This window comes from Xyrauchen texanus, chromosome 39 (assembly GCF_025860055.1).
Source record: "Xyrauchen texanus isolate HMW12.3.18 chromosome 39, RBS_HiC_50CHRs, whole genome shotgun sequence".
NCBI lineage: Eukaryota > Metazoa > Chordata > Actinopteri > Cypriniformes > Catostomidae > Xyrauchen > Xyrauchen texanus.
In genome coordinates, this window is record NC_068314.1 from 11,258,901 (window position 1) to 11,330,989 (window position 72,089).

A 72,089-nucleotide genomic window follows, 5' to 3' on the forward strand; every position below is an offset into this window, starting at 1 on the left:
GCTTTCTGATTTTTAACAAATTTTAAAGATTTGCACAAGAGTTTAACCTCATTCATCCAGTGTTTAAAGTTGGGTTTAGATTTAAACCATCTGCATTTATGAATGAAAAACTTTCCAAAACATAACAAGAAATGAATAACAAAATCACAATCTTTGTTTTCCAGACAAACACCAAACCTAATTAACTTCCATGTGAGAGGTGGGAGTTCAACCCTCCTAGACCTTAACCAATTCTGCACCTCACTCCAAAAGGGTTGCACCAGATCACAATCAAAGAAGACATGCTCTAGATTTTCAATATTTGTTTCACAAAAAACACAATTATTCACATCAAAATTACATTTCAATCTTAAAAATTCTTTAGCAGGATAAATCTCATTTAAAATTTTGAAGTTCACCTCCTTAGCTTTAGGAGGAAGAGGAAAAGACAAATAATTTTTCCAATTTTTTTTTATTTCAACCTTATCAAAATCTTTAAGCACGTATTCCCGTCTAATTGGGTTTGGCTAATAAGCCTGTAAAAAAAAATTCTAATGACTCTATTTGTACATTTTTTTATCACAAAAATCATAACCTTCTAAGGAGAGCTGTCTCAGTACTGGGGAGATTTTGGAGTACAACATGTGTTCTTTAACCATTAATCTTAAAGGAATTGGTATAGCTCTAATCATTCTAGTAAAAATATTAATGGTACACTGTACTTGGAATTTCTCACAAAACTCTCTATACAGTAACAAATTTCCATTATCATCCAAGAAATGGGCAATAGCCCAAATCCCTTTAGATATCCATTCTCCAAGATATACAGATTTTCTGCCAAATTTTATATATCTACTATTCCAAACTGAGTGTTGTGCGGAGTGAAGTTATGTTTGAACAATAGTTTCCAATAGAGCAGCACTTGCTGATGGAAGGATGAAAGTTTAACTGGTAACGAGGTGCACTCAAAGTCACAACATAACAGAAAGTGTATTCCCCCCAGTTTGTTAAAGATAGCATTGGGGACAATACACCAAAAGGAGTGGCTATTTTGAATGAAGGATTTTAACCATTTCAATTTCAAAACACCATTCATAATGTCAAAATCGATAGCATTCACCCCACCGTCTTCATATTTTTTATGAAGTACTGATGTACTGTACCTTTCTAATGTACTGACACTTATTTCTCCAAATAAATTAAAAATGCACCTTATTTATTAATTTAATCATTCGTGTCGATATGGGCAAGGAGAAGGCTGGATAGATGAGTCTGGACAAACTATCCATTTTAGATAAAAGAACCCTTCCAAAAATTGTAAGATCCCTCTGCAGCCATCTATTCAATATGGACTTACATTTACATTTACATTTACATTTATTCATTTGGCAGACGCTTTTATCCAAAGCGACTTACAAAAGAGGAAGAACATCAGCGAATCATCTTAGGGAGACAGTGGTACAAAAAAAGTGCCATATTACAAAGTTTCACTATCATCATAATAGTATACAAAACAGATTTAAGTGCAACAAGAAATGTAAATATATATATATATATTTTTTTTTTTTTTTTTATTGACAGGTTAAGTGCTTTTGGAAAAGATGTGTTTTTAGCCGTTTTTTGAAGATAGAGAGTGAGTTAGCTTCCCGGATTGAGTTGGGAAGGTCATTCCACCACCGTGGTATGATGAAACTGAAAGTCCGGGAAAGTGTTTTGGTGCCTCTTTGTTTTGGTACGACAAGGCGACGTTCCTTTATCTATGTTATCTATGTTTATAGATACATTTATCTATGTTCATCTACATTTATCTATGTTATTCAACACATTTTTATCCTCCATAACATCTTTATCTTTAGAAATAATAATCCCCAAATATTTAACTTCCCTTTTAATTTGTATATTAGATAATGACTGCAAAGGAAACTCCTGCAGTGTTAACATTACACATTTGTTTAGGTTTAAATGTAGCCCCGAAGCTTTAGAAAACTGGTTAATAGAATGTAAAGCTAATGGAATTTGATATTCATTCTTTAGAAACAATGTTGTATCGTCAGCAAACTGGCTTATAAGTATATGTCTATCCAACACTGAAAGTCCTTCAATAACATTATTTTTTTAATCAATATAGATAATAACTCTGCAACCATTATAAATAATAATGGTGAGCTTGCCAGTCACCACCGAAACAGAAGAATCCAGCTGTTTTGGTTGAGGTCTGCCTTCTTTCTTTTTCGACTGTTTTCCTCTCTTTCTGCTACTGTTTTTATTGTTTCTAAACTAAAGACTGTTCTTTAATATATTAGCAGAGCACAATGTAATGGTTCCATATTTTATTTTTAAACTGTGGTGTTTTCATTTGAACTGTTACAGTGCTAAAACTTTAACTCCATGTTACTCAGCTTTTTTGTAAATTAATCTGAAAGAAATGTTGAATGAAACACAATGATGTTTTGGCCAAACCATTTGAATTATTACAGTGGGGGGATTTTTTTTTAATTATTATTATTATTTGAAAGAGATTGTGAATAAAACTACTGTATATTGTAATGGCCAAACTAATTAAAAGAAAATAGTTGACATCGTTTCTGCTTCTAAGTTTTTAAAATTGCTCATTATTAAAATTGCTTTTATTTTATAAACTTGTTAGTTTTATGAAAACACTAAAAATAATAAACACTGGCTCTCAAATTTAACTTAATGGATATATACAGGGATGACAAAAAACTAAATTAATCTTTTGTTTATGTATTACTACATTTGTTTACAAGTAACTTTATTCAAGTTAAAAAAAATAAAATCAATAGGATTTACGTAATATACTGTAGAATTTAGCTTTTTTTTTTTGGTCACTGGCGGCCACCCCGTTTGGAGGCAGTGCCCCAGCATGGCCCCCCCACTGAAAATGCTCTAGACACGCCCCTGTTGCCACAGTCACCTTCAGCTTGCTCACTGGGGTTAATAATAATACAATTATTATTTAATTACTTATTTTTAAACACTATTAACAATCTTATTTTATCTAATTACACAATTACGATTCATCAACATTATAGACATTACATTTTTATTGTCTGTTAATGCCTGATCTTCTGTAAAGCTGCTTTGAAACGATGTGTGTTGTGAAAGGCGCTATACAAATAAAATTGACTTGACTTTGTAATTATTTTGGATTCATTGCATATTGCACCACTCACTTTGAATGTAGATGTTAAATACACTGCAAATGAGCAACACCACAAAACTAAAATGCTCCCATTCTAATCAAGGCACAGACTTGGTGTAAATAATTGATGTATTATGCTGAAAGACAGCTTTGTTTTTAATGAGAGCATTCGTGAGAGTGCAGAACATTGTGCGGAGCAGTCGTTGTAATGGGAGAGTTTGTCACGTGCTCAATTTCAGTGCACAATTGATAAAAAAATGTAATAACAGTTTTGTTTTGTCATGTTAATCAGTAGGCCAATGTGAATTTGATTTGTACAAAATAGCAATAAATTAATTCAGCTGAACTGTTCTAAGTGTGTTTTGGAAGTGTATCCAACATAAAGAATATGGTATGAATAGCATATTTCACGAATCACCGTCATTGTTATCACTTCTGCTCTAATAAGACCCATTTGACACGCAGCTGGTATTTGGTAGATTTAACATTTTCACGAATCACACAAACTCCGAAAGCAAATGACTGTGTTTAATTTCCAAAGTGCACCCACTTGTGGCTAAAAAGGATCTAAAGATGATCTTACATGAACAAGATCACTATTGAAGATCTAACGGGATGAATGGTCCCCTGTCTCTCCATGAAAGGTCTTACTGAACAGAGTAACTTGGTCAATTTAAATCGGCTGTTAATAAGTTTGAATATTGTATATGCCATATTATTTACTGTACGTGAACTTATAATTTAAGCAGTAAATTATTAGTGAAAACAATATTTATTTTCTATGGTATGGAATAAATTCAATTATTGCTAAATAACTGAATTTATTCCATACCATAGAAAATATATTTTTTTTTTATTTGCCTTACCTTAAACAATATTACAATATACAAAACAATACAATGTTTAAAAGAAACTGGAGCACAGCTCATATCCACCATTGAAATCTGCTACTCCGAAGAACCACACGGTTGCTTAATTTGTGACATCACGGTCATTTTATATTTTAATGGACATAATCGTGATTACAATATCAAAGGCAATAATCAACAATTATTATTTTTGATAAAATCGTGCAGCCCTAAACTGGGTATGTATGAATGTGTATGTATTGTTTGTTTCTATTTCTCATATGACTGATTCTCACAGTAAAACTAACACTGTTACTCTTATTATTTTGGGTATGGCTGGCCATTGTCACACTGGTCCCAAGTCAGCTGGAAAGCGTAAACGCTTCCATGACTTGTTTCTTATCCCTCGTGCTCTGACACCAAAACCTCTTCCATTTAAGCCTAGCCGTCCATTTGGTATTGACCTAGGTAGCGTGCGTCAGGCTTTGCGGTCAACCTCCAATATTATGTTGCGAGAAATTGACTTTTTCATGCTGTTTTTACTCAGGCTGTAGTTGCTGAGATCTGCAGCTTTTCAGACTGTCAGGGTTGGGAGCTTGTCCTAAACTTTAGCGCCACCAACTGGTGGAAGGAAGTGTGTCACTTTAATAGTGTTGTCATGGCAGTGGATTAAATTACATGTAGTTGTAATCTAACTGGAATGCTGGCATATATTACGCATTGTATGTTTAGGGTCTAAGTTTGCTTTAATGTTGAGTTGTTGCTGTGTCTATCATCCTTTGTTTTCCGAAAGCCACCGAGTGGAAATGGACCCATGGTGCTTGGGCCCATCTTCGCTGCTTGCAGCTATATTTATTATTAATATTAGGGCCCTAGCACCAAGGTGTGAGGACCTTATTGTATCTGCTCCGTTTCTTATTAGGGCCCAAGCACTGAAAGTGCAGAGGCCTATTGTTCTTCTAAGGATTATTATTATTATTAGGGCCCGGGCACTGATGGTGCGAGGACCCTATTGTTCTAGCACCGATGGTGCGAGGACCCTATTGTTCTTCTAGGCGTTTATTATTTTTTCCTAAATTAATTGCATTTTTGAGGGCCTAAACATACTCGAAAACTCATGACTCTTTGCACATGTATCAGCAGTGGTGAACATTTACATCTGATATGGGTTTCAGAATTAGGTGTTGCAAAATGGCTCGATAGCACCACCTACAAACATTCAAAGATGTGCACTTAACGTTTCAGCAACGAAAATCGGTACACATGCAGCATCCCAGTATTTAAAAAAAAAAGTATCTTGGACCCATGCCCTAAACTCAACAGGAAGTCCGCCATTTAGATTTTTGCTCAGTTTTTGCCATTTCCAGGCCTTGTATTTTAACAAACTCCTCCTAGAGATTTCATCAGATCTACTTCATATTTGGTTATTATAATCTAAAGTCCTTAGGGACTTACGCAAATGCTAAATTGCGAGTTTTCTTTCATGCATGTCCGTGGCGGCCTGACAAAGTTCGATTTGAAACGAGTCACATTTTTGAGGCCTAAACATGCTCGAAAACTTATGAAACTTTGCACACATCTCAAAAGTGGGGAAAACTTACATCTGATACTGGTTTTAGAATGAATTGTGGCAAAATGACTCAATAGCACCACCTACCATATACCGCTACATTTCTCCTACACGTAAGAAAATTTGTAGGCATATGTAACATGTCAACACGTACAAAAAAGGTCTCTTAGGACCATATCCTAAACCCAACAAGATGTCAGCCATTGTGATTTTTTCTTCAATTGTTGCTCAGTTTTTGCCATTTCCAGGCCTAGTACTTTAAAAAACTCCTAGAGATTAAATCAGATCAACATCATATTCGTTCAGACTAATCTAAAGACCTTGGCGATGCTAAATTGCAAATTTTCTTTGAACGGCGTGTCCGTGGCGGCCTGACAAAGTTTGATGTTTCGCATAGTTGTTATAACTCAAACACAAAATGTCTAATCTGCTCCAAACTTTACATGTTTTCTAAGAGTCCCGGCCTGAACACTTCTATATGCCAATATGTAATTATAGTCATAGTGCCACCTACTGGCAACAGAAAATGACATGTTTTACACTGTGATACACTCGTAACAACATTTAAGTGCTAAAAAATGCTAATAAAATTGGAGTGCCATTCCCCTGGCACAGCAGCCCCAACATGCACCAGGGTGTGAGGGCCCGTTTATCGCTGCATGCAGCTTTCATTAATTTGGTATTGCCTAATACTGCTGGCAATTTTGGTTATTTATCAGCCAGTGTGGCATACAATATGTGGTCTAGTAAATGTTGTTTTAGATTAAAAAATGTATTTACATTTATTCATTTGGCAGACACCCAAAGCGACTAACAAAAGAGGAAAACATAAGCAAATCATCTTAAGGAGACAGTGGTACTAAAAGTGCAATACTACAAAGTTTCACTAGCATCAGAATATTCAAAACTGATTAAAGTGCAACAAGCCTTTTTTTTTTTTTTTTTTAAGTGACTGGTTAAGTGCTCATGGAAAAGATGTGTTTTAAGTCGTTTTTTGAAGACAGTGAGTGCCAGATTCACGGATGGTGTTGGGAAGGTCAACAAGCAGGGATACTGGGACAGGGCCAAAATCCGTCTTTATGTGTAACCTCCCCAGCCGGCATTTCAATGTTGAAACAAACTCAGGTACCATGGTTGAATCAACGGTGAATTACCTTTCGATTTTGCAAAACGGATCAACGTTGATATTGTGACGTCGTTTCACCGCGGAAGAAACAACGTTGATATCGCGACGTCGTTTCACTCTTACCTTTCTGGTTATGGTCTTCTGTCGACGTTGAATCACCTTTCGATTTTGCAAATTGAATCAACGTTGATATTGTAACCCTGTACCCGGCGTAGCCTACCTGTAATTTTGCTTAAACGTCAACACTTAAAAGTAAACTATGATTTTCGGTGCATATTTAGTATTTTCAGCAACTAATAAAACTTGCTGTACATGATTTGCAATTGGACGGCATAAAAAGAAAAAGAACATTCTAACAATTAGATAAATAAATCTGCAGTGCAGGGATGAGATGCTTCATTTTCTAAAGAAAAAGTTTAACAATTACACCAAATGTAAAAATAATTTTCTTAGAATTTAAATATACATCTATATTGTACATTTACACTTTCACATAATGTATTGAAAAAATTCTCGTTCAACAACAAAGCAATTTCTTAAGGGTTTAATGATATCAGAATGCAGAGGGAAAAAGCTTTTAATTCTAATTTCATACACACTGCAAATATTCACACAATAGCCTATATATAAATAATTACAAATATAGTTTGAAAACTTGCTCAAGTCTGTTTGACCAAATCGTATAAACCGTAACACTGACAAACACTAAAATCTTACCATTTCCAAACTTGTGACCAACATATGTACTCATTTCGTAACAAACATATGTACTCATTTCGTAACATTCTAAAATCTCAACAATTAAGTGAAAAAGAATCCAAGTAAAAGTAAGGAAAGTTTGCAGAACAAGTATTTTGTAGAACTTCACATTCTACTAGCAACAGTCATTAAAAAAAAAAAAAGAAGAAGAAAAAAGGTGTCTTCAAGGAAGAGTCTTCTTACGGCCACCACCACTCTCTGGTGCATATTTTAAATATTTGGACATGGTTTCCATTACTTTTGTACTGGTTGTGTTATGTGCATTGACGACTGCATCTAAAGGGAAAAATCAAAACAGTCCAGATCAACAAAATTGCTATAAATTTATGGAAAAGCTTTTAAGGATGTCAAAGTTATTAGTCAAGTCATCTTCATTTATATAGCGCTTTTAACAATGGATTGTTTCAAAGCAGCTTTACAGAGATAAACATATAAATTAAGGTAGCCGAGAATGTTTTGGCTTTATAGCGATTCTCAAATAATGTTATTTCCAGCTAAAGTTAGTTTTGATTGATTCACCTCCGCCTCATTTGTTATTAAATTAGGGGCCGCTAAGACGACGGCGTTCTCTCTAAACAGACTTTAAACACGAACCTGTGATAAACGCTGATGGTGTTCACATGCGCATTGAGAATTGAATCTATAGTTATGTGCTTTTGAATATATGTGCGCAGGTTTGTAATTCCCTACAAACCACTTCTCTTGCCTATAATTTGATACAGAATTTTGTTTTATTTTATCACTTCGGCGTGGGTACGCAAACCGGAATTCACAACGTATAATAGCCTAATTTAGAGATCACTTTTCTTTTTTTACCGACTACCGACAACTTTGATCGGTTAACGTTGATACGGTCAACCATCGGTCAAACAGTCCTCGGTTAACATCCCTAATTCCATTCATGAAAATAATAGTGATCAATCGATTTCAGATAATCCTATCTTTTGTTACAGACAAGCTATGAAAGAAAAACAGATGTGAAATTGGTCAAATTTCACCATGTGATGAGTTTTTCCAAAACACATAACACATGCATTTTTTACTTGCCAAATATGATCTGGAAGAGATGGGTCTGAGAAAATGGGAGCTTCCCACATTTTCCCTTTAAATTCATTTGAGACATGACTCCATTTGAGAGAGTTCTGCAAAACAAAAATAAAACCATTTAATGAAACATCAAGACAGTAAAAAGAATGACTAAAATATGATTAAATAAATTTTATTATATAACCAAATTAATTTTTGCCTATAGTCCCTGTGAAATCAATAAAGTTTTTTGGGTGTTAGTATCAATACGTTAGTCTTAGGGTTATCTATAAGCCAGTGAGAAAATTCACATTTAGAAGATACAAGCATTCAAAACTTGCAGTTCGTCACTTCTGCCAAAATGAATTTAATATTTTTTATAAGTATAGGTCACCCCATACTTCAGCTTATTAAATCTTTTGACCAATCAAATGCTCTCTGGTATCTGAAACATCCCTCCCCCTCATACCTGTCAACATTTGGTTTTCAAAATCCGGGAGATTTTTTTGGGGGGTACACTGTGGTACAAACTAATTTAACACATTTATTTACAGTTCATTCCTTGAGCATCAATAACTGTCTCTCTTTTGTAAACATAAGTACAGTATGTTTTGTAAACATGAATATGTGCTCACTATTTTTTTTGAAGTGTTGTAATTGTATGTGGCAGATTTTGCTGCTCTCAGTGCCCTCTTGGACGGAGTGTATTTGGAAACCAAACCGGTGTGGTTTATTTTGCAGGATAGGAGAGAGCAAAGAGTGCTGTTATTCATGCTCATGCGATTTTCTGTAACTCTCTGTCTGTCCTTTCGTGATGAAGGATGAGATCGCCTGTGTGCCCTTACTTGCCTCATATGCGCGATGGTGCCGCTGTGTTTTAATGTGCTGCCTAATGTCATTTTTCCGCCGTGGCCTACATTAAAATCAATGCGACATACCGTACAAAAAGCGTGGAGGTTGTCTATATGACTGGGTAAGATGCACGTACATTGTTGCGTCCAACATTGTTGAAATTTACAATTGTACTTCAGTTTCTTTGCGGGGACACCGCCTTCACCTGCCATCATGTCTATCGGCTCGCTTTGGGTTAAACTTTCCGCGACTGCGTAACTGGGTTATAATAGGTTGCCAGGTTGAGGTGACAAATGGGTTGAAATTGTAAATGGTGTGTGGATTGTGTGAATATAATGCATTTAATACAATCTGGCAACTGATCAACATTAGACAAACATATTGGTCCGATTAATAATAATAATCGGCGATTATTCATAAAGGAGTTTGGGCCATGCAAATTACGGGAGTTTCCCGGGAGAAATAACAAACCGGGAGGGGTCCGGGAGATAGGGCTAAAAAACGGGAGAAACCCGGGAAAAACGGGAGTGTTGACAGGTATGCTCCCCCTTCAAGACGCTATTGCTGCAGCTGAAACAATACCACTACCAGTTTCACCTAGCTCCACTTGCATATTTTTAAACCACAGGCAAATTCAGTCGGTAGTGCTATGACAAAGCTGCTGTCTTTTTGAAGGGGTCTAGAAAAGTGTTTAAAGAGGGTGCTACGGAGTTTTGCAAGTGTGTTTTTTGACGAACATTTTATCAACAAGGCCCAGTTCAGTGCTGGATTTGCACATCATTTGATACTGAAAAATGGAGCCATCCCAGCTATAAAAGATCCATGTCATGATTCAGAACTGCAGATGCTAAGTAAAATGGCATCAAATGTCTGCGTTTCATTGGCTCGTCACTCTTTAGCTCCACTCATGGCACCCCTCCAGGACCTCAGCTGTTTTTGGAGAGACTAAGAAAGCAGTGTCTTTCTTTTACAAATATATTAAAACTAAAGACTCTTTAGTGCTACAAACGATGCTGTACTACTCTAATACTGTAATACTTCTATAATACTCAAGATCAATATGAGATTGGGTGAAACTGTTATGTCCCCTTTAAGTAAAATCAAGTGTTCTTTAGTATATCCTTCAAAATATTTAGTCGTCTCAATGCTTTCCTTTGTGTAACCATTTATCTAGAGCTGTACACTTTCAGATTAAGATATTTCCTGTTCTCAGTGCATTGCTGTCCTTTAAAAACAAAGCATTTCTTGTAAATCAAGAATTATCACATTAGAAAATCATCCAAGAAAAAAGATGCAAGCCAATCACATGTTAAAAAGATCAGTATAGTAAAATATGATTTCATGTGGCCGATTATATTTGACAAATCATCACCTTGGAATTACAAGGTTATATTTGCATTGAGCCGTTTTGAGATAATGAGCTTCAAAGTTATTGCGGTCCATACTGATTAATGGACAGAACATTTTTGTTTTCTAAAAAAACAAGTCCTAAAATGTAAAAAATAAAATAAAAAAAAAACACCACTGATGTGCAGAGTCCTATTGAGCCAAAACACCCACCAGGTAATGGTTGGTATATAGATAGAGTGAAGCAGCCAATTGGCATATGGGGATGTTTAGGAGACCATGATTAACAAGAGGCCATTGGGTAGATTTGGCCAGGATGCTGGGGTAATACCCCTGCTAATTTTCAAAAGGCATCCTGGGATTTTTAATGACCACAGAGAGTCAGGACCTCTTACTAGTCTCACTTAACACAAATTCCATAACTCAAAATGAGGGGAAAAAACAACAACAACAAAAAACTGATAGAACCTTATAATCCCAAGGTGACGAATTAATGCAATGACTGGAAAGAAAAGTACGTACGCAGACATTGTTTTTTTCACCATGTCGATGTCATCAACTCCTCCAAGTCTTGTCAAATATGCTTGCTAAAAATAATAACAAAAATTGTCTGTAAGAATAATTATAAAAAACTGACATAGTAAATACAATGCATTGGTAGATGCTGTATTGCGTTAATAAGCGTTTCATTATATTACCAGTGTTGCCTAAATAAAAAAATAAAAAATAAACTCGATTGGATATTGTTTTCCATATCGCCCATCTCTTTCATGCTCTTTCCTTTGGCCAGTCTCGCTTCGAATCTCGCGATATTACCGTGAATGGACAGTAATGACGACGACTGTTAAACGGAAAAATTAGCTTATCGAACGTTACACTTTTGTTTCCTGAAATTTTTTATCTGTGTGCACACGCAGGGTTGCCAACTCTCACGCATCTGACGTGACACTCACGCATTCAGCCTCACCGTGAGATTGAGGCTGAATGCGTGAGTGTCACGCCAGATGCGTGAGAGTTGGCAACCCTGCTGTCACACGTATAATGTCTTCTCCCTGAAAATCGACGTAGCAACCACAAAAGCACAAAACGACACTGAAGCGGCACGAGTAACGTTAGGCCTCAATCGACATCTGTAAAAGTAACTTAGGCCTCCGCGACACAAATGTGGAAAAGCATTCCCTGAATATCAAGTTAGTAAATTAATTCAACAAACTGTGCATTTACAATTCTCCAAACACTGACATAATGCGTTTAACTCATGACCATGCGTATATTTGTGAAATCAGACTTACCTTTTTGTTCCCGCGCCCTCGCAGACCACTTTCTTTCGTGCTCTTCCCTTGGCCAGTCTCTCGCGATCTGAAAGACGGTTAGGATAACGGTCATATTTTCAAACTTAAAATGGCACGCACAGTTTCATTGGCCAGTTTCATGAATGACAGACAGATTAACCAATCATGATCAAAGCAAATAATGTTAAATAACCAATAGGAATTGTATCAGTGTGGTAAAGCAGCGCAATGTTTTATAATATTTATATCAGAAGGTTCATGATAAAAATGTAAAATGATAATAAAATAATAATAATGATCTTAATAATAATTTAAAAGGCAGAAATTATTTATTCTGTACATACATTAATTGATTCAACATATAGATCTTGTAAAAAAAAAGTGTTTTATAAAATTTATAAGTGGTTTTTTTTTTTACCCCTTTTCAACCATTTAGCATTAAACATTATTTCAACGTAGTTTCAACATTGAAACAACAACTGTCATTATTTCAACCATATTTCAACGTTGAAGGTCGGTCGTGTGCCGGCTGGGTCTGTTCAGGTTATGCCTAAAGAAATAAATAACACTTGGCCTTCCATACAGACAGTTCAGTGAGAAGAGCGCATTGTGCAAAGCCATATTTTTGAGCCTAAAGGGCCGCCATACCTAAACATCACAAGGACATTTGCGGACGTGGTGATAACGTCATAACAACGTTTTTTTTGCAACGTTGTGAAAATACATATTTATAAAATAACCCCCCGACATCTATCGTATTAAGTACATATGATAAAAACCTTGTCACTACCTCTTCACAACGTAGGGCGAAAAAACAAACGGGTTTACAACGTGTTTGTTGAGAGGTACTTTTTTGTACATTTTGTTTTATTTTTTATTATCTTTTTTTAATGCTTTATTTGAACATTCAGTTTACAGTGTGGTACAACAAAATTAGTACACGACAATAAGTATTAAGAATAACAGCAATATAAAAAATAGTTAAAGAAAACACTTTACCAGCACCATAGCTTGCTGGGAGCTACTTGTGATGCCTTGCGCACTGCAATCACGTCACATTGGTGCGTCTGTTCACTTCCAGTGTTATTCTAGTTTTTAGACGGTCCGTGGAGCAACTACTGAGATCACTGGTTAATTACGTATTCTGCTGCTCCAGAAACTCCGTTACTACAGTAAGACATCGCTCTCATAGTGTATTCATAAATAGTCGTGAATTGATAAATAATGATTGTAATTTAAAGCCTCCCGACCAGTGTATGATCGTTCAGGGGTACTGTAAAGGACTTCAGAACCATGTTTCAGTAGGTTAGGGTTGTTTTGTGATATTTGTGGCACTTAACTTTATTATTATTATTATTTCAACACAAGTTTGGCTTTTTTTTTATTATTTGATCTGTTTGTATTAAGAAAAATACCTAAACTAAATAGCCACATATTACAGTTCAAAATAGTTGCAATTTTCTGTCATTTTATATTTCAATTAAACTTAAGCCTTATAAATATTTACATGTTTACGGGAGTTGTGTTCTTTCATTCTTGTATGGCAAATCTTCTAAACCTTCCCGATAAAACAAAGAGTATTCATCCTCTTTACTGTAAATACGCAGAAGCATGTCTGACCTCATTATGGCCATCTCCCTTTGTTCTATACACATAGACATGGCAAAATTACTGTACATCCGACATTTTAGACAACTTTATTCTTTCATAATATGATCAGGATTGCTATTCCTAACAACACAGGTTAACCACAAGTATTAACGTTATGCCGCAATAGTGTATCCATTAGCAAATATTATTGTCTTTTTATTTAATCTCAACCCAAAATAACAGTATTGTAGGTTAAAATGTATAAGGGAAAGTGTATAATTAAGGTCCTGTTCTTAAAGATCAAAATGAAATGCTAGAAAGTTATAGCCTAATAATTTTGTACAGGACACTGTTTGACAGGTTATGTCTACCCATTTTCACAGTTTATTTTATCTACGAATGCTTTCTGCCTGTCTTGAAGATTCTTTTGTCTACACCAGGCTTTCTGCTTAAACATGCTGCTCGTCTTATCGTGATGGGTCATAAACCGTTTAAAAACTAGTAGCTCATAAATTGCCTGGCTCACTGATAAAAAGCTAATAGACTGCAGTCTACTGTTAGATATGGGCTGATATGTTATACTGGAGTAAATTAATGTTACCTTTGTGAAGATAATGTAAATGTTTTCAAAATTATCAGATGGCAAAAACATGAGTCGTGAAAAATTAGTTGTGGTCTACTTGGAGCTTTATACAGCTTAATACTATGCCATTGCCATCAAAAATGGGGCTACTGTGAATAAGATCTATTTGAGGTGCTGTTGCATACAAAATAACTGCCCAATACAGCCGACTAGAGTATAAACTCTCTTTTCATTGGTCATTGTAGGAGGAGTGTATGTTGTATTCCAGAAAACATGTGGTTGGATTGATAATATTTTTTTTTTAGTTTTAATGAGTCATAGGTTCGTCAGATTCATACAACATATATTTTTTTAAATTCACCAGCTATTTCAAAACCCATTATTGGTCATATCAATGTTTATTTGAAACAATCAACACTAGGGCTGTCATGATTATGAAATTTGGCTGAAGATTAATTGTCAAACAAATAATTGCAATTTTAATGATTAATTGTCTGTTTAAGGGCTTTCACGATTAATTGTCATATAAATTGTCATACTTGTCAAAAAAGGTGTGCTACATGTGTGTTTCATAGACCTTAAGAAGTAGTTTTTTTACATATTTAACTTAAAATATAGGCCTATGAATCAAATATTAAAATAGGGATATATGATTTCATTTTAAGGCTTTAAAAACCTGATTTGCCTGATTTTCTGTAAAGTTGCTTTGAAATGATGTGTGCTGGGAAAGGCACTATACAAATAAAAATGACGACTTTAATGACATGAGAAATAATGTTTTAAATATCAGAATATTTCTAAATACTTAAAATGTGGCTCTCTTTTTGGTCAGCTTTAGTTTTGGTTGTATTTTTTAACTCATGTTTTATATTATATCGTTTTTATTAAAAAAAAAAGTTTTATACTGCATATATTTTAGTATATTATGCAATAGTAAAATATTTCTGTCCTGATTCCTTTACTTTCACACCTTATTTTAATGCTCAGATTAAACCCATGAGTGCTTATTTGCCATGAACAAAACCTTTGAGATTTCGTTTAATAATTTCATCACTCCACGGAAACAGAGGATGTGAGTGTCTCCTGCATGTCATTAACACTGCGTATCTGAACCAAAAACATTTGCCATTACATGTCCGTTTAAAGTGAAACCGCAGCCCTTTGCGTTTACTAACAAAGATTATCAGCATGATCTCATGAAATGTATGTGAACATGACAACATTTATGCAATTCAAAATGTACATGCTGTATAACACTTGTGGTTGTAGGTTTCCAGTGAAATGTCCAGCTAGAGGCACCAAAAGAGTGTAAAATGGTGTCGGATTCAGACAAGGTTTTAAGTTGAATTTAGATGCTTGTTTTTAAAACATACCTCTCTAACATAAAACTTTTGCCTGAACCTAACTAATATTGTTTTAAAATATAAATGAGACTGTTAGTAAAATACAATTTGGATGCTTTATTCTGCCTTCCTCACAGTCACTCTTCGATCAGGAGATGAATTCACTGGTGGGAAGAAATACATTGACACAGAAAGTCACAAGCAGTACTTCGATTTATTAAAAGCAAGCAAGGGGTTTATATGGTTCTTGCCACACATAGCTGGTTACACCCCCACCTCAAACTTTCTCATTCCTCCATATATGGTGTTGTTTCCTCTCACTTACAGAAGTAAATTCTTATCAAGTAATTTTTGTTTTGCTCAAGTGCCAGTGCCAAAAATATACAAAGCAGATAAGCAAGCATCAGCATAAAAGGTCACATTGTTCAGTCTGAGGCCTATTTCTCACATTGCCCACTTTTGTCTCAAAGAGACAAGTTCCTCAAATGGCTATTCAAAAATTACATCCTGTTTACCTTACATTCTATCATTTACTCATTACCAACATATTCCTCCCAATGTGTCCCATCTTCAAGGTTTATCAGAGCGTAATTAGCATTCAAAGCATTATCAACGGTCCTATTGAACAATGCTTTAGCACATGGAATCACACAAGTCAGTGTGCTATAACAATTAATATGACTCCTATAGAATTTAAAGCATTAAAAACAATTTTTTTCCAACCATTTAACCATGTCAATAAGTCATTGAGATCATCTACAGTTTCTCTCGCTGTGAAGTCCGCTGCTATCTTCGTTATGTTTTTTCAGGCTCATTTCTATGGCATGTCCATCTTCATAGTTTTCTGGAATGAAAATACAGCAACTCGTTCCCACGATAACGCATACTCCTCAACTGGCAGCTGTTAACTGGTCAAGGACCAATCTTTTTTGTAGCGCTGTTAATCTTAGGCCTTATAGTTCTTGGCATACTGCATCAATCGTTGTTTTTGGCAAATGTATGATTGATATTAGGGATGGGCAATTGTACTCGAGTACTCGAGTACTCGAACATGACAGCGAGGATCGATCATAAAAACAATGATCGTGAGTTTAAAAAAAGACAGATTTTTTCATTTTTTCTGATTGGTTATAGCAGAATTTTGGGCGGCACCTTGAGCTCTGATTGGTTAGCGTTGCCAGAGCGTGCGGTCCAAAGTCCAGACCAAAGAACAGAGAGAAACATGCCTTCAAAGTTGCATAGTGATGTCTGGCTTCAATTCGACAAAATAGATGGAAATACAATTCAATGCAAGATGTGCAGCGCCAAACGGTTACACAAATGTACCACAAGTACAACGCATTATCATTAGTATTTGTACATAAAATGTATTGCGATACCAGCGAGGCAACTCAGACGAGCATCGCATCTTTTACCGTCAGACAGAAATGCAACGTAGCCAGATCCACAAATAACAACAGCAGAAAGAACCTGAACACAAACTTATCCAGTACTGTCGCAACATTGGATCCAACACACAAACATCTGAATTTTCTTGAGACAGAGCTTTGAGAGAGAGAGTAAAGGAGCATCTGAAACAGCTTACAGCACTGTTACAAATTCTGTCACACCCATACAAAGTGATTCTCTGCCTGATCGAGCAGCAATACGGCACTCGACACACTTTTTGGTGAGGATTACGGCGCGAGTAATTTTTGTTCGCGTGACAACGAAATCTAAAGTTACTTCAGTGAGCCATCAATCTCCGTATACCAGGATAATTTTCTGTGGTGGAAGGTAAATGAGAATCGGTTTACAAGATAAGCATTGTACTTCGCTGTTCCTGCGACATCTGTTCCAGCGGAGCACAGTTTTTCCACCGCCGGGCTAATTGTACCTGTGCAGGTAGACCGACTCCTCTTTTTGAACAAAAATATGTAGGATGTAGCCTATGTTTAAGTTTCATCAGTCGTGGTAAATATACAGGATGTCTTTTTTCTGTAGCTTTGAAAATAAAAACTAAGCCGTTCGTTTTTGTTGTTGTTTCAAAAGCACTGTTGAAATAAGCTGCTAAAGTAATATTGAAGACAACGTTTAATTAAAAAATTACAGTTGAATGAAGTATCCTAAAAGCAATCACGATGAAAATCAACACCTTTTGTCACAGTTTTTATTTTGTGTTGAAAATATCCTTTAAATTATATTCATAATTCATCAGTAATCATCATGTGTTGTTCAATAATTTAAGTCAGTTTTACTCTGACTAAAATGTCATAATTTTAGCCAATATATAGGCTGATGTCAGCAATCACTTGATGAAGTAGATGAAAATACTGTAATCAGAAATATACATAACATTATGAGAACACTATAGAATGTTGTGAATTATTTTTGCTTGCCCATGTTTCAGCGCGCTGTTAGAAGCGCATCCACAACAGGAGTTACACTCTCTGACTAAAGCACGTAACTGCATTTGCATCCTTTTGTGCAGATACAAGTTGTAATGTTACGTTATGTTGTGTATCTAGGATATCTGATTAATCTCATTGGATGCGTCATAGAATCTCAGGCCAGCTTACTAGAGTTAATTTATTCTGCAGCTTCACCTAATGCAGCTATTCTATTTCAGATGTTTGTTTTTCGATAACATTGATGCAGCATAAGCAGTGTTATTTTTTATAGTTCATGTTTTCATAGACATGTTTTCATGTTATTTTATTTATTTAACATTTTCATAACAATCTTATAATATTTTCATTATCTCCATGACGTACACGCCCCGCCCCCCGCTCACGCCCCGCCACTCGAGTACTCGTTTTTGAGACCTATCAACGATCGAAATAAGAAATCAACAAAAATGCCCATCCCTAATTGATATCAGTTCATATCTAGTAATTTCAACTTCTTTCAGTATTACGGCAACACCCACTTGTGGGAAGAGTCCTCTGAAGAATTTCTCTGTTGCTGTCCATAATCTGTGTTCTCTCTGTGTGGTATTGGGTTTACTGATATTACTACTACTTCTGTTTGTTGTTTTCTCAATAGTTCAAACCACCATGGTGTGGTCACTTAATTCTACAATGGCACATATACCTGTCCACAATTCCAGCAGAGCAATGTACAAATTATGACCATATTGCCAATATCGGTATCCTGTAACTCATGTTTCTTGTTTAGTAGGTGTTATGGGGTTACCTTTACCGCTGGTGTAGATGCACTATGCAGCATATGCATGCATACATAACAACTAAAAAAATATTTTGCTGTAAATTTAGCTAGTTTCCACCACAAATTGGTAGCATAGGTATATGTGGTGCATCAACATCATCTATACCTGTCTCATTACTGCTAGATATACTCTGGTACTGCGTATATTAGGCACTGGTGCTGCGTGTTCAGCTCCTCCAGTACTTTCACCATTGGCTTTCAAAATAGTCAGGCTCTCCCCAGGTGCAGGCTTCACGTGGCTTGCGTGTATCCACTGTGGTTGCAGATCTGTCAGTACCCCTGTCCTGGTTACTGCCAGACCTTGATACCTGCTGGTTTGAAACAAATGGGTGAGTAGGCTTTTCTGTGGGCATAGGGAGAGAAAGAGAAACATCACCATTTATGCTATTCGATGTTTTGAAAAGGGAATCAACATAATCAGCTACTACCACCTTCAAATCACCTGTGGACATAGAGCACGTGCTGCCTTTTTCCCAAGGGGTCGGGAAAGGCTTACCCATTAGTATTTCAAATGGAGACAGTCTTGTTGTTGTTATTTTGTGCACACACTAAGCACTCATCTAGCATTAAAGACACTGTTTTTCTCACATTTGCAATGCAATACAAACCATTGATTGTCTGTATCAACTTTTCTTTTGAAATATGTGATATGCTAGGGCTGGACGATTAATCGAAAAGTAATTGAAACCGAAATTCAGAACCTCTAACCGACGTAATTTTCCCATGTCGGTTATTTGTTTTTTTTTTTATCCGGTTACTAATTTCCCCTTAAAAACATACTACCGCGTGTGGTCACGTGACTCCACGTGACTCAGCGGCATGGAAGCAACAAGTCAAGTCAAGTGGTTTTTATCATCATAGCACCTACCTGGTGAGTTGTGTGTGCAGTCAGAGGATGTGAAAGCACAACACATTCTTCATCCTGTACCATCATCGCCGTTGCAGCCACTGCTCGCAGACAAGCAGGGAAGCCCTTTGCAACCTAATCCAGATTTTTAGATAAATACACCACCGGGCAGTAAGAACCCCTGTGCTCCTGGGCAAGGATTGCAGCAGCAATCCCCCCAGCCTCGTGCATGTACAGATGGAAAGGCTTGCTGTAGTCTGTAAGACCCAGCGCTGGTGGTTTCCCAAGGCATTACTTCAGATGTGTAAATGCCAAGTCCATTTCCTTAGTCCATTGGATTGCATCATCATTGTTCAGTGTTGAATTGTCTTGATTCGATCTGCAAACATGCATACAGTCCCCTTTGTTAGCACATGTCCATGGTATTCAACCTTTTGTTTGACCCATTGTAGCTTCAATTAATAATTGATGCTTTTCTGTAATACTCTGATGTTTCAGCAGTAACTATGATGTTGTCGGCATACTGCAACAGGCATGTGTCAGTTTCACATCCTGTAATGTACAGTGCACAACAGCTGAGAAGACAGCCTGCGAATCTCTGTACCCTTATAATAATCACGTTTATGTATATCGTTGGCCTCCCGTAGGTGAATGCGAACAATGGCTGGGTCACAGGCAAAACAGGTACACTGAAAAGGGCAGAACATAAATCAATTACAGTAAAATTACCATGTGTTGATGGTATTGACTTAAAAAGTGTGACACTCCCGCAGTTGTGTTACAGACGGATCCTGGCCATCATAGAGATACAAGAAGTTTATCTGGAATTGTTCTATAACAATTTTTAATAGATATCTCATAGACAGGCAGATTAATTATAAAAAAGATCTTACCTGTATGGAGATATCCAACTTCTGACTCCAGGACTGTGAGTAGGGCTGGGTATCGTTCAAAAAATTCGATATCAATACCGATATCTTGACTCCGATACCAATTTTACGAAATCCATTTTAACAAGATTACAGACATTACCTCAAAAAACCTTTGGTTTTATTTTTACAGTTTGTAAAAATTTTTTACAGACTCAAAAACTCTCCTGAGCCTTCTGGTCTCCTCATGCCAGGGTCAGCAGGGGCAGAGGCTATAACATTAATGTGAAGAGGAAAAAAAAAACAAGAAAGCTAAACTGTTAATTCAGCCAACCCTAAGCATATGTACAGTTTAACAAGATAACTAGTTTAATGTGTGTCAAACTTGATCAGTTACTGTCAACCTTAAAGCATTTTTAGCATCAATATAGCTAGCTATCTATAGCCATACATCCAAACAATGTCTAACACGTAGGTCCCAGTTTATAGGACTATGTCACCATGCACAGAAATGTTTATTTAACAAGTACACAAGCATGTACCACTACACGTTAGCCGATTTTGTTTGTTTGCTAAACGTTAACCTTACCTGTCAGAGTCCCAGTCATAGTGCCGCTGCATTCATCAGTAGTTTTGGAGGACAACTCATGTGGTGGGCATGTTGAAGGAAGCTCTGTGGCAGGAGGATGCTGAGAGGATGACTGCACCAGCTCGGTCTTCTTGCAGTCGAAAACAGAGCAACTTTTGTGCTCTTAAGTTTATTCCGTAAGATTTGTTGTGTTGCCGGTCTTGGCAGCAGTTATCTTGTCACAAATATTGCATCGCGCGCTGTTGGTTATCGAGCCTGGTGAAATGTAGCCACACTTTTGATATTTTCCACATCTTTTACATATATGGGGGTTGAGATGCATGCACACAGCCTCACGTGTGAGCCGCGTCTCTGGATGTAACCGGCGTAAACTAGTGTTTTTCCTTGATGCCTAAACACAGCCAATCTCCGGCAATTTTAGATTTGGGCACATCTAGCATGCTACGTGCTTATCACTGATGTTGACAAGATTAACCCCTTAGGTATTGAAATTTGGTACCAAACAACTAGACATTTTTTTTATACTTTTTGAGGCAATTCGGTCAGTGCCTAAAATGTATCAAAATCGATACCCAGCCTTAACTGTGAGTAAAATATGATTAGGATGCTTTATTCTGCCACTCTTCAATCAGGAGATTCACAGGTGGGAAGAAAGACACAGAAAGTCACAAGAAGTTCTTCGATTATTAAAAGCAAGCACAGGGTTTATATGGTTCTTAACACACAAGGCTGAGTTGTTTCCTCCCGCTTACAGAAGTACATTCTTATCAAGTACATTTTTGTTTTGCTCAAGACAGTGCTGAAAACATATAAAGCAGATAAGCAAGCATCAGCATAAAAGGTCACATTGTTCAATCTGAGGCCTTTTTCTCACAGAGATGTTTAAAAAAGACATCCTTACCAAATCAGCGGCAAAACCTGACCATTAGTGTTTTAAAATTTCATTAGTGTAAATAGCATCTGCCACACAGGGCAGCTATTTGAGCCTTAATAGTCTGGTGGAACCAGAGAAATATACGCCAAGCCAAACAATAGGTGACGCTGCAGTGGCTTGGAGTGTAATGTCGATGTGAGAATGTGTTCTGTTGTGCTAGTGACCACGTTCTGCATTTTATCCCACTCTTTTTCCCATCCGATTTCCTGCTTCCACTTTAAATATTTCCTTTAATACTACTTAAAATAATACATAAAAACGAATATTAATTTTGATTTCATCGCAGTGATTTGCAAACAGTGAATGTCGAGAAGTGTTTGATCCAGAGGTGGTGTCTGCAAATCACACTCGTTCCCTTCCTCTTAGGCCCACGTCTCAACTTCGCTTGTGTGTAGACTGCATCAAACCAAGGTTATTTTTTATAAGATAATGTTAGGTTTAGGGGTATGGTTTATGTAGTGTGTCTTTGGGACTCTAAATAAACACAATAAACACACTGCAGTGATGCCCCTTACTGTATTTTAGTATTTAAATACGGTTGCTAATAGGATCTGACACTATTTGCACCAGTGTACAATTAGTATACCATTATTTCTGCCAGGGTTGGGGTGCAAATACTATGTGCCACTATTTGCACTGGGGTGTAAATAGCATATATACCATTATTTGCACCAGGGTCCAAATAGCATCTGCCTTTCAAATATAAGTGAGACATTAAAAAAGACATATGTACCATAACAGTGATTAACAAGGATTATTACAAATTCTGTTGTGAGTGCCAATTGAACCGGGGTGCGTGTCCCGTACAATGACTAACTCACTGCTTAACAACCATAGTACAGTTCATCGTTAGAGAAACTAACTTGCTAGTCACGACTGTTTCCTGAAACCCTAGTAACTATAACTATGTTTCCATCCAAGGTTTTAGTTTTAGCGCATCAAAATAAAGCTGATGGAAACGCAAATTATAGCTAAAATTTCACAAGTGTTGAATAATATTATCAAATAATATTTTTCCATTTAACTCTAGCACATAAAATCTACATCGATACTTCAGATGTCGTGAAAAACTGGTTTGGAAACACTTTGTTGAGAAAATTGGCATCAATGCAAAAATGTAGTGTCACATCACAGAATTTAGCCTGTAGCACGATGACGTAGATGGATGGTCCAATACGTACTGGATAGTTCATTTTACAACATTTTAAATCGCCTGATTTTAAACCTAAATTTGATGGATTAATAGCATGTTGTCAACACAAGTATATATTTTTATTTTTATTTCAGTGTCTGCAGGACATGTACGTACATTAAAAAAAAAAAAAAAAAGATTTTAAGTTTAATATACAAACTGATTACAGCAGTCAGATTAAGCGCTTGTCACTAAAGTGACCATTTATGACAAGTGACATGTACGTACATTTAAAAACAAAGCAAAAAAAAAAAAAAAGATTTTAAGTTTAATATACAAACTGATGATCACAGCAGTCAGATCAAGCGCTTGTCACTAAAGTGACCATTTATATTTAGAAATGGTTGTCCTTTGGGCTATAGTGATTGCCGTCACAGATGAAGCAGTCTGCTGATCAGTAACCTTCAAAGTCTTTGGTCGATTAAAAGGCACGAAGGATTCCTTTCCTTCCATCTCCAACGTAGCCTGGCGGGAAGTCTTTAAATAAGTCCCCACAACAAAGCGTAACAGCGTCCAGTACGTATTGGACCATCCATCTACGTCATCGTGCTACAGGCTGCATCGAGGACCTCTTGCAATCGTTAGCCTGTGTTAATCATGACAACTGTATGCATCCTTGACAGCCAGTTTATTGTACGTGATTATGTATTGATCTTAACGGCATATACAGTGCATCCGGAAAGTATTCACAGCGCTTACATTTTTCCACATTTTGTTATGTTATAGCCTTATTACAAAATTGATAAAATTATTTTCTTAAAAATTCTAAAAACAATACCCCATAATGACAATGTGAAAGAGGCTTGTTTGAAATCTTTGCAAATTTATAAAAAAATAAAAAAAATAAAAATCATGCCTTTGCCATGACACTCAAAATTGAGCTCAGGTGCATCCTGTTTCCACTGATCATCCTTGAGATGTTTCTACAACTTAATTGGAGTCCACCTGTGGTAAATTCAGGACACTATTTGGAAAGGCACACACCTGTCTATATAAGGTCCCGCAGATAACAGTGCATGTCAGAGCACAAACCAAGCCATAAAGTTCAAGGAATTGTCTGTAGACCTCCGAGACAGGATTATATAAAGGCACAGATCTGGGGAAGGGTACAGAAAAATGTCTGCAGTATTGAAGGTCCCAATGAGCACACTGGCCTCTATCATCTGTAAATGTAAGAGGCTTGGAACCACCAGGACTCTTCCTAGAGCTGGCCGCCCGGCCAAACTGAGTGATCGGGGAAGAAGGGCCTCAGTCAGGGAGGTGACCAAGAACTCGATGGTCACTCTGACAGAGCTCCAGCGTTTCTCTGTGGAGAGAGGAGAACCTTCCAGAAGAACAACCATCTCTGCAGCACTCCACCAATCAGGCCTGTATGGTAGAGCGGCCAGACAGAAGCCACTTCTCTGTAAAAGGCTCATGTCAGCCTGCTTGGAGTTTGCCAAAAGGCACCTGAAGGATTCTCTGACCATGAGAAACAAAAGATTGAACTATTTGGCCTGAATGGCAAGTGTCATGTCTGGAGGGAACCAGGCACTGCTCATCACCTGGCCAATACCATCCCTACAGTGAAGCATGGTGGTGGCAGCATCATGCTGTGGGGATGTTTTTCAACAGCAGGAACTGGGAGACTAGACAGGATCCAGGGAAAGATGAATGCAGCAATGTACAGAGACATCCTTGATAAAAACCTGCTCCAGAGCACTCTGGACCTCAACAGGACAATGACCCTAAGCACACAGCCAAGATAACAAAGGAGTGGCTACGGGACAACTCTGTGAATGTCCTTGAGTGGCCCAGCAAGAGCCCAGACTTGAACCCGATTGAACATCTCTGGAGAGATCTGAAAATGGCTGTGCACCGACGCTCCCCATCCAACCTGATGGAGCTTGAGAGGTCTTGCAAAGAAGAATGGGAGAAACTGCCCAAATATACCATCATACACAAAAAGACTTGAGGCTGTAATTGGTGCCAAAGGTGCTTCAACAAAGTATTGAGCAAAGGCTGTGAATACTTATGTACATGTGATTTTGTTTCATTTTTTATTTTTAATAAATTGTAAAAGATTTCAAACAAACTACTTTCACGTTGTCATTATGGGGGTATTGTTTGTAGATTTGAGGGAAATAATTTTATCAATTTTGGAATAAGGCTGTAACATAACAAAATGTGGAAAAAGTGAAGTGCTGTGAATACTTTCCGGATGCACTGTATATCTGATGCTGCAAACATGACACTTCCAGGAGTACCAACAAAAATATCTTGTATCATGCACATTGACAAGTGCACGGAGAACAACTAAATAGCCACTGTTTGTGATTAATTTAATCGTGGTAGCCATCCATTTATTTATTAAAGATGCTTTTATACACCATTCAAAATAATAGATGGCAGTTTTGGAATTAGCCCATAATACAAAAAACATATCATTTCTGTGCACAAAATGTTTTTAGATTAAAAAGAAATACACATACCAGGAGAAATGTGTATTTTAGACCTACACTCACCTAAAGGATTATTAGGAACACCATACTAATACTGTGTTTGACCCCCTTTCGCCTTTAGAACTGCCTTAATTCTACGTGGCATTGATTCAACAAAGTGCTGAAAGCATTCTTTAGAAATGTTGGCCCATATTGATAGGATAGATGGAGTTGATGGAGATTTGTGGGCTGCACATCCAGGGCACGAAGCTCCCGTTCCACCACATCCCAATGATGCTCTGTTGGGTTGAGATCTGGTGACTGTGGGGGCCATTTTAGTACAGTGAACTCATTGTCATGTTCAAGAAACCAATTTGAAATGATTCGAGCTTTGTGACATGGTGCATTATCCTGCTGGAATTAGCCATCAGAGGATGGGGCCATAAAGGGATGGACATGGTCAGAAACAATGCTCAGGTAGGCCGTGGCATTTAAACAATGCCCAATTGGCACTAAGGGGCTTAAATTGTGCCAAGAAAACATCCCCCACACCATTACACCACCACCACCAGTCTGCACAGTGGTAACACGGCATGATGGATCCATGTTCTCATTCTGTTTACGCCAAATTCTGACTCTACCATCTGATGTCTCAACAGAAATCGAGACTCATCAGACCAGGCAACATTTTTCCAGTCTTCAACTGTCCAATTTTAGTGTGCTCTTGCAAATTGTTGCCTCTTTTTCCTATTTGTAGTGGAGATGAGTGGTACCCAGTGGGGTCTTCTGCTGTTGTAGCCCATCCGCCTCAAGGTTGTGCGTGTTGTGGCTTCACAAATGCTTTGCTGCATACCTCGGTTGTAACGAGTGGTTATTTCAGGCAAAGTTGCTCTTCTATCAGCTTGAATCAGTCAGCCCATTCTCCTCTGACCTCTAGCATCAACAAGGCATTTTCGCCCACAGGACTGCCGCATACTGGATGTTTTTCCTTTTCAGCACCATTCTTTGTAAACCCTAGAAATGGTTGTGCGTGAAAATCCCAGTAACTGAGCAGATTGTGAAATACTCAGACCGGCCCGTCTGGCACCAACAACCATGCCACACTCAAAATTGCTTAAATCACCTTTCTTTCCCATCCTGACATTCAGTTTGGAGTTCAGGAGATTGTCTTGACCAGGACCACACCCCTAAATGCATTGAAGCAACTGCCATGTGATTGGTTGATTAGATAATTGCATTAATGCGAAATTGAACAGGTGTTCCTAATAATCCTTAAGGTGAGTGTATATATGCCTTTTCTTTACAAAATCTTAAATAAACAATAAACTGAACTAGTTTCTCCATGCATGGGGGGAGTTTCTCTCGACTTGATTGATTCCAGCAATGTCTGCTGTTGGGGCGTTTTGCTCTTCTTTGCAGCCGTTGCTTTCTGAAATTCCTGGTGTTGTTCCATGTGGTGCTTTTCCAAATGCTTAATTAAGTTTGTGGTGTTAAACCGACCAACAGCACCACCACCCCTAAAACATTTGCGTTGCAAATTTTGCATTCGACCATTGGACTTTGTTCCTCTTTAAGGTTAAAATACTTCCACACCACTGACATGTTCTGTAAGCGAGCTAACTATCATACTCATGCGACTATAATTGGCTACTACTGTTTTCACGTGACAGGCTGCGCCGCTTAACTGGAGGTGGCAGCATATTTATGCAATGGTTTAAGGTACATTTCCCCATGTTTTTTGTTGGATAGGTATCGGATCATATATTTTTCTCCCCTCCAATCTCCGATCTAGTGTTCTTGGCCAGTATCGGCCCGATATCGATGACGTGGATCGGATCGGGACATCCCTAGTTACTTTTTCATTTTTAAATACAGTTTGGTTTCTGTATTTTCTATTGTTTCATCTGACTGACATTACACATTTGTGTAATTTCCTACCTTGGTGTTTGTTTTTTCCCTTAGCAATCTTTTAATTGAAAGACTACTGCAAACAAGAAGTATACATTTGTTTTCTATAACAAAGCCTGTTGAGAATATTCCACTATATTCTTCTACTTCTGTGAACACCTCACAATAAACACAAAACCACTTACACAGACATGTTATCCCAAAAAGAATTCTGTCCATACATGTATATTTCTACAAGTATTGTTCATTTATTTGGGCATATTGGCTATATAAAATTACACTGTGATTTGGGAAATTGTGTTTTACGTAAATGAAAGTGTAATATTTTGAAATATGTAAATTAATGAGTTTTACACTTACATAGCGCTTTTCTGACACTATACTCAAAGTACTGCAGAAATGTTGCATATAGTGTTTGTACAGTACAGATAACTTTTTATATCAGTGAAAACCATTAGCATGCATATTGTGTTTTACATATATCGTAAATATGTAAAATGTCTCTTTGGAAAATGTTGTAATAAAGATATTCTCTTGTAGATAATAAAATAATACATGAAAACTAAGCCAATACTGTGTTCCAAACGTCATAAATTATGCCTTCGGAGGGCACTTCGAAGGGAGAACTATTATGACAGTCATGCTGAAAGATCATTTCAAACTGAATTTCCAATAAAAATAACTGAGCACCACAATTTCAAGCCTTTCAAAGGACTCAGAGGGGATGTGGTGAAAAAAAGTGAAGCCTTTGAAAGCAATAGGGCATGGGGTGATAAGTCTGAATAGAACACACCCCAGTCACAGCGAAATAAATGATGTCGACAACTCATCAAGGAACTATGATTCTAACCACAGGCGGAGACGCTGTTTGCGAATGTTCGTTGGAACTACAGTTTCGGGAAACACCAAATCGTTGAACTATGTTGTAACGATGAAACTTGCAACCATGGTTCGCTAACAATGCTTTTGGGAAATGCACTCCAGAGCAGTTATCTGAGTTATCGTAGATTTTGTCAGTTCGAGCCAGTCTGGCCATTTTCTGTTGAACTCTCTCATCAACAAGGCATTTCCATCCGCAGAACTGCCACTCACTGGATGTTTTTTGTGTTCGGCACCATTCAGTGTAAATTCTAGAAACTGTTGTGCATGAAAATCAGCAGTTACAGAAATACTCAAACCAGTCCGTCTGGCATCAACAATCATCCATGCGATTGTCTGATCAGCCAACAAAATTGAAATCAGTGCAGAGCATATAATCACGCAGATACAGGTCAGGAGCTTCAGTTAATGTTCACATCAAACATCAGAATGGGGAAAAAATTTGATCTCAGTCACTTGGACCGTGGCATGGTTCACCTAGGAGGAGTATTTAAAAGTTCAGAGACTTCAGTATTCCAGAAATCCAAAATGGCTGACTTCCTGTTTGGCGGATAATGACTATAAATGAAAGTTGTCTGGCTTGATGAGAACTATATATGTACCAATTTTGTTGACTGTAGGTGACAATGGGGGTGCTATTGAGCCCCACTTACATGGCCATTTTTAAGGGGGCACTATAGGGCCTTAATAGTAATAATCCTTAGAAGAACAATTGGGCCTCTGCACTTTCAGTGTTTGGGCCTTAACAATAATCCTTCTAAGAGAAATAGGGCTTCCGCACTTTCGGAGCTTGGGCACTAATAATCCATGGAAGAATAATTGGGCCTCTGCACTTTCAGTGCTTGGGCTCTAATAATTATAATAATAATCTTTAGAAGAACAATAGGGTCTCCGCACTTCAGTGCTTGGGTCCTAAATATAAACCATTATTGTTTAATACAAATTTCAAGCGATTACCCCTGAAAAATTGTGATTGTCAGGGACATTATTTGATGTTCTGTACTTTCAGAATTTGAACATGAACTTTATTACCACTTGCTGGTGGAATCTCCAAACTGCAAATGCAGGATCTGGATTTCAACTTCACGCTGAGTTAAGAGGTGGTATTGAAACGTCTTTTCACAACTAAATATTTCACAGGAAACATTACGGCACATGATTTACCTACAATATGCCCGCAGTTTGCGTACCTACACCCACAATTACTAGAATTAGCAATGTCACGAAAATTGGATAAGACCATTGTTGCCAACTTAGCGACTTTGTCGCTATTTTTAGCGACTTTTCAGACCCCTTTAACGACATTTTTTCAAAAAAGCGACTAGCGACAAATCTAGGGACTTTTTGGACAAACCTTAGCAACTTTCCAAATTCATAATATCGCCAGTACTGCAAGCGTGAGGTCTTACTTCCCCGCTGCGTCTGCTCTGTTCAGTGAGTGGCTGAGAGGAGCAGCACATTCCGTTGACTGCACGCCAGCGGACATAGACATGAATGAGCTGCGCATGTGCACGCTGTGTTAGCAGGAACCAATCAGTGATCACATAGCAGCTGCCTTCTCCTTTGTTTTAATTCAAAACATTTAATTTGACCGTTTTTTCTTGGCATGCGCTTATATTCACTACTAATCAGAGTTTTAGTTCATTCGGTTCGGTTTCTGAACTCTCCGACTTCAGATCGTATATTTACAGACTCTATACATTTTACTTATCCAAACACAACAATAAACCTTCTTCAAACTCATAAACATGTAGCGTTAGCTAAGTTCCGTTCCGTTGTCTAACAGAAAATATGTAATTGAGAACCGTTTTACTGGACATTCGGCTATATACTTATATAAAAACAGCATGAGCACGGTTTAGGGGAGATAACCGTTATTATAAACTGAAGTAGGCTACAGTACCGACAAATTAGGCAGAATGCAAATACGACGCGATGACGTCATTAATATGCTAATGACGCATGACGTCATCTGGCGACATTTAGCTACTTTTCGAGCAGGCTTTAGCTACTTTCCATTGAAAATAGTTGGCAACACTGGATAAGACGTTGCGCAGGGTCACAGAGCGTAGCACTGCACTTTCCGCACTCGTGAAAATGGAGCCCATGTATTTACTTGTATTTATCACAACATATAGAAAGACAACTTTACCTTAACACTTGTGCTCTGATAACTATATGTAGAGGAGACTGGGTAAAGAGTCAAAAAGTCAAATTTAGTAAGAGTCAAAAGTCCAATTGAACAAATGTGTTTTTGTTTTTCTCTAGCAGAGGTTTTGAGTGTTGGTTTCAAACACCTAGTTCTAAATCCTTGTAGAACATTGACATTTTTTTTTATTCTATCTTATAAAGTATATCACATTTGTGTTATAGTACTTGGATAAACAGGCATACATAATAAAAAACAATGGCATATGTTTTAACATATCTAGACTGTCTAACATAAATATTACCACTATCAATAATGTACAAAATAAGACAAGCCCATCATGACTCATCAAAACGCAAACACATGTAAGCTTGCTGGGTTAATAAATACAATGAAATCAAGTGTAATTCTATGGGATACAGTAGATTCTAAGTAGACACTTCATGGGCTAGTCGAAACTTTCACAATCAAATGCAACCTTCATGTTCTTAGAAGTTCTTATATAAGCTTGTAAGTCATTATTACGATGTAATGTAATGTGCTTTCAAGTAATTTTGGTGAAAAAAAATTACAAGATATTTATATTAATATATATAATTTCATATTATAAATTTTTCTCTGGTTTTCACTTAAACATAGGACAGGAAGCTTGTTAGCACTGAAAATGATGGGAAATATATATAGTCTGGTTGTACAAGCCAGTTGCTTGAAGTCCGGGTTCAAAGAAAATCTAGAGTTGTCCACAAATTTTAACAGTTTGGTGGTGACTTTCATGTTCTGTGACATGACTTGACATTACATTTTTTTTTAATCATTTGCTCATGTTATTCCAAACTTTTAAGAAGTTCTTACCTTCGTGGAACACAAAAGAAGCTTTTAGGCAGAATGTTGGCCTCAGTCAACTTTCACTTACATTTCAAAAGTTAAAGAAAGCAAATAGTGAGGAAAAAATTCAACCTTACATCTTTTGTTTAATTTGTTCAACCACTGTTTCTGTGAGCATACATGGAAATATTTAATTTAGAAATTTCAAAGTGAAAGCTTATGCTATCCATTATAAAACAAAATAAGCTATCTGTGGTCTGTTTTGATAACTAGATTAAATATAACCTGTCATTACACTTTGACCGCAGTTCTTCTTTCTCTCTTTTCAGAGAAAAGTGCAATGCAGCACCTCAGGCATTGCCAAGGCTTTGCTCAGGCCTTCCTTATCAGGAGTCAAAGGTAATTCTGCCATTTCAAATAAACCTTTGTTCCTTATCATTTCACCATTTCCAAATAAGGTATATGAACATTTATTTTCTAAGATTCATGGTTCACTGGGTTGGGTTAATCAACATGGCAGTTTGATTTAATGATTTGCTTGATGTAAATTATTACAATGACAAGGCCAGTTTCAGTGAAATTCTCTGTCTTGCTCAGAAATTAGCAACAATTCACTTCAATTGAAATTATTAGAAAATTGTTATCATAAGTAATTAGTGCTGAAACTTGTCACAACTCTCTCAGTTCCAAACTTTCGAAGAGCGTTATCCCATCACTGTCTGTGTGGGATGGGCATCTCTCTACCCGCTGGAGGAGCACTGGAGGTCATGAAAAGCAAGAATACAATGAAAGAAGGCAGAAGTTCAGATTTGCTCTAGCAGGACTGCTGGCAGGTACTGGAGCTGTTCTAGCATATAAGCTCCACCAAGGCAAGGTGAGAAACATAACATCAAAAGAAAGCAATAAGAATCGTTGATTTAAGTAATTATATTATTTCTCACTATAATTTAAATATATTGTGGAGTTTGTGGTAATTGTGGAATTTTATACATTATGTATAAAGCGATATGCAGAAAAGGACAGCGAACACCTCCCCACCCCCTGACAGTGCTGTCAGTCGATTACAATATTTATTTGCAATTAATCACGTTATTTTTCATAGTTAATCGTGATTAATTGTTGATTTTGAAAGTACCGAAATTTTACTCTACATATACTTTTCCTGTCAAAATGCATTTAGTTCCTTTTTAGAAAAGGATAGAAAACAATATGTATGTTTAAAAAAAATAAAAATTATTAACATTTTCCAAACAAAGCATTCCACAGTATAAAGATATAAATGCACTAATTAGCACTAATTCAAGTAACATTAAAGGTGACCTATTATGCAAAATTCACTTTTACATGATGCTTCTACATAAATGTGAGTCTGCAATGTGTGTACACAACCACCCTACAATGTTAAAAGTCCACCCACTCCTCTTTCTTATATTTCTATTAATCAAAAACAGTGTGTCAAAATGAATGTTTTTCATTTCTGCTCAAAAGTGAAGTCACGTTAGATCAGGCCTCGCCCACGTCTGGTGATGGACTCCACCCTATTATCATAGATCCTCCCTTGAGTGGTTTACTCACAGTCTGCCATTTTTTTCAGTGTTTAACATTGTATCTTACACAGCAGATACAGTGAGAAGAATAATGTCTCCGCTTCGTAAGCATCATAAGCAGGGCTGGACCAGTAATCTGGCATACCGGGCATTTTCCCGAGGGAAAACCGAGCGGGCCGGTGAGTCGGCCGCGAAACGGGCCGAATGGGCTGTGATAAGCTAAAATGAGCCACTGCATTATGCAAAACGGACCACAAAACGGTGCCGCGATATGCAGAAAAGGACAGCGAACAGACACATTCTGGGGACACCTGAGACTTATATTACATCTTGTAAAAAGGGGAATAATAGGTCTCCTTTAAGCGTTTCCCAAAGTGGGAGGAGAAGCGGCCTTTGTATCCTGTTTCACTTCAAACGAGCCTCACAACAAAAGGCCTCGCCTTTCACTTAAATAGTCCCACCCCCCTGCACACGCACACACACACACAAAGTTGATTTTCCTTCATTCTCAATGGCAACTGATGGCCTTGGAGAGCACTTCGAAGGTAGAAGAATCATGATCGTCAAACTGTAAGATCGTTTCAAACTGAATTTCCAATATAAGTGAGTTCCTTATAAAGTGAATTCTGAATGACACCTCTTTCAGCCCTCCAAAGCCACAGTAGTTAATAATGATAGAGTCTTCGAAGAGAGTAGGCCATCATGGATGATCACTTCTGAAGAGAATGCACCCCTGTCACTGTCTCTTTGAATGAATTCAATGATGACAATCGTTCTGGCTCCAAGGAAAGAAAAAATGCTAAATTGTTTTCCGATAACGTTGCATGCGTGATCATCTTTACTAATGTCTCTCATTATTTTACAATGGTGATCACTCTTGCTTAATTATGGGAACTGTCTGGTCCAAAGGTCCTTAAACTCTGTTCAATATGTCCACACCACAAGTTCATTTTCTCCACATAAGTATAATGCAGAAACACTGATAAACATGGAAATTGAATGTAACATTTTCAAGGTACCAAAAGTTATTAACGATTACTGAATAAAATTAAATAAATAATGATGGCTTTGGTAAGATTGGGTTTCAGATGTATCTACTTCATAGAGCTTTATGGAAGTGACACAAGGAATGCATGCAACATGAACATACGCAAAGTGTATAATATTAAGTGTAGCGAATCAGCTCTATGAAATATTAATAATCAATCATAACTTGTTATAATCGATCATGAATATTTGGATCAGTTAATTGGGTTAACTTGATGTAGCTACATTAACATTACAACCAAATGCTCGGTTCATCCCGTGAACACTCAATATTGGTTATTAATTAATTAATTAATAGAAAGGTACATTTCCGGGGCATGGGAAATGTCTTTCTTACTACGTATTAAGAGCAAGTAGTCAAAATCTATGATTAGTGACTTTAGATATGCGCTTGAGACACAGACAACTTTACATGTGACATGAACAAGACTTTATTAACTAGACTAAACATTTAAACTACTCTAACATACATATACATACATGCATACAGTTTACCAAGGGAAAGAGGGTTGAAGCAGAATACAGGAAGGCAAGAAGTTATAGCATTGTTTGAAATTCAGCAGATCAACAGCCTGAGCAAACCATCATATTAGTTCTGACACACCCTTTTAGAAAGGGGTGAGGATACTTAATGTATCAAATAATGAGACTAAGTTTGATACTTGCATGTCCCATTTGAATTAAACTGTCCTGATGCAATTGTTGAGGCTCCAGTTGATCTTTGATGATGTTGTCTTGATGAGAGAGAGAACCAGTGGGGGTCAGATTGATCTTTGGTGAATGGAAAGACAAGGCCGTAGCCTGGTGCATGCTTGGGAGTCCTTGGGGCCTTCTAGTTCAGCATCATTCAGCAAGAGAGTGAGAGAGCACAAGGCTCAGAGGGCAAGAGAGGCAGGAAGCAAGAGGAGCATAAGAGAGCGAAGAGGCGTAAGACTAAGAGATAAGAGCATTTATAACCTTAGAAAACATGTCCCACCTCTCATTGGCTCGACCAATGAGAAGGGTTTGAGGTTCCAAGCGGGAATTTGGTTTATTGCTCTTTGTTCTCACATTTCTCATTGCATGAGCAAGAAAAGAAACTAGGAAATATACTTGTAATACTAATATGTTGTTGTTATCGACATATCATGTACACAGTCATTTCGATCTTCAAAATACCAAGTTATAGAGACCAAATATGCCACACATATGATTTCGGTTAACCATAGTATGCAAAGTCTGAAACATTAACCCATTAGAGTTTGACAGAAAACACAGATCAAACAACATTTAGGAAAATTATGAGATGGAACATTAGATACATGTCAATGAATTTATCACATGGATATATAGAATATATATATAGGATTAACAGGGTTCATTTCTCTTTCTCAGTAAGAGAATGAAGTGAGGGTCAGCACTTCTCTGAACATTCCTTTGGAGGTCAGTAAAAGTCTCCCTTACTCTGGGCATGAGAGAGTTCCTTTGTCAAGGCTCATTTGCATGTTTATGACAGTAAGAGATTTTGGGCTGAATGACTCAAAAGATAGTAAAACATCGCGTAATATCATTCTACAGAGATCTTATATTCGAATTCAGCTCGGACAAATCGTAAGGTTTAATTTGATACCAAGAAACGTGTGTTTAGTACACTTAAAAAGGGAATATACACTCTGAGGCTATTAAATATGAGGCCTCAGAGTTTAAAACACACCGCAAAACAGTTCTAACGAGTTTGATATACCTCAGAAATACACAACATACAGGGATTACACGTATTTCATTAGCAATATGCAGTTCTGTGTTTAACTGAAAAACACACACACATTGTTACGTTCAAAGTTTCCCCCTTCCTGTCCACACGAGAAGCACGTGGTGAGCATGCGGATGTCACATGCGGTTCTCTGTCAATAGTTCATTGTCTCTTTGTCAATACATTTATTGTGCTTGTGGAGACTGGTTGGCGCTATTTCAGTAATTAGGGGAGTTTTTAACAGTAAGTTCTTGTTTGTTCGTGAATCTGTTAAGGCCACTGATCCTCCGCCATACCTTACATAAGGGACTCTCGCATAGCCTAAAGTGTTGTTTCTTTGGCTAAAAACTGAACAGATACACACAGAACAGGGTTAAAACAATAGCATCAGTACTGAATTACTCATAGACATATCTATAGTTAATATTAATGAATCCACATCATCTGGTTGAGTTCAAGGCACTAGGAACTTGTTGACTTACTGCCATTATGCAACATGCAATTTGTTAAAGGAATATAAACAGACTTTAGGCTACTGGAGCTGATTTGAACCAGCCATTGGAGAAAGAAAGAAAAGGAAGAAGAAGAGAGAGAGAGAGATAGAAAGAGAGTGAATCAGAGGCAATGTTTTTGAGGTTGTAATGTGTTGTTTTGAGATATTGGAATAAAATGGCAAACAAAACCAGTTACATTTTCCTATAGTCAGAGAGCATTAGAAGACAATAGATTTTACACTGAAGCAAAACTGATAGATTGGTCCATAATAATTATGAAAATAATTATTCCATAGTGTCTATAGTTTTAACAATGGTATTTTTTAATAAGACCTTTTTTAATAAAACCACAGGTAAAAAAAATGAATGGCTCCTCAGTACCATGGTTAGTCAGTGTGATTTCTATATAAAGAATTATGGCATTTTTGTAATGGAAAAACAATAGTCCAAAACATTTAGAAACGTTTTCTGTTAAATACTGTAGATACTGTTACTACAATAAATCCATGTTACATTTTTGTAAGCATTGGGATGTGTGGATTAAAAAGCCTTCTAAGTTATTTCTATGCGTGGCACAGTGTTTTCTCCTGTTTTCATTGTCAGTGCTGTTTAGTATGTGGGAGCTGTTTTATATGCTTTTTTTTTTACTTCCCAAGACATTTGGAGTTTTGAAACATACAATTCTGTGCCACGTTCAAACAGGTTTTGCTAAATTGTCTGTTGCCCAGTCCACAAGTAAATGATAGGATGACAAATGTAGTCTTATTAATATTCACAAGGAAAGTGGTAACTGATTGGTCAGTGAGACATTACGATGACCTGCCATCATACATATCAGAAATTATCTCAGGCCACATGAAATGAGGATTACACCCACAACAGGCATCAAGTTGGACACTTGTTCTTTAGAAAGATGGAGATAAGAGTAAAAATACTTGTAAACAATGACGCGCTTCCTGCCTCCTCCACACCTGACCTCACCAACGAGCTTATGTCATCCCTCTCATGAGTGTGCATCAGAGAGATGTACGGAAGCTAACTTTTGTTGTTAAAAGTATATAAGTATTGTTTTGTTTAAAAAAAAATTATCAATCGTTTGGGTTCAGAAGGAATTTATTTGTCGACTGGAGTCATGTGGATTATTTTGATGCACCCTAAATATGCATTTTGGACTGTCAAAAATGTAAAAATAAAAAGTGAGTACATGCACTTGCATTGTTTAAAGGTGGAGGCCTGAAATGAAATCCTAAAAATCTTAAATTTCATTAAAAAGCATTCATTATCAGCAAATTTTCATTTTTGGGTGAACTATTCCTTTAAAGATGTGCTGGATACTGTTGGCGTATCCAGCACAATAGTGTATTGTCTATCTTAAATAGTTCCTTATGTAATGGTATTGTTCCACCTTCCTCTAAGCAAGCAGATGTTATACCACTTCTTAAGAAACCAAATTTGGATCATACCAATCTTAATAATTTTTGGCCCATTTCTAAACTGCCATTTTTATCAAAAGTCCTGGAGAAAGTTGGATTTTTTACAACTTTCCTAATTTTTAAATGAAAATAACATTTTAGCTTAAATTCAGTCTATGTTTACAGCAGAGTTTGCCCTTCTCAAGGTGACATATGTCTTATTGCTCACCTTGGATTCGGGTAGATTAGCGGTTATAGTTTTGCTTGATTTTAGTGTCACCTTCGATACAGTAGATCACACTATTCTGTTAGAAGTATGAGGTTGGCATTAATGGTACATCCTTAGATTGGTTCACATCTTACCTCTCAGAAAGGCCTCTGAGGATTAGGATTGGGAACTCTTCCTCTCCCTCTGCACCTTTCACTTGTGGGGTACCTCAAGGTTCTGTACTGGGCCCAATCCTATTTTCTCTATATATGCTTCCTCTGGGTTCTATTTTTAAGATGCATAATATTTAATATCACTGTTGTGCTGAAGATACTCAACTGTATGTCTCTCTTAGTTCTAATGTAAATTCTTATCTTTCTATTAATAAGTGTCTTGAGGACATTAAATGCTGGATGACAAGACATTTTCTCCTGTTAAATGAGAGCAAGACAGAAATTGTTGGTTTCTGATTCTGAAATTGTTGGAAATATGCACCCCTTTGTTAAAACCTGGGTGTGATTTTTATTTTTATTTTATTTTTTTACTCAGGCTTAAATTTTGAAAAACAAATTAGTGCTAGTGCTTTTACGAACTTACATTTATTGCTAAATGAAAACCTTTGCTCACATTTAAATACTTTGAGATAGTTGTCCATGCTTTCACTTAGTGTTGGGTTCAAGTCCACCTTAGTCAAGTCAACGTCTTTTAACAAACAAGTCTTGAACTAAGGTGCAAGCATTCATTGTTCACAGTTTTTCACTAATTAACCACATTTTAGCTTTTTTTTAATTTACATATTCCATGTAGCCTATTCTATCCATATAATTTCATATTGCATGTGTAATTATGAGTAGACTTGTCAGGTACACATTTTAACAAAATTCACAACATTGAAATAACAAATTAAAAATACCATCCCCACATCTCAACATTTAAAGGAATGTTCCGGGTTCAATACAAGTTAAGCTCAATCAACAGCATTTGTGGCATAATATTGATTGTCATATAAATTCATTTAGACTCATCTTTTCTTTTCTTTTCTTTAAAAAAAAAAAAAAAGAAGCAAAATCTGAGGTTACAGTGAGGTGAACTTACAATCGAAGTGAATGGGGAAAATGAATGAGGCCAATTTTTGTAGGGTTTAAACAAAGAAATGTGAAGCTTATCATTTTATAAAAGCACTTGCATTAATTCTTCTGTTAAAACTCATGTATTATTTGAGCTGTAAAGTTATTTATATAGTCCTTTGTATGGCCATTTTAGGGTTTTGTTGACATTACATCGTCATGGCAAAGATGTTGTAAAATAACTTTACACAGAAAAGGTTAGTAAGCAATTTTATAACACTAAAATCCTGTTAACACATATTGCTTATATCTTGTGGCTATACATTTGAAACAGTATTTTAACATTTAAAAATTGGCCCCATTCTTTTCCAATGTAAGTGAAGAAAAAAATCAGCGACCCTACCAAAAACCAGGACAGTCCTGTGTAATAAACCAGGACATCTGGTCACCCAATCTATAATCAAATTATGAATAAAACATTTCGCTGTCCAAAATAACTTCATATTTCATTGTGCATTTTATTGTGGTAAAAATGGTAAAAGAACATTTTAAGCAGCTCGTCAATGCTTTTAAAATAGAAAAACAAATAGGTCCTGTTTTTCAGAGTTGCAGTCTGCTTTAGCAATAAAAAAAAAATGTTCCCGACTGTTTAAAAAGTTACAGTTAATTCATTAACCATCTGGGGTCTTTATGTGTTCGTCGTGCCAGCCACCTCTGTATTCGATGTTATACAGCAGTCTCCGTAGTAACATTCATGCGTATTGGTTGACTGAGTGTGCTGCTCTGCAGATGTGTTGCTCAACACGGTGAAACAAACTCTGGCTACGTCTACGACATCAGGGGTTGCTACAACTTCTTGCAGACAGTGTCCATTTATTTCTATTTCATTATTTGTATTTATTTATTTATTTTGTTAATTGCATCACAATTCAAATGCCATGGACTTAGCTGGACTAAAAAAAAATCCACATGAGTCCATAACAAGTCCAAGTCCATTAAAATTGGACTCGGTACTCGAGTCCGAGTTAGTGATAGGAAGTCCGATTCTTTTCCACAAACCGTTTTTTTCGGATGGTTCGTTTCAATGAATTGGTTAAAAAAAAAACTGTTCACCAGTTAATTTACGTCATCACATAATGACGTCACTATATATTTGGCAAATATGCTGGTTTCATAGAATACATGCACAAACACATTCAATAAAGCCATATTTAAGGGCATATTGCTGATTATAAAATTGTATTTAATTAAGTTATAATAATAAGGGTGTTTATTGTCATCAGTGTTTCATTCAGTGATCTTACAATACATCCTACATTAAAGTTTTGCACGTAAAACACCCAATACTTACACTGATATACAAATGTGGATGTTCAACAGATGTTTAATGCATAAAAAGTGATTAAATTAGTCTTAATCAACTCACCCTTTTTAAAGAAAACATGATCCAGCTCATCACAACTTCAGATATAATCTGCATGCAAAATACTCAATAGTAAAATTTGTTTACAAGAAAACTGTGAAGACACAGAAACGTTTCGCCCACTCATTCTTTCAATTGCTCATTGATCAGCAGTTCTCAGTATTATGTCCAAAAGAGGCGATTGTTCAGTGTACTGGTGACTCGCAAACTGCTGTGATCAACTCAATTTATTGCTGACACGAGAGCTGCTGTCCTCAGATCAGTGTACTGTTGACTTGAGAACTGCTGTCCTCGGATCATTGTACTGTTTACTCGAGAACTGCTGTCCTCGGATCAGTGTACTGCTGACTCGAGAACTGCTACAAATGACTCAATGTACTGTTGACTCGAGCTGGAGACTGGATCATCTTCATACATTGATAAAACAGTAATACAATCAAGTCATAAGTCAAGTCAAGTGGTTTTTATTGTCGTTTCAACCATATACAGTTAGTACAGTACACAGCGAAACGAGACAATGTTCCTCCAGGACCATGGTGCTACATAAAAACAACAACATAGGACAAACACAGAACCACATGAGACTACACAACTAAATAAAATACCTATATAAAATACCTATATACCTATATAAAGTGCACGTGCAAACATGTGCAAAAATATGGGACAGTACAATAAATTTCTAACAATGAACAGGACAATAGGCACAGTGAGAGACCAGTACACAGTAGTGCAAAAAGATGACAGTTTCTAAAAACGTAAACATAACATACTATGAGATAGTGTTCTATGCACATAGCAGTTATTGAAGTAGCAGACAGTTATACAGTGACAGTAATTAAAGTGCAACTCAGGACACGTGTGTGTGTGTGTGTCAAACCAGTCTCTGAGTATTGAGGAGTCTGATGGCTTGGGGGAAGAAGCTGTTACACAGTCTGGCCTTGAGGGCCCGAATGCTTCGGTACCTCTTGCCAGACGGCAGGAGGGTAAAGAGTTTGTGTGAGGGGTGTGTGGGGTCCTCCACAATGCTGGTTGCTTTGCGGATACAGTGTTTTTTTAAATGTCTTTGATGGATGGAAGAGAGACCCCGATGATCTTCTCAGCTGTCCTTACTATCCTCTGCAGGGCTTTGCGGTCCAAAACGGTGCAAGTCCCAAACCAGGCAGTTATGCAGCTGCTCAGGATGCTCTCAATTGTCCCTCTATAGAATGTAGTGAGGATGGGGGGAGGGAGATGTGCTTTCCTCAGCCTTTGAAGAAAGTAGAGATGCTGCTGGGCTTTCTTGGTGATAGAGCCGGTGTTGAGGGACCAGATGAGGTTCTCCGCCAGGTGAACACCAAGGAATTTGGTGCTCTTGACGATCTCCACAGAGGAGCTATCGATGTTCAGCGGAGAGTGTTCACCTTGTGCTCTTCTAAAATCAACAACCATCTCTTTTGTTTTGTCGACATTCAGGGACAGGTTGTTGGCTCTACACCAGTCCGTTAGCCGCTGCACCTCCTCTCTGTATGCTGACTCGTCGTTCTTGCTGATGAGACCCACCACGGTCGTGTCATCTGCGAACTTGATGATGTGGTTCGAGCTGTGCATTGCTGTGCAAAGAACAGCAGTGGATTTAGCACACAGCCCTGGGGGGCCCCAGTGCTCAGTGTGGTGGTGGTGGAGATGCTGTTCCCGATCCGGACTGACTGAGGTCTCCCAGTCAGGAAGTCCAGGATCCAGTTGCAGAGGGAGGTGTCCAGGCCCAGCAGGTTCAGCTTTCCAATCAGGTGCTGAGGAATTATTGTGTTGAATACTGAGCTGAAATCTATGGGTTGACTCTACATAGAGTTTTCCTCACATCCGCCGTGGTAAGACAGAGCACCTGGTCATTGGGAGGAGGGGTGGTCCTCCTCGCCACAACATTGTTCTGCACTTCAAACCGAGTGTAGAAGTCCTTCAGTGCATCTGGAAGGGAGGCGTCTTTGTCACAGGCAACTGATGTTGTCCTGTAGTTGGTGATGGCCTGGATGCCCTGCCACATGCGCCGCGTGTCCTGGCTCCGCCCGGTACATGCCTGGGATGTTTGTGTAAACAAGATCAAGCGCGTTCGCCCCTCTCGTTGCAAAGTCCACATACTGATGGAATTTAGGAAGCACTGTCTTGAGATTCGCATGGTTGAAATCTCCGGCGACAATAAACAGTCCGTCGGGGTGAGCATTCTGCAGTTCGCTCATAGCCCCATACAGTTCACAGAGCGCTTCCTTAGTGTTAGCACTGGGAGGAATGTAAACTCCGGTTATGCAAACAGTGGTGAATTCCCGTGGTAAATAAAAAGGTCTGCATCTAACAGTCACAAGCTTCAACAGCAATGAACAGTAACTAGAGACTAGCATAGAGTTCTTGCACCATTCCGTGTTGATGTAAACACACAAGCCACCACCGCGAGTCTTACTGCAGAGAGCTGTATTTCTGTCGGCACGAAACGAGGCGAGCCCGTCTAGCTGAATGGCGGCGTCCGGAACTCTGTCGCTGAGCCACATCTCCGTGAAAACAAAGACGCAGCAGTCTCTAAACTCATGCTGCGTAGCCTGCTGGAGTCGGATATAGTCCAGTTTATTGTCCAGGGAGCAAACATTAGAGAGCAGGATAAACGGGAGAGTCGGCCGGCTAGGGTTTGTTTTTAGCCTAGCATGGACCCCTGCCCTCTTGCCGCGCTTCCGCTTTCTTCCACGCCGCTTACGACGTCCTCTCCCCCGGCCACCGGCATCAGGTGACGCCGAGGACTGGAGGCCTGGTCTCCGCAGCAAGCTGAGTACGCGTATCGCCTCCTGCAGATCATTATGCAGCTTGGTTTTTGCATGAGTCTTATATTTCAGTAGTGTCTGGCGATGGTAGACACGAACACCGGTTGCTCCGATGTCCATGTGCCGCAACAGTCGGGCATTTTTAACAAAAATAGCACCATTTTGGATCCGGAGTGACCGCTGCGTGCTACCGCACTGCCATCATAAACATATTTCCAGTATGTTTTATTTGTTACACTCTCCGTTGTTCAGCTAAATACACCTGAAACCTATATTTCGGCCCTTATTCACACATGTTCAATATCAGCAGCTCATCGGTTCTCAGTATGTCTGATTCTCAGATCAGTGTACTGTTGACTCGAGAACTGTTACGAGCAACCCTTTTTTACTTTTTACTCGAGAACTGTTGAGACCCGAGTGTTCTGTCCGATTTGTGAACTAGTTGGAGTGGTTAATTGGAAAGAAGAGTTGGCAAAATATCACTTCTATCAAAATATCAATTCTAGGATCATATTACTCCCGGTTATTGGCACATCCAAGACACAGGTTAAGATAGAGTAACTTGTGGATCAGTGGTGACTCGAGGCATGAAATGTTTCAAACGATTCAGTCCGATTTGGTTAACTAGTTCAACTCGTTCACTAAAAAGAACCAGTTCAAAAGAACGATTCCATCACAAACTGGATATCACTAGTCCAAGTCCGATCTCGAGTACCCCAACTCTATATATACTTTGGCGGCCAAAAGTTTGGAATGATGTGCAGATTTTGCTGTTTCGGAAGGAAATTGGTACCATTCAGCTTTACAGAAGATCAGACATTAACAGAAGACAAAACTGTAATGTCTATATAATGTATGTATATGAGTCATCGTTGTGTAGTTTGATAAAATATGATTGTGAATTGTGTTTAAAAATAAGCAATTAAATAATAATTGTATTTATAACCCCAGTGAGCAAGCCGAAGGTGACTGTGTCAAGGAACACAAAACTCCATAATATGTTGGTTAATGGGAGAAAAATAACCTTTGGGGAATCCAGACTCACTGTGGATGCCAGTTCCCCTCTGGTTAACATCATGAATAGAATGGCAATATACTTATGTATAGTGCAAGTGTCACGCACACAAGACGAGTTAGTCACAATGTTGAATAAACAGCTTTATTCAAAAAGCAGGCAGCAGTACAAAGGGGCAAATCCAGAGAAGTGTAGTAAAGGGGAGCGTAAGGTCGAAGCCGGGAAATCAGTAAATGACAAAGGGGCAAATCCAAAGAAGCGTAGACAAGGGGAGCGTAAGGTCGAAGCCGGGAGATCAGAATACACAAAGACAAAACAGCGAGTAGTAGAAACAGGGGAAGCTAGCGAAACACTAGAGCTGGCAAAGCGAAGGGGTAACTAAACAATAACCAACAAGGACCAAACTCATAATGACGAACCTGGACACGACAGGAAATAATTAAGGCAGGGGCTAAGGCTAAGGCTGGACAGGACTGGAACAAAACTACAAGGTACAAGGATACAGACTGGACTAAACTAGGCTAGACAATGGAGTAACATGTACACAGGTGAAACTAAACTATGGGTGCACAAAGTTACACAAAGACAGGCTAGACTAAACTATGGAAAACAACAAGGCTAAACAACAAGGCGACATAGACACAAGGTAACAAGTGCAAGGCAACATAAACACAAGGTTACTAGTGAAGAAAGACAAGGTTACAAGAACAATACCTGACAAGTGCAAAAGGCAAACAAAATGGTTTAAATACAAAAGACAACGGTGAAAAAGGCCAATAAACGAACAGAACTCTAAAACAAGATAACAAGACAATTAACTGAAACCAATGACAAACTGGAACTGAAGCGAAGTAATCAAACAATAAACCAATGAAAACCGGACACATGAACAAGGGAAAACAGGAATAGACAAGACTGGGAAACAGGAACTAATCAGGAAATTTCAAAATAAAAGTACAAAAACAAAAGTCAAAGTGAGAATGTTACAGCAAGTCATGGTTTAAAATGGTTATTGAACTAAGTAAGTGTTAAGGGACAGTGTTTAAACAAAGATTTTGTATGAACTGTAAGATTAATGACTAATGTCTTTGAAGTCCATCCTGTATTAACTGCAGAAGTTCACATAGATGCAAATGTCACCTGATGTAAGAAACAGCACCATCACTATTTGAAAAAAGTCATTTTGATCAAATCTAGACAGGCCCCATTTCCAGCAGCCATCACTCCCAACACCTTATCCTTGAGTAATCACGTTAAATTGCTAATTTGGTACTAGAAAATCACTTGCCATTATATCAAACACAGTTGAAAGATATTTGGTTTGTTAAATGAAGCTTAACTTTGTGTTTGTTTTTGAGTTGCCACAGTATGCAATAGACTGGCATGTCTTAAGGTAAATATTAGGTCAAAAATGCCAAAAAAGAAACCGCTTTCTCTAGAAACTCAGACAATCATTGTTTTGAGGAACGAAGGCTATACAAAAAACTGAACCCTCTGGGGTCTGAGGGGGTTTTGGGCCCTGGAGAAGTTTTGACATGCCTTGACATCTGCGCTTTTTTCAGTTTCTTAAAAACATATTAGTGGCTAAAGTCTGATAACACTGTACTCAGCACAAACTGGGCTACAATAATATCTTAGCAACATGTGTGTACATGTTTGTATTTTTGAGAAAATAACGTTTAAGCTTGTTTTTTGAAAAACTAAAATTTTAAGTCACTGAAATAAAGCCATATAACACATACTAAACATTTGTCCACAAGACTTTTGAGAACTGGATCTTGTAGCCTAGAGTTTTTGCTACAAAATAATGTGAAAACCATCCTGATCACGCATTCATACAAAACAAAATAGTAATTGAACTTTTGTAAGACAATTTTAGTGTTGAAAGGTAATATGCGAGGAGGCATGAAATATCACAAATATTTATGTGATTCACACCTGAGGAGACAAAGACCCCTCCTCTGGGCCCATCAATGAGAAATGTGACAAAGAGAATGAATGTTAGGAGACTTAATGATCAAAATCAAGTTTTTAGTTAAAAAAAGTAATCTGACTATACATTTTCTTTACATAAAGACTTTACTTAATTTTAGACCTACACTACCGTTAAAAGAAGTCTCTTCTGCTCACCAAGACTGCATTTATTTGATCCAAAATACAGTAAAAACATTGTGTGAACTCATTTTACAATTTAAAAGAACAGTTTTCTATTTGAATATATTGTAAAATGCAATTTGTGATCAAAGCTGAATATTCAGCATCATTACTGCAGTCTTCAGTGTCACATGATCTTCAGTGATACATGAAATTGTATCCTCTGCTGGATCAAGTCTCTCTTCAAAATAAAAACGTTAATCTGAGTCCCGCTCTTCTTCTGAGGAAAATGTTAACTCATCCTTACATCCAGGAGTTTACAAACACACAAAAAGTTTAGTTGTGTTGTGTTTACATCAAATCTCGCAGTCGGGGGCGTGCACCATTTCCCTTGATCGTCTCAGCACATTAGCGTATGAATGGCGTGCTCTGCTGGTGGGTGTGATCACATTAGCTTTGATAAGTTAAGCCAGAAGAAACTGTACATCGCTTTATTTCATACAGATTACATTGCAGGAGAATATTTGTTTTAAATTTTTTTTATTTAAAAGTAGACATTTTAAGCTTTCTTTAGACATATGTTTCATGTTTGTGTGAAAAGTATTCGTGGAGTTTAAGTTCATTTTAGTGACGTGTTTCTGAAATATGCTCGTGAACACAGAGACTGCTGAAAGCTCACCCTTTTTATTTTCTTTATTTTACAAAAGCACATGGTTTTGTTGTTATTGTGAGTGTACACAAATAAAAGTAGACCCTTTATAGTCTCTAATGATGTCATACACTTATCTGTATACCCAAAAATTACTGAGTATTTTAAGTTGTTTCTGCTGTAATGACGAAAATATCCAGCAGGATGCGTCAGCGCGTCCGTCGACCCCAGAGGGTTAAAACACTACAGTCTTCAAAGACAAAGGACAACTGGCTCTAACAAGGACAGAAAGAGATGTGGGAGGCCAGATGTACAACTAAACATGAGGATAAGTACACCAGAGCCTCTAGTTTGAGAAATAGATGCCTCACATGTCATCAGCTGACAGCTTCATTGAATTCTACCCACTCAACACCAGTTTCACAGTAAAGAGAAGACTCAGGGGTGCAGGCCTTATGGGAAGAATTGCAAAGAAAAAGCCACTTTTGAAACAGAAAAACAAAAAGAAAAGGTTAGAGTGGGCAAAGAAACACAAACATTGGACAACAGATAATTGGAAAAGAGTGTTAAGGATCTTAACCCCATTGAGTTTTTGTGGGATCAGCTAGACTGTAAAATGTGTGAGAAGCATATGGGGTTATGAGGTTATGAAAAGTGCTTATGCTGCAAGAAACACTGCACTCGACTCAGCCTAACAGAAAACAGCTGTGTTAAGTTGAGATCATATGCAGCCATGACCTTATTATGTTCAGTACTGTTATATTTTATTTACTCACAATATATACTTTTATAATAAAAACATTTAGAAGGTTATTTTTAAAAAAAGCACTAAAAGCCAGGTTTCCACCATTAAAAATAAATAAAAGTCTCTGTGAAGTAATGGTGGTGTACCTATGAGGTAATATCAGATAAGAAAATGTATAGATGAGTATAAAGTATAAAGATGAGGGTCTGGACCAAGAGAGTCAGATTTCAGCTGACATCTCAGGTTTGTTGGTTTGCTCAATAAATTCTAACCTATGACTGATACCTGGATCTCCTGACTTTGGGAGTACTGGGAGGAAAGAAAAATTCCTTGATGCTCCACAACAGTGGCAGCAGTACAATGCATTAAAACATGCAGATACAGTTCAGGAGCTTCAGTTAATGTTCACATCAACCATCAAAATGGGGAAAAAAATTTATCTCAGTGATTTCGACTGTGGCATGATTGTTGGTGCCAAATGGACTGGTTTGAGTATTTCTGTAACTGCTGATCTTCTGGGACACACAAGAGTCTCCAGAGTTTACTAGGAATGGTGTAAAAAAATAAAAGTAAGTGGCAGTTCTGTGGACAGAAATGCCTTGTTGATGATATAGGTCAACGGAGAATGGCCAGACTGGTTCAAGCTGACAGAAAGAAAACAGTAACTCAGATAAACTCTCAATTCTGCTCAGAATGCACAACATGTCGAACCTTGAGGTGAATGGGCTAAAACAGTAGACAATCTAGTCGGACACTTAATTAAGACCATAATGTTCCAAATAAATTGCTCAGTGAGTGTAAATCTATGTATGTTTTTATGTGTAGACTGATACAGCTAGAGAGACACAAGAGATGCAAATCAGAATCTGCTTTATTGCCAAGTATGCTTACACATACAAGGAATTTGTCTTGGTGACAGGAGCTTCCAGTGTACAACAATACAAACAATACCAAAACAGCAGCAAGAGATAGGTAATTAAAACAAAAAAGAATACAAAATAAATAATTATACATATACGTACATACACTCAGCTTCATACATACCCACATACACACACATAGTGCAAATCTATTACAATCTGTTATATAAAGAACAAAAAACAGTATATTATGTACAGAGCAATGTAAGTAATGGCAGAAGTGGATATGTTGGATAATATAAATAGAATTAAACTGTGTATTGCACATAATTATTGCTCAATGGGGCAATTTAATTGTTCATTAGATGGATAGCCTGAGGGAAAAAACTGTTCCTGTGTCTGACGGTTCTGGTGTTCAGAGCTCTGAAGCGCCGGCCAGAAGGCAACAGTTCAAAAAGGTAGTGGGCAGAGTGATTGGGGTCCAGAGTGATTACCAGCCTTTTTCCTCACTCTGGAAGTGTATAGTTCTTGAAGGGGGGGGGGGGGCAGGGGGCAACCAGTAATCCTCTCAGCAGACCGAACTGTCCTTTGTAGTCTTCTGATGTCTGATTTCACCAAACCAGACAGTTATTGAAGTGCAGAGGACAGACTCAATGACTGCTGAGTAGAACTGTTTCAGCAGCACCTGTGGCAGGTTGAACCTCCTCAACTGGCGAAGGAAGTACAACCTCTGCTGGGCCTTTTTCACAATGGAGTCGATGTGTATCTCCCACTTCAGTTCCTGTGAGATGGTAGTGCCCAGGAACCTGAATGACTCCACTGCTGCCACAGTGCTGTTTAGAATGGTGAGGGGGGACAATGTTGGGGTGTTCCTCCTAAAGTCCACAATCATCTCCACCGTTTTGAGCGTGTTCAGCTCCAGGTTGTTTTGAATGCACCAGACAGACAGCCGATCAACCTCCTTTCTATATGCAAGACTCATCATCATCTCGGATGAGGCCGATGACAGTGGTGTCGTCTGTAAACTTCAGGAGCTTGACAGAGGGGTCCTTGGTGGTGCAGTCATTGGTGTACAGGGAGAAGAGTAGTGGGGAGAGCACTCATCCCTGGGGGGCACCAGTGCTGATGGTACAGGTGGTGGAAGTGAATTTTCCCTGCCTCACAAGCTGCTGCCTGTCTGTCAGAAAGCTGGTAATCCACTGACAGGTAGAGGTGGGAACAGGGAGTTGGTTTAACTGAGTCCAGAGTATATCTGGGATGATTGTGTTGAAAGCCGAGCTGAAGTCCACAAAAAGGATCCTTACATATGTCCCCGGTCTGTCCAGATGTTGCAGGATGTGATGCAATCCCATGTTGACTGCATCATCCACAGACCTGTTTGCTCGATAAGCAAATTGAAGGGGGTCCAGAAAGGGTCCAGTGATGTCCTTCAAGTGGGCCAACACCAGTCTCTCAAATGACTTCATGACCACAGATTTCAGGGCGACAGGTCTGTAGTCGTCCTGTGATTTTAGGTTTTAGGGACAGGGATAATAATTGAGCGTTTGAAGCAGCATGGGACTTCACACTGCTCCAGTGATCTGTTGAAGATCTGAGTGAAGATGGGGGCCAGTTGGTTAGCACAGGAATGAAGGCACGCTGGTCTGGAGCCTTCCTTGACCTTTGCTTCCGAAAGACACGGCACACATCGTCTTCACAGATCTTGAGTGCAGGTAGTGTAGCAGGAGGGGGGTTGCAGGAGGTGTTAATGGTTGTGTGAAATGAAGGTCCGAGCGCATGTGGGGTGTGAAATTGGGCCTTTCAAATCTGCAATAGAACACATTCAGATCATCAGCCAGTCGTTGGTCCGCCACAGGGTTGGGGGTAGGAGTCCTGTAATTAGTAAGTTGTTTCAGGCCACTCCACACTGATGCAGGGTCGTTAGCTGAAAACTTGTTTTTCAGCTTCTCAGAGTAGCTTCTTTTAGCCACTCTGATTTCCCTATTCAGTGTGTTCCTGGCCTGATTATACAAGACTCTATCCCCACCCCTGTAAGCCTCCTCTTTGGCTTGACGAAGCTGTCTGAGTTTTCCTGTGAACCATGGTTTATCATTGTTGAATGATAAAAATGTACTGGTAGGGATGCACATATCCTCACAGAAACTGATGTATGATGTAACAGTATCTGTGAGCTCGTCAAGGTCTGTAGCTGCAGCTTCAAAAACACTCCAATCAGTGCAGTCAAAGCAGGCTTGTAGATCCAGCTCTGCTTCATTAGTCCATCTCCTTACAGTCCTTACAACTGGCTTTGTTGATTTACATTTCTGCCTGTAGGTAGGGAGAAGATGAACCAGACAGTGATCAGAGAGTCCCAAAGCGGCACGTGGGACAGAGCGATATGCATCCTTTAATGTTGTATAGCAGTGATCCAATATATTCCTGTCTCTGGTGGGGTATGTAATGTGCTGTCTGTATTTGGGCAGTTCGCGTGTGAGATTTGTTTTGTTAAAGTCCCCAAGAATAACAATAACTGAGTCCGGTATTGTTGTTCTGTGTCTGAGATTTGATCAGCCAGCTTTTGCAGCGCTATGTTCCCAGACTCGTTTGGAGGAATGTAAACACTCACCAGAATAAACGAGGAAAACGGCTTGCAGTTAATAAAGAGCGCTTCCAGATTAGGACAGCACGTCCTCTTTAAAAGCATGTTCCACCACCTCTCGTTTTCGACGTTAACTCCGCGATGCAATCCGCTCTGAACAGCTGGAAGCCCGGCAGATGTAATGCGCTGTCCGGAATGGCTTCACTCAGCCAGGTTTCAATGAAGCACAGTGCAGCAGAGTTTGAAAAGTCCTTATTAGTATGTGTGAGGAGATGTAGTTCGTCAGTTTTGTTGGGAAGAGAGCGGAGATTCGCGAGATGAATGCTCGGCAGTGCTGTTCGAACGCCGCGCTGACGGAGTTTAACCAGCGCGCCAGCTCATCTCCCTCGCCTGCGTCTCGTAGCGCGTCTAAACAACACAGCCGCACCTCCAACTAAAATGTCCAGCCAAACGTCCGAATATTAAAAAAACGGGAAAAGATTATCTGGTGTGTGCTGCCGAATGTTCAACAGTTCGTCCCTGGTAAAACTGACTGGTAAAAGATTGCTAAACACAGGACAAACAAACAAAAACAACAAAAGAATTGGAGAGCTCCACACCGAGGCGGCCATCTGCGGCGCCATCGTTTATGTGCCCAAGAGTACAGCTGATGTAATTATTGGCGGAGAATCAGGGATGGCCCCATAAGATATCAACAATTAACAAAAAAAAGAAAGAGAATAAAAATTTAAGACAAAGCAAGAGGGACCATTTTAAAATGTAAAAGACTAACAGGGAGAAGAGATACACATGTGCAAGATGGGGCGCAAGTCAAAAACAGCATAGGACACGGAAGAAAGCACAGAAAGAAGTAGAGACCTACTGCAGGGAAACAACTCCTCCTTGTATGTCAATTGAATGTGAACGTACACCAGACCACAACATACCTGAAAGAATATACTTGCTAAAAGTGTCATTAAGTGACTTGATATTTAAAACCAATAAGTAAAGGGTGTTCCATGAAAATAAGGTCACTACCGAAACACACACACTGTAGTGTTTCCATGTTTTATGGGGACTTTCCATAGACATAGTGGATTTTATACTGTACAAACTTTATATTCTATCCCCTAAACCTAACCCTACCACTAAACCTAACCCTCACAGAAAACCTTCTGCATTTTTACATTTTCAAAAAACATAATTTAGTATGATTTACAAGCTGTTTTCCTCATGGGGACCGACAAAATGTCCCCACAAGATCAAAAATTTCGGGTTTTACTATCCTTATAAATACATGCTCACACACACACACACACACACACACACACACACACACACACACACACACACACACATATTTATATTTCCTTCATTTCATTGTACCCATAGTGAATTTATACATTTACGATACAGTGCAATGCAAATGTAAAATAAATTTGGGAAGAAATTATTAAAAATAAAAAAACTCCTCCAACCCTGAATTTGCAACACTTCTGTTGAATTACCCATCTATGTTATTTGTTTTAATCATTTATTTACAGCACTTTGGTATACACTTTTTGTTTATAAATAAATTAATCTTGAACTAGCTAGCTGTAAAAGAACAAGCATTTTTCAGTTTATCTGTGACAAAGTGTACAGGAATATTCTGAATAGATACACTCTAGAAAGTATTTAAAATTATTTTTGTATAAAGCCTTAAGAAGAGTAATTGGCTGAATCAATGTTGTGTGTATATCTAAATGTGGTCAAAGCTATGTGACAGGCAGGCTCTGTTGGTTAATGAATGCCTGCATGGGAATTCTTACCTGTGAGTTGTCAAGTCATCTTTTTATGGTTGAATTAATTGTTTTCATGTTATGTTTAGCAATATTTCAAAGAACAAGTAAGTAATGGCATGTTCCTTGGTGTTTATGTTAAGCACATTAGGACTGCGACTAAGGTTTTAACATTGCTAAATAGTGCTGACCAGCCTAGTGCATCTTGGTGGTTAATTAATGCAAACACAGTTGGTAAGGTCTTAAAAGTATGTAAAAAAAGCAGTACAAAAACAAAACAAAAAAAACTGTTGGGGTCAAAAGACTGATCAGTGCATTGAGCCTTGCAGTTTAAATGCAGCCTAAAAGTATGTTTCCTCCATATAATGCTATGAGAAAAGACTCCCAAAACCAGTGCATACATTACCAATATTTATTGTAATTTTTATAAATACCTATGTGTGCATGGAAAATTACGTTCATACATTTCAATGCCCATTTTGTGCATAGACAACGTTTAATCATCAGGCCTCTGGCAATGGAAGGACTAATTGAAGAATACCACATATAAATCTATTAAAAGCAATATACAGGATGTCAAACAATGAGTGAAAACAACTGTTATAAACTTTTGCACTTAGTTAGCACCAAGTAATCTTTTATTGTTTAATTTTCTTTAGGTTGAGCGTGCAACTACTCCAGCAAATTTACCAGTAGCTCAGTCCTCATCTCTTCCTGTTTACACCCTAGAAGAAGTTACAAAGCATTGTTCCCTTGACAATGGTGTGTGGGTCACTCATAAAGGTGAAGTCTACGATATCACTGAATTTGTCGCCGTGCACCCTGGTGGTGACAAAATCCTTCTTGCTGCAGGTGGAGCTCTGGAGCCCTACTGGGCACTATATGCAGTTCATGAACAAGACCACATTCTTGAAATCCTCTCAGAGTATAAAATTGGTGTTCTTAATACAGAGAGTATCAAGAAGCAAGAGAGTGCCAACCCTTCAGACCCTTATTCTGCTGAGCCAACACGACACCCTGCTCTTCAAATCAACAGTCTGAAACCTTTCAATGCTGAACCACCTTCTTCTATACTTTCTGACAGTTACATCACCCCCTCGGCCATATTTTTTAAGCGCAATCATCTACCAGTGCCCAGGGTGGATCCTGAAACATACAGATTGGACATAGAGGGTCTCCCTGGTGTTGTTTCACTGACGCTAAGCGAGCTGAAGTCTCGTTTCCCGAAACACACAATTACAGTGACGCTTCAATGTGCTGGGAACCGTCGCTCTGAGATGAACAAAGTCAAGCAAGTCAGAGGACTTAATTGGGGGGTTGGAGCAATAAGCAATGCTACATGGTCAGGTGCACGTCTGAGGGATGTTCTGCTGTACTATGGCTTTGGACCAGAGGTTGCAGCAAAGGCTCTACATGTCCAGTTTGAAGGGCTAGACTGTGATGTGACTGGTACAGCATACGGTGCATCTATTCCACTAAACAAGGCGATGAGTGATGAAGGTGATGTTCTTCTCGCATATGAGATGAATGGGGAGGACCTACCCGCTGACCATGGCTACCCTGTCCGTGTGGTTGTACCTGGAGTTGTTGGAGCCCGCAATGTCAAATGGTTAGGAAAGATTGTTGTGAGTGATGAAGAGAGCAAGAGTCATTGGCAGCAGAATGACTACAAGGGCTTTTCTCCAGGTACTGACTGGGACACTGTGGATTTTAAATCGGCACCAGCCATCCAGGAACTACCCATACAGTCAGCGATCACTCATCCAGCTGAGGGAGCCACAGTAGATCGCAGTGATGGGGAAGTGACTGTAAAAGGCTATGCGTGGAGTGGTGGTGGAAGAGAGGTGGTCAGGGTTGATGTCTCGGTAGATGGTGGAAACACATGGCATGTAGCCAAACTCCGCACCAGTGATAATAGCCAGGACCCTGCATCTCCTCCTACACCTGGAAGAGCCTGGGCTTGGAAGCTTTGGGAGATAGACATCCCACTGGCATGTAGGGGCCAGGAGCTTGAGATTGTATGCAAAGCAGTGGACAGCAGTTACAACATGCAGCCAGACACTGTTGCCCCTATCTGGAACTTACGAGGAGTGCTTAGTAATGCTTGGCATAGAGTTAAAGTAAAAGTGAGTCAGGATTTGAAAGACCAAAAATGAATTAAAAAAAAAAAACACATTTATTGGATAATTATATTTTAATCTTGATGGATAGAAATGCAGCGTGTTTGATAAAGATTATATGTTTAGATTATACCAATTATTTAACAAGATTCAACATCTTACTAGGCTAAGTAGGTAGAAGAAGAAAAAACTCTTATTCACATAAGAGTTAGTATATATTGTATTTAATTCATGTTAAATATTCAGCTGCACTATGTAAATTGGAGGATTACAGAAATATCCTAACTTTTGAATCCTATCTTGTCTGTTTGGTAACCATGGGAACTCATTTAGGACAAAAACTTTAATAAAAACAAAATCCTAAATGTGTTATCTAGTAAGTATAGGATTTACTTCTGCAATATGAATTTGTGAAAAATCCTAACTTAAGTGATCTGATCTTAATACTCAAGATAGGATGTTTTCTGTAATATGCCCCCTGGAATATTTTGTCAAAACATTGATTTGATTATACCAAACTAGATTACCAATTGTCATTTGTTGCATCACCAAATTCTGAAATCGTATCATTCTCACATGACAACCTTGTGGTTTAGTGTACCAAATAATGCTGTTCAAAATTTGGATTATCAACAATGAAGCAACATCAAAATTCAAAATTATAATTATGACTGCGCTTCATACAAGAATGCTTTACTTAATATTTTTCCACTGAAATAGTGCCAGTGCTGGAGCCTGTTCTTTGCTGGAGGATCTGCGGAGAACACTGTGATCCAGCCTGCATTTCCACTAACTTGAGACCTTAGTGATATGACAACAGGATTACATAATGTGCCACATTGGCCACTTCCAGTAAACAGCTTCCAGTTGCAGATTCCAGATTCTTTTCAAATATAGCTGTAAAAGTAAAATTTTTTTAGTTTATTTATTGCTTCTTGCACCTTCCAATGTTTACTAATTATTTTGTTTAATCTCAATTCAGCTAGCTGTTTTATAATGTAAAAGAAATCTGTAAGATTTCACAAGTGAATCAAATAATTATTTAACAACATTCAAGATCTTACTTGGCTAGGTATGTAGAAGAAGAAAAAAGTCTTATTCAAGATTTATAATATATACTTCATTCAAATTGCAGCTGAATATTTAATATGTCAATTGGAGAACAATCAGTAAGTGCAAAAAGTAGAAGTAGAAATTTGTTCTCTCAAGTGGGAAGGTTTGATATTGGAAGAATGAAAGAATCTTCGTTTGGCAGAAACATAATTTTTGCAGTTTGTGTGGGACTTATTACTGAAGAGAATAAATATAAACATTACTTTGCTATTTATTTAAAATAGTCATTTATATAGAATAAAAACAATGTTTATCCTAAATAAATTCAGCTGTGGCTGGTGTTTTTTTTATGAACACATAAGCAACTCATATCTTTACATGAACAGTGTATTGCAGTCAGTGGTTAGGTCAATGCATAATTGTATTTGATTTGTTCAGTGTATTTAAGTGGAGCCATGCAGAAGTGGAGTTCAGTCATCTTACACGGCTGCTGATGATTTAACAAAGAAATTATGTGGTTAACATTGAAAAAAAAAACTATGTTTAGTGCACATATTTACTACATTGAAAAAATAAAAGTTAATGCACATGATGTGTGCAAGCAGTGGCGAACTGGCCATCGGGAGAACTAGAAATTTTCCCTGTGGGCCGACTGTGAAACGGGGCCACGATATGCCAAAGTATGGCCATGCCAAGGCCATGATATGATGAAGGGGGCTGCGATATAGAGAAGGGGAATGCAAAACACATTGCCACAATCCTAAGTGTGCCATGGTTACCATATTTTGAATTCATTTATATACAGTGCATCTGGAAAGTATTCACAGCACTTCAATTTTTCCACATTTTGATACGTTACAGCCTTATTCCAAAATGGATTAAATTAGTTATTTTCCTCAAAATTCTACAAACAATACCCCATAATGACAACGTGAAAGAAGTTTGTTTGAAATCTTTGCAAATTTATTAAAAATAAAGTATTTTTGTGTATGCTACTACAACCTTGGCACACCTATTTTTGGGCAGTTTCTCCCATTCTTCTTTGCAGGACCTCTCAAGCTCCATTAGGTTGGATGGGGAGTGTTGGTGCACGGCCATTTTCAGATCTCTCCAGAGATGTTCAATCGGGTTGAAATCTGGGCTCTGGCTGGACCACTCGAGGACATTCACAGAGTTGTCCCTTAGCCACTCCTTTGTAATCTTGCCTGTGTGCTTAGTGTTGTTGTCCTGTTGGAAGATGAACCTTCGCCCCTGTCTGAGGTCCATAGCGCTGTGGAGCAGGTTTTCATCAAGGATGTCTCTGTACATTGCTGCATTCATCTTTCCCTCGATCCTGACTAGTCTTCCAGTACCTGCTGCTGAAAAACATCCCCACAGCATGATGCTGCCACCAGCTGTAGAGATGGTATTGGCCAGGTGATGAGCGGTGCCTAGTTTCCTCCTGACATGACACTTGCCATTCAGGCCAAATAGTTCAATCTTTGTTTCATCAGACCAGCAAATTTTGTTTCTCATGGTCTGAGAGTCCTTCAGGTGCCTTTTGGCAAACTCCAGGCGGGCTATCATGTGCCTTTTACTGAGGAGTGGCTTCCGTCTGGCCCCTCTACCATACAGGCCTGATTGGTGGAGTGCTGCAGAGATGGTTGTTCTTCTGGAAGGTTCCCCTCTCTCCTCAGAGAAATGCTGGAGCTCTGTCAGAGTGACCATCGGGTTCTTAGTCACCTACCTGACTAAGGCCCTTCTCCCCAGATCGCTGTTTGGCTGGGCAGCCAGCTCTAGGAAGAGTCCTGGTGGTTCCAAACTTCCATTTATGGATGATGGAGGCCACTGTGCTCATTGGGACCTTCAATGCTGCAAAACATTTTCTGTACCCTTCCCCAGATCTGTGCCTTGATACAATCCTGTCTCAGAGGTCTACAGACAATTCCTTGGACTTCATGGCTTGGTTTGTGCTCTGACATGCACTGTTAACTGTGGGACCTTATATAGACAGGTGTGTGTGCCTTTCCAAATCATGCCCAATCATCTGAATTTACCAAAGGTGGGCTCCAATCAAGTTGTAGATACATCTCAAGGATGATCAGTGGAAACAGGATGCACCTGAGCTCAATTTTGAGTGTCATGGCAAAGGCTGTGAATACTTATGAATACTTATTAGTACATGTGATTTTGTTATTTTTAAAATATTTGCAAAGATTTCAAACAAACTTCTTTCATGTTGTCATTATGGGGTATTGTTTGTAGAATTTTGAGGAAAATAATGAATTTAATACATTTTGGAATAAGGCTGGAACATAAGAAAAAGTGATGCGCTGTGAATACTTTCCGGATGCACTGTATATGTGCTGGTGAAATGTAACATGTTGATTTCTAAAAATAAATAATGCAATTAATGCAGTATATCTTTTTGTTTATACTTCCTGAAACTTCACACGATAGAAGAAAGGTGTCCTGAGTAGTGCCTGGCAGGCTATTTAGCCTTACAGGCTCAGATTAGGGTGGGGTTAGGGCATCTGCTTCCTGCCAGGAACAAACCACGGGGATTTGTACAATGTACGTTTCCTCGCTCACAAGCGCTTATGAGCGAGAGTGATGTTGGAGCAGAGCAGCATGAAATGGGGAAGAAATTATGCATAATTTTGTTGTCCCTTTTCATATTGGCATATATTTGGACATGGTTATTTTATATGGGGATATGGGGTAATGTAACATCTTAATTACCAGATCTTCTAATCCTGTGCAAATCATTCATGTCTGTAATTTTTATGGACTTTTTATGGGCTACGCGTTACCGCGCTGGTAAAGAGAATAGCATTTTTACCTATCAAATGCTGCTATTCTTATCCCATGCAAATTTACAGCCATGGCCAAAAGTATTGGCAGTGACATACATTTTGTGTTTTGCAAAGTTTGCTGCTTCAGTATTTGTAGATAATTTTTTCACATGTTTCTATGGTATACTGGAAAACAATGATAAGCATTTCATGAGTTTTGAAGGCTTTTATTGTCAAAAACATTCAATATATGCAAAAAGTCAATATTTACATTTTTGACACTTGTTCTTCATAACCTCTGCAATTCTCTCTGGCATGCCTGGATATATGCTTCTATGCCAAATCCTGACTTATTAGTGCTTGGATTTAATCACAATTTGTGGGCTTCTGTTTGTCCACTCGTCTTTTGAGGATTGACAACAGGTTCTCTATGGGATTAAGATCCGGGGATTTGCCTGAACATGGATCAAAAATTTAAATGTAATGATCTCCGAGCCACTTCATTATCACTCTTGCCTTGTGACATGGTAATCCATCATGCTGGAAAATGCATGGATCATCACCAAATTGCTCCTGGGTCATTGGGAGAAGTTGCTCTTGCAGGAACTTTTGATACCATTCTTTATTCATGGCAGTGTTTTTGGGCAGAATTGTGAGAGAGCCCACTCCCTTGGATGAAAAGCAATCTCACACATGGATGTCTCAGGATGCTCCACTGTTGGCACTACACAGGTAGCGTTCACATTCAGACTATCGATTTTCCAGATGTCCCAAACTGTCGGAAGTCAAGTGTTTTTTATTGTTGTTCAACCATATACGGTTAGTACAGTACACAGTGAAATGAGACAACGTTCCTCCAGGACCATGGTGCTACATAAAACAACATAGTGCAAACATAGAACCACATGAGACTACACAGACTAAATAACATACCTATATAAAGTGCAGGTGCAAACATGTGCAAAAAGTATGGGACAGTACAATAAAATTACTAAAAATGAACAGGACAATAGGCACAGTGAGAAACAGTGCAGCGCCGACCAGTACACAGTTGTGCAAAAAGATGACAGTTTCTAAAATGCCAAATGTAAACAAAACATACTATGAGATCGTGTTCTATGGACATAGCAGTTATTGAGGTAGCAGCCAAGTATAAAGTGACAATAATTAAAGGGCAACTCAGGACATGTGTGTGTGTCAGTCCAGTCTCTGAGTATTGAGGAGTCTGATCTTGGGGGAAGAACCTGTTACACAGTCTGGCCGTGAGGGACCGAATGCTTCGGTACCTCTTGCCAGATGGCAGGAGGGTAAAGCGTTTGTGTGAGGGTTGTGTGGGGTCATCCACAATGCTGGTTGCTTTGCGAATGCAGTGTTTTGTGTAAATGTCTTTGATGGAGGGAAGAGAGACCCCGAAGATCTCAACTGTCCTCACTATCCTCTGCAGGGCTTTGCGAAATGGTGGAAGTCCCAAACCAGGCAGTGATGCAACTGCTCAGGATGCTCTTAGTAGTCCCTTTATAGAATGTAGTGAGGATGGGGGGTGGGAGATGTGCTTTCCTCAGCCTTCGAAGAAAGTAGAGACGCTGCTGGGCTTTCTTGGTAATGGAGCTTGGAAGGGGGATTCATCAGAGTAAATATCTTTGCACCAGTCTTCTGCTGTCCAATCCTTGTACTTCCTGCAAAATTTCAGTCTGTTCTTGATGTTTTTCTTGGAGAGAAGTGGCTTCTTTGCTGCCCTTTTTGACACCAGGCAATTGTCCAAAAGTATTCGCCTCACTGTGTGTGCAGATTCACTCAACCTGCTGCCAATATTGAGCAAGCTCTGCACTGGTGGTGACACGATTCCGTAGCTGACTGGCACTTGCTTGACAATCTGGGACGTCCTGAAGCCTTCTTCACTGCATTTGAACCTCTCTCCTTGAAGTTCTTGATGATCCGGTAAATGGTTCTTTCAGGTGCAATATTCTTTGCATCAATTTCCTTGCATGTGAGGCCATTTTGATGCAAAGCGATGAGGGCTGCACGTCTTTCTTTAGAGGTAACCATTGCTAACAAGAACACAATGATTGGAAGCACTTTTATAGCAAACAGTCTTCTCTTATAATACTATCCGAATGATAGATTGATTTCACCTGACTAGTACTCGTTCACACTTTCCCAGGAGCTGCTGATATGATTAGTGAAATGATGTTGGCTGGTCATTTTGTGCCAGGACCAAAAAACTGTGAAATATGGGTTTTTGTGATTAAAAAAATTTTTTTGGCCAATGAAGCTTTTTGCAATTATTTAAAATGCATCTGATCACTCTGCACAATAATCTAGAAACAATGTGAATCAACACCACAACAACTGAAGCAGACACATTTGCAAAACATAACATTTATGTCACTGCCAATACTTTTGGCCACAGCTGTACATATTGGTAAAAAGCACTGTCCAGCCTGTGAACCCTTTAACTAATTGTTTCTAAAGTTCACCAAGTGTCTGAAGTGGATGTTGGTCATTTAGAAGAAATTGTAAGACACACTTCAAATCTTCATCTAATGCTGGCTGTTGCATTTGGAATGATGCATGAGAAACAAATTTGAATGAATGGGGAAATTGTGTTGAGCGCCGCGTTTCGCAACATTTTCCGGAGGGACAAATAAAATTACATAATGTGAAAAGATTGTTTTTGATTTAAGAGTGTACTGTAGGATTACTAGCTTGCTAATGTAACCAGTTCTGTTCTATTTTGACAGATATTCAAGTCAATTTCTTCTAATAATCCCAGATACAAGTGAACATGTTTAATACTTCATAATTAATCAGCATAGCTAAATAGCATACATTTTCTGATGGGTCATTTACGTGTGATAGCAGTGCGTAAATGCTGTCGACATTCTCATCTCTGTAATTTATACTAGGGTGACCATATGTCCTCTTTTTCCCAGACATGTCCTCTTTTTCAGACCTTAAAATAGCGTCCGGCCAGGATTTCTAAATTTGCAAAAACAATGTGCATCTGGTCTAATACTTAATTGTGTGTGCATGCATATTTGCATTGCTTTAACCCCTCTTTGTAAGTCCTGCCTTCTCACTCACCAATTGGTCAATTATAAGAGGCTTGCAGCAACTATTGGCCAAATTCCTGCCTGTCAATCTCTCCGCGAACGTGCAAAGCGCTGTTGTGTTCGGCATCAAACAGTTGATTGACAGTAACAGCAAATTACTTCTAAGTGGAAAGAAAGTGCAAATTTACAGAAGATTTGCACAAAAAATTCCCATTCCCATTTTGTCCAGGTGGCGATCCGTGGGAAGCAGAATGTATGACATGTAAAGCTGGCACTTATGTGTCAGTTGCTAATTAAGGTACAAGTGATTTAGAAGCACACATTAGCTCTGTGAAGAATTATGGGTCAGCATAAGGTGAAATGGCATTAACGGACATGTCCGTCATGTGTGTGTTTATGTTGTCTCCCTGAAGGACAGCTTGCGACTAATAAAGAGCACTGGCCGTTCCTCCCTTCCGACCACCTGCGAGAGCACTGCGCCCAGCCCCTTGTCAGATGCATCCCTCTGCAAAATAAAGGAGGCAGCGAGAACCGGCTTGACGATATAAATAATAGTTTTAATGATAAACTTAAAAGACAACATAAACACACACATGACTCGGAGGCTTAATTAGCCTAATACGGGACCGGGTGTGTAGGATCGCGACCTGGCCCCGCCCTCCGCCCTGCTACAGAGCGTTACACTTGTGTCATGACTCATCGCATCGCGAAGATCTGAATGATGCAGATCGCCGCGGGGTTGCTGATTCTCGAAGAACTTCATATTTTCATCACAGAATTGAGACTGGATGAATAGTGGACTGGTTGGTCGTTCCTTTTACATTCTGACAAATACTTTGTGTGTCAAGTGGAACGTTTGATGAACTTTGGACTCAATTCGCCATGTAATGTATTAATATTTGAATACATTTTTTGTTTTGTGTACTTGCAAGTACTGTCCCCTTTTTAGTTTTTTTTTTTTTTCATTTTTTTTTGTAGTAATAGTATTTTGAAGAAATTTGCTTCAGATTATGATACTACTAATGGCCCTAGAGGGATGGGTGTTTTACTTTCTTGGTTGAATAATGGTGGCATGACATGCAACAAGTAATTTTGTGGACTCGTTGAACTTCATTGTACCGACCCAGTAGCCTCCATGGCACAAAGTGTGCGGAAACCAGATAGGGAGTGCTAGAGAAGGTAGCGCAAAATAGCAATGCTCAAACTTCGCACAGTGCTGATTTTAGACAAGGCGAGGGCGTGCGGATATGTGATGTTTGTAAAGCGAACACACATTCTACTAAAACTCATTGTCTTAGAGAAAGACTATGTTTCTCTTGTTTTTCCTCAGGGCACTCATGCAATGCATGTCCGCGCAGGGGGTTTGCTTGGCGCAGTCAGACTGAGGGAAACTAATAGACCCGTATATGGTGGGGGGTGTACGGTTCTAGGTGACAACTCCCATATGTTGAAGCTGCATTTACGCTGATCAAAGATTTTTGTGATTCACCTGGAAATGTCATTGTACAGAACACCAATACAATATGAAGTCGAGATATTTTGTTTTACACACCAGTCATCGTGGTTAACTCTTGATGGCATGCTCGATAGCGGGTCAATGGGTTGCAAAATGAGTGAAAGTGCAGCTCTCAAAGGCAAAAGGCAAAACCCCTTGATGCTGGTGTGTTGGTAAAAGAGAATGAATCCAATCCTGACGTAGTGCTAGTCGAGTGAAGCCTAAATCTGCTTATGATGTTAAAATGGAAGTGTACGCTGTAAGATCATTGTGCCTATACTGGCTGTTCAAGGCCAATTAGATGACCTTATAATAGGGACAAATGTAATCAAACATGTGATCCATCAGTCTTAACATGGTGTTGTGTACTGGAAAGCATTGTCTTAACCGTGTTTGAATGCTGATTTAGAATCCAAACACTTTCTTTCCATGTTGGCAGGAGTGGAACGTTGGAAGGGTGGGGAAATGCCAGACAAGTTTGGTACAGTCAGATGTACTTCAGCGTTTTTTTTGGAACCTGGCCGTGAATACCTGTTGTGGGGAATGTTGGATAAGTCTTGTGCCATTTCCCCAGGCAGTACTGTGATGACTGAACCTACTACTTACAGATCAGCTCCTAGACATGATTTAGTGGCCAGACTTGTCACGCCTTTGTGGGGTGATGCGTGGATAACACTGAAGCTCATTAACATGTCTCATCAGCAAATTTTGTTAAGACGCAATGCAAAGATTGCTGATGTGTTTGAATGTTTGGCGCTTGGGGATAAGGAAGATGTTGTACCTATCAGTAAAATGTTCCTCTGGTGAGCTGTTCTCAGGTGGCTGACTCCACATCAAGCCAGGGTGGAGCGGAGAATGAGTTAAATGAGCAGCTTCTACGTGTTGGTCTGGGTGGGCTGGACATTGACTCATGTGAAGTTTCAGAAGGTTGTAGGAAACAACTTTTGGACCTTTTATACTTATTTTCTCCATCTTCTTGATTGTGGTAAGGTTCAGGGATTGTGTACAAAATTAACCTTACTGATACTAGACCTTTTCGTTTGCCATACCGGAGAGTGCCCCGAGTCATTATCAAGTTCTTCGCAAAGTTCTAAATGAGATGGAGGAGAGATAAAATTCGGAAGTCAGCCAGTGAATTTGCCTCTCCGTTGGTGCTGGTTTGGAAAAATAACGGAGACCTCTGCATCTGCACTGATTTTCGGTGGCTGAATAAAAGAACGTCCAAAGATGTATACCCACTTTCCCACCAAGCTGATCGCTTGGCTGCACTAGGTGGCAATTTTTTGATCATCACCATGGATCTCACATCAGGGTTTTACAATATGCCCTTGCATGATGATGACAGGAAATGCTCAGCGTTCACAACCCCGATTGGGTTTATGTAATAGTCCTGGTAGTTTTATGAGAATGATGCAGCCATTTTGGGTGATCAGAACTTCTTAAGCTTTCTCTGTTATCTTGACGACCTTCTCGTTTTTGCCCCTGATGAGAAGACTGCTTTGGAACGACTGGAAATGGTCTTTAGCAGATTGCGGGGACACAAATAGAAGCTGTTACCAAAGAAATGCTATTTTCTCAGAAAGTCAGTAAAGTTTCTCGGACACATAGTTGATGAGACGGGTGTCTCTACTGACCCTTGTAAAGTTGAGAGTATTGCAAAAATTACTTGTACTGATTTGATGGAACAGGATGGTGTGACTCTAAGTCAAAAACATATAAGGTAATTTCTTGGCATGGTAAATTATTACCAACATTTCATTCCTAAGTAGTCATCCATTGCTAGACCTCTTTTTGAATTGCTTACAGGGCAGATGTGAAAGTGGCTGGAGGTCAAAGTGAACTTCATAGGGCAATAAGCTGAGTCGTGAACAATGGACTGATGACCACGATAGAGCCTTTGAGATGCTGAAGTCGTCCCTGCTTAATAGTGTGGTTCTGTCACATCGAAACTTTGATCAGTCTTTTATGCTTTCCACTGATGCTTCATTGGATGGCCTTGGGGCTGTTCTTTCTCAAGTGCAAGAGGGTGACACTATGGCTAGGCCAGTCACATTCGCAACAAATCTCTGTCTCAGAGAAACTATCCTGCTCATAGATTAGAATTTCTGGCTTTAAAATGGGCAGTGTGCGACAAGTTTAGCCATTGGCTAAAAGGTAACAAATTCACTCTCTGCACTGATAATAGTCCACTGACCCATATTATGACTAAGCCGAAATTGAATTGTTGTGAGCAGCGATGGGTGGCGAAGTTGGCCAGCTTTGATTTTGACATCAAGTATGTCCCGGGCTCTCAGAATTCAGTTGCTGATGCTTTGAGTCATGTGCCTTTTATGAATATGGACACAGATTGCTGAGTGAATCGTTTGATCATCTTAGGTGTGATATGAAAGAGATGATGTCTCTGTTCAAAATACTTTTAGACAGGCAGCAAATTGTGTTGATCACTTCACTCACGCTGATTCTATTGTCCAGAATTTTACATTTGTGACAAGTGATGTTGTTTCAGCTGTCCTGCACTCTCACAATGAGTGGGAAGCTGGAGCACAAGTCCGTGCTATGACGACTTTGCAGAGTTTGCCACAGGTGGTTGACGTTGACTTTGACTCCTTCCCAAGTGAACTTTGCGACAAACAATGCAGTGACAGGATTCTCTCTCGTGTTTTGGAGTATGTGGAGAAATGTCGTAGGCCCTCAAGGAGAGAGAGAGCGAAAGAGCCTGCTTCAGTTGTAAGATATTTGAAGCATTGGGAGAAACTTATGATTGTTGATGGGGTGCTTTACAGGGTGTCTAGGGACAGTTTGTTGAGGACAAAGCATTTGTGGTCCCTGATTCTCTCAGAGCTGTGGTGATGAAAGGCATGCATGGGCCATCATGGTCAGTTCAGAACACTCAGCCTGGTGAGACAACAATTTCTTTGGTTGCATCTAGACAGGGATGTGCGTGAATATGTACATCATTAAGACTGCTGAACCTGATGGTAGAGCCCCTCTAGTGAATATTCAGTCCAGCAGGCCTCTACAAATTGTCTGCATTTACTTCTGGTCAGCAGAATTTGCAGAACAAATCTGTTAATTTTCTAGTTGTGACTGATCATTTTACTAGATTGGCACAGGCTTTCCCATGTAAAAACCAGTCAGCCAGGGAGGTAGCCAGGGTTTTGTGGGATAAATACTTTTGTAACTATGGGTTTCCGGAGAGAATTCACTCTGATCAAGGAACTAATTTTGAAAGCAACCTTATTAGTGAACTTCTCAGATTTTCAGGTGTAAGGAAATCCCATACAACCCCATACCACCCAATGGGGAATGGTGCTATTGAACGTCTCAACAGGAAGCTTGGTGGTATGATTCGTGCTTTGCCTCCTGGCGAGAAACTTGATTGGCCGAGACGGTTACAGACTCTTACTTCCATGTATAATTGTACAGTGCATGAAATTACAGGGTTTGCACCCTTTTATCTCATGTTTCGGAGGGTTCCCCATCTGCCTGTAGGAGGGTTGCAACGGTATGAGAGTTTCACAGTGTGATAACTGTCTCAGAAAATATCACGGTTTCACGGTATACGGTATTACACAATTACTATTATTAGTGAAAACAGAAGGGTTATTTTATTTATTTATTTTTGAGCAAACACTTTATTATAAATGAAACTTGAAACCATTTATTTTATTGAAGTATGTGTTACACTTTTAAGAATGATGCGGTGTCCACTTGTTACGATCCCGTGTTGTCTGCCCCGTGTTTTCTGTCTCACTCTCCACTGATCACGCTCCATGTCATGTTTTCCTTGTTGTCCGCCTCGTGTTTCACTGTCCTTGTATAAACTACACTTCCAGTCTTTCCCGGCCCTCATCACCACTGTCTCAGCGTTATTGTCCGAACCTGTTCGGGATTTTGTTATTACCGTGTCTGTCTATTTAAACCCTGTTGTTTTCCCTTTCATTTGTCGTTCGTTGTATGGTTTCATGTCGTGCCTATGCCCCTGTTTCCTGCCCTTCGTTTATGTTCTTCCAGCTGTGTGTTCTTTTGTGTTTGAGTTAGTTTTTCCCATCGTGGACTTTTCTTTGTCTTTACTTATTTGTTATTTATAATAAAAGCCGCATTTGGATCCAAACCACCCGTCTGCCTTCTGCTTCCCACAGCCATTACACCACTCTTGGTACATTTGTGTAAAAAAAAAAAAGTCTCCCTTTTTGAGAGATTTTCCACATGAAGTTGTCTCTCCCACCTTTAAAAATTTAAGAGCATATTTACTTACTTATATGAACCCATTATTATCCTGTTTGTTACCTAATGTTACATATTTATACACATATTACACAGAAGGAAAGGCTCCTCATTACCATGGTTAAGTCAGTGTGCTAGTCTTAAATAATAGTAATAATAATAATAAATGAATGTATTTATTGTATTTATAAAATGAGGTCTAATAAATTCTACCTTTAGATTATTTCATATGAAATTATAACACTTTGACAAAATATAACATAATATAATATAATTATTTTACTCATGTAAAATCCTGAAACAAATTTGTAAAGGTGATGTGTGTAATTATTAATATTTTGAACTGTTTTGGTAAAGGGGCCACATCGGGCTGTAAGTAGTGCATAGGGGGCCACATTGTATTGCTTATGAGATACAATGTTCTGCATTGATTTGGTTTTTGTATCTTTTAAGCCCAGAAATACTTGTGTACTCAATTTTCTGAAGTGTATATGTTACTAGTGAGACTATTCTGCAATTGCATAAAGTATTATATTGATCTACAAAGATAGATACTTTTCTATCAGGCATTAAAAAACTGAATACAGACAGAGATTATAAATGTATTTTGCCATCTCTACTTAGCTGTTAATTTATTGTAATTTTTTAAAGTTTTAATAATAATTAAAAAAAAGAAATTTATAGAACTTTTCATGTTTGTCGCAAAGCGGGGGAGTTTACTTATTTTTTTCTAAAACTTTCACCGTTTACATGCTAAAGGAGTCATGCTGCAAGTCTCATCGATGGATTGACTTTCAGCACACAACTGAATAACACCGGCTGCATGAATATGACAAATGATTACTGCAAGAGTTAGATTAACATACAGGTGCGAAGGGACTTCAACGTTTCTAAATTGCATAAATAAAAAATACATATTATACATATAAAATACATATTCGTCTCTGGCTTGCTTTTGCTCACATGTCAGTGATTACCCCTCCACATGTCAATGATGCCGAGATCTACTTTTATATTTAATTTAATCACTGAGAAGGTTTACCTGCAAAATTAGTAGCACCAAACATCACAAGCAGCCTCAAGAATGGATACAGAGTAGTCGTATAACACTTTTCCTCGAGCAGAATATTGCACTACAGATCGCTAAGTTTGTTCAAAGGAGAAAGCGAGATGTGCATGGTTGCCAGATTGCACAAAATAAGTATAACATTAGGCAGAATATTTCCAATTTGTGCAAGTATAAATCTCAAACTGGGGGTGTTTCGTCTCTTATCTGGCAACCCTGAGCATGTTAAACATGCTGTGACTAAGTTGGTAGAGCGGGTCGCCACTAATCGCAGGGTTGGTGGTTAGAATCACGGCCCACATGACTCCAAATGCCGAAGTGTCCTTGGGCAAGATACTGAACCCCAAGTTGCTCCCAATGGCAGGCTAGCACCTTATATTGCAGCTCTGCTGCCATTGGTGTATGAATGTGTGTGTGAATGGGTGAATGAGTCACAGTGTAAAGCGCTTTGAATACCGTTAAGGTTAAAAAGGCGCTATATAAGTGCGGACCATTTACCATTTAAATGCTTGTGGAGACACGTTAGGTCCCAATGCAAGTTAACTGAAATATCCAATGAAAATGATAAATGAGCCGTGGGCGACTTTAAACCATGTGGAGGGCCTGATCCAGCTTGTGGGCCATATGTTGCCCATGTCTGCTTTAGCTGTTTGCGAGATTATCATTAAATCTTGGTCGGCAGTCCTAAATAGTCTATCACTTGTGCGGCTGCCAAAATATCTTCAATGGGAGAACCATGGCATTGCTCTTTCCCTGCTGTCCGCGACCCAGTCCAAATAGACCAGTTGAGAAACTGCTTTAACTCACACACACTCATGTCAGACCCCCACCCCTCGCATCTCTCAGACATTTTCACGTGTGCGTACGTGTGTCGCAAGTTGACTAGTCAGACTGGCAGACAAGGAATAAAGGAGATGCGCACGCGCATATGAGATTCTTCATCGGGTTTAATTTTTTTCTCAATACCGTAGATAAGGAAATGTACATGGTATGATAACTGTCAATTTTCAAACTGTGGTATACTGTGAAACCGCTGCAACCCTAGCCTGTAGACATGATGTTTCAAAGTGTTTTGAGTGATTCAACATCATCAAATTCCTCTAAGTATGTGTCCTCCCTGTCAAAGGATCTTTCTGAAGCTATGAACATTGCTCAAAAATTTGCTTATAAGGAGCAACAAAAAGACAAACACTTAGCCTGATTAGGTGCCAGGTGTGCGGAATCATGACCCGGCCCCGCCCTCCACCCTGTCACATTACTATATATATATATTCCCCCTTTGAGACTTTTCACAGTCTAACCCCTATGGCCCTCACCCAGAGTGCAGCCTCACAAGGCAGTCTCCTTCATTCTTACCAAGTGTCCAATATAAGTCACACATACCTCTAACAAAGACTGCTCTTATGTAACTGCACTCCGAAGGAGAAATAAGACCAAACATCTCCTTCCACCTTTGGCTAGGAAGGAGTAAAATATCTTATCTCCCTAGCTAAATTCTCTCTCAGGTGTGACGTTAATCAAAAACAAATCAACTTTTTGTATAAAAGCATGTGCATGAAATCTTAGTCTTGCATTACGTAGAATACATCAGTGATTACACTTATTATAGTAGTTTAACATACTTCAGTGATAAAACAATATTCGTAGATTGCTTAGAATGATGACATGTCCCACAGTGCTAGAGGAACTCACAGACATTCCCGTTAGCCTGGAGCGCTACCTGGTGGTGGTGGAGCACACAGCAGGTTTTTAAACCACCAGTTGAGTCTTGCTCTTGCTGCTAAGCACTGAGGTGCTCGTCAATCCTTTCTTCATCTTGTAATGTCTTATTCTCTAGCCCTCCAGTGGTACTGCCAGTGTTTTAAAAGTTTAAACATGCATACTATATTCTATTTTAAAAGTAATTTCTTGGTTAACAGAACATTTATAAATAATTAATAAATTATATTTAATCTGTACATAACTTGATTAAACAACAACCATCATAAATTGAATGTTTAAAAGAAAAGGGTAAATTCATTAAAAAGTAAAAGAGTAATGACTTCAGGAAGGGCATGTGCCAAAATAATAAACATAACAACCTCTATCTTCCTGCCTACTCTATCCAATCTAAAGTACTACCTAATTTTTGTTATAAAAGAAAATACAATGAGTATACTGACTCCCTTGCTATCCAAAAACAATAGAGAATTTGAAAACAGAAAGTCAAAAATAAAAAGGCTCCCCTTCCATACCACTTCTGTGCACTTTTGTATTTTATTAGAATTTAATCCAGCTCATCCAGTCCAGGGCATATGGTTATGGGGCGCATAATGGCTGCGATTTCAATTCCAGAAGGTTCCACAGACACATTGACCATCTGTCAGGCTGCAGCATTAGCCAAATCCCACTGTTTTGCAGATATTGAGTACCTCTTTATCAAGTGCAGACCCTTTTACCTGCCCCGTGAATTTTCATCTACCATAATCGTTGCAGTATATGTACCCCTGGATGCTAATGCTAAGCAAGCCATGAAGGAACTCTCTTCTATTGTTAGTAAACTGCAAACAACGCATCTGGACGGAACTTTTATCATTGCTGAGGATTTCAATCATGCCAATTTGAGGACAGCACTCCCCAAATTTTACAAAAGGAGACAACACTCTTGATCATGTTTATACAAACATCTCTGATGCCTACAAAGCCACCCCTCCCCCATGTTGGGCAATCTGATCACTTATCCCTGTTCCTATTCCCCAAATACACCCCCATCATAAAAACATGTGAAACACACAGTGAGGACTGTAAAAGTGTGGCTGGAAGGAGCAGACTCTTCACTACAGCATGAGTTCCAAAACACAGACTAGAATGTGTTTGCTTCTCAGGCCAACTTGAACTCCAACACTGACATTAATAGCTACACAAATTCTGTTCTGCATCACATCAACAGGTGTGTCGACAAGGTAACCACCCATAAAAGAATTAAAACATACTCCAATCAGAAACTCTGGATGAACAAGGAAGTCTGACTCCTGCTGAAGGCACGTGATGCTGCTTTCAGATCTGGCGACCCAGAAGCCTACACTTTATCCAGGGCCAATCTGAAGAGGGGAATTAAAGCAGCCAAACACAACTACAAACTGCGGATTGAGGACAATTTTACGAACAACGACCCCCGACGTATGTGGACAGGCATCCATGCCCTCACAGACTACAAACCAGTGAAGCACCCCCCAACCAGTAATGCCACCCTCCCAGATGAACTGAACACCTTTTATGCTCGCTTTGATCGTGGAAACAGAACCACCCATAAAATCTGAGCTCCCACCTGATGATCTGCCACTCACATTTTCCTCCAGTGACGTATGCCCCACCCTGAGCAGAGTGAATGCACATAAAGCTGCTGGCCCTGATGGCATCCCGCAGAACAGCTGGCTGATGTCTTAACCAGCATTTTCAACCTCTCCTTGGTCCAGGCCATTGGCCCCACCTGCTTTAAAACAGCCACCATTGTACCAGTACCAAAACATGCTTCTGCAGTGGCCCTCAACGTCTTCCACCCTGTTGCTCTTACTCCCATCATAGCAAAGTGTTTTGAGAGGCTTGTC

General features: G+C 38.8%; 1 protein-coding gene and 1 long non-coding RNA gene across 2 annotated transcripts; one reads left to right on the forward strand and one right to left on the reverse strand.

The window, feature by feature from the left end:
* Positions 1-8,490: 8,490 nt before the first annotated feature.
* Positions 8,491-13,013, reverse strand: LOC127632419 (uncharacterized). The gene is made up of 4 exons (XR_007969098.1): positions 12,962-13,013; positions 11,963-12,029; positions 11,193-11,257; positions 8,491-8,587 (listed from the first exon to the last, which is right to left on the reverse strand). It is a non-coding gene; the product is annotated as an uncharacterized LOC127632419 (long non-coding RNA).
* Positions 13,014-13,030: 17 nt separating this feature from the next.
* suox (sulfite oxidase) lies at positions 13,031-56,740 on the forward strand. The gene is made up of 4 exons (XM_052111002.1): positions 13,031-13,134; positions 31,627-31,696; positions 31,982-32,171; positions 53,374-56,740. The coding sequence occupies exons 2-4, from the start codon at positions 31,638-31,640 to the stop codon at positions 54,868-54,870; spliced, it is 1,746 nt and encodes a 581-aa protein (XP_051966962.1). The 5' UTR covers positions 13,031-13,134; positions 31,627-31,637; the 3' UTR covers positions 54,871-56,740.
* Positions 56,741-72,089: the final 15,349 nt, after the last annotated feature.

What these genes read in the sequence shown, in the direction of transcription:
- suox (XM_052111002.1), top strand. Translation starts at nt 31,638, where the DNA reads ATGCAGCACCTCAGGCATTGCCAAGGCTTTGCTCAGGCCTTCCTTATC. An exon ending in TTCCTTATCAGGAGTCAAAG is followed by an intron (nt 31,697 to 31,981) that starts GTAATTCTGCCA and finishes CAACTCTCTCAG; the next exon opens with TTCCAAACTTTCGAAGAGCG. An exon ending in ATAAGCTCCACCAAGGCAAG is followed by an intron (nt 32,172 to 53,373) that starts GTGAGAAACATA and finishes AATTTTCTTTAG; the next exon opens with GTTGAGCGTGCAACTACTCC.